The sequence below is a fragment of the Beta vulgaris genome, chromosome 3 (genome assembly GCF_026745355.1).
Source record: "Beta vulgaris subsp. vulgaris cultivar EL10 chromosome 3, EL10.2, whole genome shotgun sequence".
Taxonomy (NCBI): Eukaryota; Viridiplantae; Streptophyta; class Magnoliopsida; order Caryophyllales; family Amaranthaceae; genus Beta; species Beta vulgaris.
This window is the reverse complement of record NC_079204.1, coordinates 20,618,193-20,690,281: the sequence shown is the minus strand read 5'-3', so window position 1 is coordinate 20,690,281 and position 72,089 is coordinate 20,618,193. Positions and strand designations below refer to the sequence as shown.

The 72,089-nt window shown below is 34.9% G+C and overlaps 3 protein-coding genes across 4 annotated transcripts; 2 read left to right on the top strand and 1 right to left on the bottom strand.

The window, feature by feature from the left end:
- The first annotated feature begins 36,397 nt into the window (after positions 1-36,397).
- On the top strand, positions 36,398-38,798 carry LOC104906956 (pectinesterase). The gene is made up of 2 exons (XM_010695799.3): positions 36,398-37,409; positions 38,101-38,798. The coding sequence occupies exons 1-2, from the start codon at positions 36,398-36,400 to the stop codon at positions 38,796-38,798; spliced, it is 1,710 nt and encodes a 569-aa protein (XP_010694101.1).
- An 815-nt stretch (positions 38,799-39,613) lies between these two features.
- On the top strand, positions 39,614-44,010 carry LOC104906955 (probable GTP diphosphokinase CRSH, chloroplastic). Of its 2 annotated transcripts, XM_010695798.4 has the most exons (4): positions 39,620-40,090; positions 41,109-42,041; positions 42,972-43,256; positions 43,679-44,010. In XM_010695798.4, exons 1-4 carry the CDS (start codon positions 39,713-39,715, stop codon positions 43,814-43,816), a joined length of 1,734 nt encoding a protein of 577 aa, XP_010694100.2. In that variant the 5' UTR covers positions 39,620-39,712; the 3' UTR covers positions 43,817-44,010. The 2 variants fall into 2 exon arrangements, with proteins under 2 accessions (XP_048497223.1, XP_010694100.2); XM_048641266.2 differs by lacking the exon at positions 43,679-44,010 and having other exon boundaries at positions 39,614-40,090; positions 42,935-43,183.
- Positions 44,011-45,568: 1,558 nt separating this feature from the next.
- Positions 45,569-48,752, bottom strand: LOC104906954 (hypothetical protein). Its single transcript, XM_010695797.3, has 3 exons — positions 48,058-48,752; positions 46,908-46,976; positions 45,569-45,719 (listed from the first exon to the last, which is right to left on the bottom strand). Exons 1-3 carry the CDS (start codon positions 48,619-48,621, stop codon positions 45,696-45,698), a joined length of 657 nt encoding a protein of 218 aa, XP_010694099.2. The 5' UTR covers positions 48,622-48,752; the 3' UTR covers positions 45,569-45,695.
- Positions 48,753-72,089: the final 23,337 nt, after the last annotated feature.

The window sequence follows — 72,089 nt, the reverse complement described above, 5'->3', positions numbered from 1 at the left end:
GATGGCTTTGTGGATGACTATGAAATTTGGAGTTTCCATGGGAGGACCATGTATCCATGGGCAAGTCGATGTTATGGAAGAAGATAACTTTGTCATGATGATAGCATAGATGAATTAATGCATGACCGGTTCAGAGAGACCATAGTGGGGCTGGAAACTCCCAAGGGCCAAATGAGGAAGCTAGAAAGTTTCATAGATTGGTGGAAGAAGGCAACCAAGAGTTGTTTCCTGGATGTAAGACCTTTTCAAAGCTATCTTTCATCATTCGACTCCTCCTTTACAAGACTCTTCATGGTCTTAGTAATGTGGCTTTTGATGATCTTCTTAAGCTTTGGAAAGAGGTTATTCCCAATGCTAACCTTCCTTCAAATTTTAATGAAGCTAAAAAAATAATAAGAGATTTGGGACTTGATTATCGAAAAATTCACGCATGCCCTAATGATTGCATGTTGTATTGGAAAGAATATGAAGATGCAGAAGAATGTCATGTTTGCCATACATCAAAATGGAAACAACCGGAAGAGAATCAAGGAAACGGTATAGCTAAGCCTTCTAAGAAGAAGTCTCGCATTCCGGCCAAGGTATTATGGCATTTTCCATTGAAACCTAGGCTTCAAAGGTTGTTAGTGTTCCCAGACAGCAAAATCCATGGCTTGGCATGCTGATGAACGTGAGGAAGATGGAATCTACGTCATCCGGCGGATGGATTGACATGGAAAAATTTTGATTCTTTGTATCCAAATTTTTCCAAGGACTCTAGAAATGTCCGGTTGGGTTTAGCTAGTGATGGGTTCAATCCTTTTCGAACAATGACCATTGCACATAGCACATGGCCTGTGTTTTAATCAATTATAATTTGCCCCCTTGGATGTTTATGAAGCAGGAGTACCTTATGTTGTCCTTGTTGATCCCTGGTCCCGAGTCTCCAGGCAATAATATTGATGTCTACATGCAACCCTTGAAGGAAGAACTTTTAGATTTGTGGAATAATGGAGTTCAAACATATGATAAGTACAATGATCAAACTTTTCAGTTGCATGCTGCATTAATGTGGACCATTAGTGATTTTCCAGGGTATTCAATGTTGTCTGGTTGGAAAACCAAGGGTAAATTTGCATGTCCTGAGTGCAATTTTGAAACTCCCCACTTGTATTTGAAGAATAGTAGAAAGATGTGTTACATGGACTTTCGAAGACTATTGGATGCAAATCATCCTTTTCGAAGTAGTAAGAAGTCTTTCAATGGAAAAGAGGAGCAACGACCTCCTCCAAAACCCTTAACTGGGATCGAAGTTCATAGTGAGTTGTTGAATTTTGGAAATTTGTTTGGAAAAACTGTTAGGAGGAGGAATGATCCCCAGTATCCATGGAAAAAAAGACCATGGTTTTTTGACTTGCCATATTGGAAGGATATTTCTTGTCGGCATAATCTGGATGTGATGCACATTGAAAAAAACCTTTGTGATAATCTACTTGGGACTTTGTTGGATATTAAGGGAAAAACAAAGGATCATGCAAAAGGTAGATTTGATCTTATGGATTTAGGTTTCAAAGAAGAGTTGCATCCTCAACTTGCAGATGATGGTAAACATGTTTTCTTCAAAAAGGGAGCTTTTCTATGTCACCTCAAGAGAAAGATATCTTCTGTCGAGCTTTGAAGGAAGCAAAACTACCATATGGATGTGCATCTAATATTGCTCGTTGTGTGCGTTCCTCCGAAAGGAAAGTTGTTGGGTATAAAAGTCACGATGCACACATTATATTGCATTACCTACTACAAGTTGCTGTGAGAAAATCTTTACCCAAGCATGTGGCAATTCCTCTCATTAGGCTTGGAGCTTTTTTTCGAAAGCTTTGCGGCAAGGTTATTGATCCAAAAGACCTTGATAGCTTGCAAACTGAAATAACTGAGACATTATGTGAATTTGAGAAGATATTTGTACCTTCATTCTTTGATATTATGGTACATCTTCCTGTTCATTTAGTGGATCAAGTTAAGCTTGGGGGTCCTGTGCATGGGCGTTGTATGTACTTCATTGAACGATATCTCTGTACATTAAAGTCATACGTGCGTAATCGAAGCCATCCAGAGGGATCCATGGCAGAAGGGTATTGGTTAGATGAGTGCTCAAATTTTCTTGCACGATATATGCAAGGAGTGAAGTCAACTCATTCCAATGAAGACAAGGAAGGTAAATCGGATGTTATCATCTTTAGAAGGGTTGGTCGTCCATTGGGAGGAAAGAAGAGAAGGAAAGGCAACTTATTCACTTTGGATGCTAATTCCCTTGAACAGGCGCATCGATATGCCTTGTTCAATTCTGATAGTGAAGAAGTCAATGAGTATATCAGGTAAAAATAAATAATAGCATTAATTAACTTACCAACTTACTAACTTACCTGCTCATAATTCTTTTTGAAAATTTTAATGCAGTGAACATGAACTGTATGTTAGTTGTCAGTCAAGGAAAAGTAAGTGGGCTCAGGCACGAGACCATAGCCATGAGTTTACTAAGTGGTTTAGAAATAAAGCAGTGGTGAGCGATGTCCCGGATCACATCTTTTGGTTAGCTAAAGGTCCAAGTGCTACAGCAAAGAGATATTCAGGCTATTACGTTAATGGCTTTAGATTTTACACTAAAGAACGTGACACTAGATGTAAAACTCAAAATAGTGGTGTATCTTTAGTTGCATTAACTCCAAGCTTTGCAAGCACTAAGGACAAGAATCCAGTTTTGGGGAAGGTGGCTTACTTCGGTTCGATACTTGAAATTATAGAGCTGAATTATTGGTCTAAGTTTAGCGTTGTTTTGTTTCGGTGTGAGTGGTACCAAGAAGAAAAGGATAACTATGGGCTTCCTTGTGTTAATATCAACAAGTTTTGTTCCTTGGATGATCCCTTTGTTTTGCCGTCTCAAGTGCACCAAGTTTGGTATGCTCCAGATCCTATTAGCTCGAGGTTGAATTATGTTATGAATGCAATTCCAAGGGACATTTATGATTTTGGGGAAGGTGAAGAGTTGCACACTCTAATAGGTGTGTGCCCGAAGACAATGCCTCAACTTCCCTTGTTAGTATTGATGATACAGAAATTATCTTATCAAGGGAAGATATAGAGCCTATGGTAATGGATGCAAATGTCACTCTTGATGGTGTTGCAACAGATGAGCAAAACCGTGAAGACTCAGATTTTGATGATACCGTGTGGGATTGGATGGAAGCAGATGAGGATTTCGACAATGTTGCTGAATGATTTGAACGTATAGATTACTTTCTTTGAGGTTGTCTTATTAATTAGTTAATGCATGTTCAATCTGCTACTTATTCTTTGTTAATGATACTTCCAACTGTTTTTCATGCTCTTTTTCAGGGTATCTAAATCTGCATGATGAATCTGTTTCAGTGCTTTGTTGTACCTTTAACTTGAATTATTGTAGATTTTATTATCTGAATATGCCTTGTTAATGAGATTGCTACTGAATCAGTTTCTAATGTAATGTGTAGGTTACAAATGGCAAAGGGAAGTAAGGCTTTGAAGACAATGAATGCTTATGAGAAAGGCAGAATGCAGCGAGTTGAGGAGTGCAGGACCAGATTGCTTGAGTCTGGAATCCTAGACATAAGCAGGTCACTGACGAACTTGGTGGACGGCAAAAAGAACAAAAAAAGGAAAGAGAAAGCAAAGGGATTAAAGAGGGAAACAAGGATCCTGATTATTCTCCTGGTAGTCAGTCTAGTGAAGAAGAGCAAGAGGAGGAACAACAAAGGTCAAATAATGCTAAAGCAGTTTCGAAATTGGTACGTTGTTGTGACTATTATCGCTCATTGATCTGAGAACACTTCTTAAACAAATTGAAATGACAGAAGTAATATTTGGAATCGCTTTGTCCCATAAATCTTACACCTCCCAAGGCATCCTCTTCCTGTTTGTCAATAGGCTTATTTTATTTTGTGATTTACTTTATTTTTGTGATTTACACCTCCCAACCCTTTAGATACCAACAGTTCTGTGATTTACTTGCGAGCTTCTGATTTAAAACCCAACAGTTCTGTTTTTTATTTTATTTTTTGTTAATAATGCCTTGAAGTTATGACATCCGGTGTATGGGTCCCTTTTTTCATCGTATTTTCTTGCTTACACTTCTTTTTTGTGTGTTTGTGTTGTGGATGGGTGACAAAATTGGAAAGAACAATAAGCTTTTTTTTGTAATTTGTAGTGCAAGAATATGTTTTGGTTGTTATATGGATGTAATGGTTTATGTGATCTGCTGATTATGCATCAATTCTCATGACAATCATGTTTTTTATACTGCAGGAAGGAAGTGCTACAGCAGCTTTTGAACCCACTAAGCCAGTTAGTCGGTATTCGGAACCCTATTCTGTTTGAAGCTACTTATTTATTTATCATCTAACATTAGCACTTAAAATGCAGAAAATGCTGAAATCTAACATTAGCACTTAAAATGCAGAAAATGCAGAAATTGTTACATAAACAGGTGATGACTCGATCATCTGCTCCTTCCCAAAAGTATGTACCTCCAATGATGCTAAACAAACTTCTAAAGCAGAGTAAACAACGGAGACAAGTTGGTGAAAATGGAAAAGGGAAAGCACCAACTATGGCTGAACTGATCTTGAAGAAGAAACAACCAAATCAGGAAGCCGCCTTGGAAACTCCTACACCTTTAGCTGGTTGTCTTGAAAATCAACTTGTGGTTGATGCAGACTTAGAATGGCTCTTAGGTAAATCTTTTTTGTGAAGTTGAATTAATATAGACTCTGCAAATGCATGTGATTCTAACATACAAATTGTGTCTATGATAGAATTGGATGAAACACGACATGTCAATGTAGATGAAGAGGATAAAAGTGATGGAGAATCTCAAAACCCAGCAGATGATGGTGAATCAGCAGCAAAAGAAAATGACGAAGGTGCTGATGATGATGGCAATGACGAGGAAGATGATAGTGATAAAGAGGAGATGGATGATAGTGGCAATGAGGATGTGGATGATAACGAGGCTGAACAAAACACTGTGAATGAGACTGAACAACAAGGTAAAAAATTTAAGAAATTCATTAGGAAAGATTTAAAAAATGTGGGGATAAAGTTTGTGATCAGAATATATGATGAATTTTGACCTTGGTTGAATGAATGAGGACATTGAAAGTGTATTAGCATGACCAACTCAATCAACATGAAAAAGAGCTACTAATACTAGCCAAACATATACTAATATGCTAAAGGTTTTATACTTTGTGCATTATGTGGGGAGATCAAGTTTAATTATTTATCGATAGCATCATTTGATCAACTAATTTATCATGATCAACTATAAACAGAAATATCATCGAATTTGACTTGTATATATGAGATATAAGAAAACAATATTCACTTTGTTTTATAATAGTCAATTCTCAAAATGAACAGAACAATCCCTGTGATAAGAGATACAAAGTGAGAAAACAAACCCAGATTAGACTAGAAAGACACTTGAAGAAGACGATGGGGCATAGAGGATAACAGAACCCTTACCTAGCCGGGCATAGAGGATAACAGAACCCAGGTACCTAGCCAGGGCCAGTTCTCAAACAACCGATAGAAAATCGATCGTTGACCATTACCCAACAACTTACTGGACAACTTGGCCAGCTGAACATTGATCAGAAACAGTCAGAAATAGCATAACTGTAGAAACATAAATGAGCAACAACTGCTGAAAATGTATTAATTTCATTGCTTGTTCAACTCAATACAGCTTACATTGTAATGGTTAAACAGAAAAAATCAATCAGCCATGACAGCATATTGTTTGGTTCAGCAAAGATGAAACGCAACTGTTTTTCCCTACTGCAAAATCGCCCTATGAATAGTTTTACATTGTGTTCAGGCTGAGAGGGACTATGCCAAACACTTGGGCAAGGAAGGGCACGTAGAGAATCAAGAAGTGCAAGCCAAAAGAATCCTCCTGGAGCAATATTAATTGTGTTGTTTCTGCTTTATAAATTTTACATCTTCTGTGCTGTTTCTGAAATCCTGCTCCAGTGATGAAGCGAAATCTTTAATACACTTCATCTGCTCATCCTTTTCAATGTTCTGGTTCTGGTTCTGCCATATGCAAACATTGAGTCTCAATGTTCTGGTTCTTTGAGTCTCAATAAAATCTTGCAACTTTGAGTCTCAATGTTTTGGTTCTGCCATATGCATTATATATGTAGTATATGTTTGAAAGACTATTTTGAGCTCTGATCTGGTTCCGCCATATGCATTATTTTTTTTCCAAATTGTTTATTATATATATATATATATGTGGGTTGTTTATAGTTACTTTGAACTTTTTGCTTAGTTGCAATTGGAAGGGGTCCTACTATGATGCATGCAGTGCATATGCGCCCTCTTGAGAAGCGTGAGGCCATTATTTTGAATGAGTTTGGACAGCCTATTGGACCAGTCACACCTGAAAAGGACACAATAGGTGAATTTTCAAGATTCTTAGGGACCATTGCTCGAGACTACGGTAATGCTCCACTGACATATAGGAGTTGGAGAAAGGTGCCTGGCAAAGATAAGTTGTGGGAGTACATTTTGGTAGGTCTTGTGTCTGCTTCTAAGTGCAATAATACAGCAACACTACTGTACTTCCCTTCTACGTACTAAACTAATAATGTTGTTCTTCATCTTCAGTCCAAATACCTGGTTCCCGAAGAAGGAAAGGAATGGGTACTAAAGTCTATTGGTGCTGCCTGGAGGATTCATAAGTGCCGATTCAAGAAAAGGCATTACCATAAGTACACCACCAACAATCTGCGATGGATGAAAAGGCCTAAAACTATACCGGAAGAGGATTTCAAGCAGCTGCTGGTTCTATGGAACAAGAAAGAAGAGAAGGTATGCTTAAAACTGACCTTATAGGAGTATCTTAGGTTCAAATTTTCATCTTTGTACAAAGCAGTGCAAACCCCATTAAGAATTGAACCTTTGACAATACCGTTCACTGATAAAACTCTCTTCACTTCTTCATCCTCTTTCTCCTCTAATGAAACTTCACCACAAGGAAATCTAAAAGTTGCCTTTGGCTGCAGCATCATAAATACAGAACAAATCATCACCATTCAATTGTATTAAGACAGAAACTAAAAAAAGAACAGCATGAAACTGGAGAGCATGGACACAGAAGTGATAGAACCATGGCAACAAGTAATAATCTAAGGAATCTTCTCCCCACCCTCCACCTTTGTTTTTTCCCCTGGTCATGGAATACCAACAAAAGAACATTTGACATGCTTCTGGTTCCACAAAATAAAATAGTAATAAAAGAAGGTACCTTCTAGAACAAGCTTATGAATGTGAACAGTGCAAATTCTGATGACCAACTAGCCTTACCAAATAGACAATATGGAGAAGGAGAACCACTCAATTTATACTTTGGATCACAAACCTCTAAACACAGCTAAAGAAATTGGAAAAGTGGACATAGTAAAAACCACATGAGCTCACCAAACCAATAGAAGGAACATTAGATGCCAATTCAAATTTGTATCCGTGATCAGAAAGATTTGCTGCCAATGTAACTTCGCCCTGTTGTGCCTGTAATCATGAAAGACATGTCAATTAAATTATGAAATATCAAAATTGTAACTTTTGGATAAATCTTGTAGCCAATAATGACAAGACATGTCAATTAAATTATGATATGTCTTCATTTGACACATTTTTGCCTGCACAATAGTTCAGAACTTCAGATTAGTTCGAAATATGTTTAAATTGATACTTTTTTTGCATTTGACTTAAGTGATCTCTGATAGGACCTAGCTTTTTATTGTGCATGTATGTGTAGGCCCGATGTTCACTTAATCAAAGTCGAAGGAAAGCTCAAAAGAACAATCACACTGCTGGACCTAAAAGCTTTGCAAGGATACGTGAAGAAATGGTAAGTCACTTCCCTAATGTTCTCTCTAGTGTCACTTTTTTTGTGTAGTTTGAGTATGCTAGGAAGCCAAAGATTAGCTCTCAATCAAACTAATTCTAGTTAGATCTCACTTAATGCATGGTAAATACTCTATATTGTGGCCCTTGTAATGGTAAACTGATTCTTTCTTTTTCGGGTAGAAAAATGAAGATCCTAACAAGCAGTTCCCCTGTTGGCTCAAGTATTTGAGCGCACTCGTGCAAGAGATGAAAAGAAGAAATATGCTGATACATTTGAGGATACAGCAAGAAAAATTGTATGTTTGTTCATACGCTGATTTAGGATGCTGATATTGTTATTTTTGGCTATCCATGTGTTGATATTACTTGATACGTTGATTTAGGATGTTGCTGCCTATAATTCTGCCTACAATATAATTTTGTTTATGATACCTTGATTTAGGATATTGATATTGATATTGATATTGATTTCGCTACCTATAATTCTGTTTATGTGAATTATAGGAAGCTATGAAGAGTTACCAACCCACAGAAGATGAAAGTGACCCTAAAGATGCTTTTATGGGTGTGATGGACAAGGAGTACCCTGGTCGTAGGCGGCTATTTGGTAGGGGGGTCACCAATAAGGTCTTGAAGAAGAGTGTTGCTGCTGCTGGTTCATATGTGGTGCCAAAAGAGGTAATGGATGCTGTGAGGGCAGACATGGAAGCCGAAAAGACTGAGATTGCTGACATGAGAAAGGAACTTGAAGCAGACTATGAGCAAAAGAAAGCAAACCTTGAGGCAGATTACGCAAAGAAAATGGAGCAGTTCGACAAGTCAAAGGAAAGTCTGGTTGAAGACATCTTGCAGAAGCTCATAACAAAGCTGCCATCTGATGTTGTCCGAGAATTCTTAGTTTAGAAGGTACACAATCACAAATCAGTTTCATCTCCTCAAAAGTATTATATGCATCATATATAGTTAGGGATTTAGTTACATAAGGTAATATTATATGCATAGATTGGTCAAGTATAAGGTTAGCAAACTATAAACACTACGGAAGTTGAATTATTGTGTTTCCTGTTGCTTTATAGATTCTTCTCATTGCTACAAGTTTTTCAACTCTGAAATACTGCTACCTCCTTTTACAAAAAAAAAACAGTCACTTTTTTTAATGATAGGAAGATTTTGTATTTGTGTATGGTGAGAGTAGTTGGGAAAATGAAGCAAATTGTGAAGATTTTGGTGATTAAATGTTGAATTTTTGGTCTTGATGACTATGTCCCAGAGAAGTAGAAGAAAGTCTAGGTTATTATGAAGAATGTGGTACTTATGAGATTACTATATGGTGATATGGATTGCAGAGGGAAGAAAATATAATTATAAATTGGAAGTTGATTTTGTAGTGAAGTTTATGTTATGTCCCAAAAAATAGAAGGTATTCAAATGTGGAATGTTATGACTTATGATGAATGTGGGAGTTACAGATGATGTAAGGGAATTCTTTTTAATTGTGATTTACTTATTTAATTATGCAATCATTTTAGAGCATTAACATTTTCAGTGCGAAATGATGTTGATTAGAAGACCGTCTTAAGCTGTGAAAGCACGAAACCCTCTAGGACCTTAGGTTACCCCTTTCAAAATCACTTCCATTCTTCAAATCCCAACTGTTTACATGGTAATAAAGCTCGATAATGGCTAGATCTGGAGGTTTCCTCCGTTCCAAAACCACATTCCAAGATTTCATGTAGGTGAAAGATGTGGCAGATAGCATATAACAATTAGCAACCATAGACTTAATTTTGGGTCATCTTCGAACTCTGTAGATTGCTTTCTGCATCTTGTGTCTCTCATTGTTGGTAGTCCATCGGTTCTCTTCAGGGGAAGTTTAAGAGTCTTGCTTTTCGTGTATGTGAAATGCTAGTGGCTGACGTGGTGCGAGATGGGTGGAAAACATGATTTTTTTTACTATGTTGTGCTATCTTAATTTCATCTCCATTTCATATAGCAGTTTGGTTTTTTTTTATTCTCCACAAATAATTGAGCATGAATATTGAATCAACTTAAATTATTTACAACATATTATTAACAATCAAATTTTTCTTTGTGACAGGTACAAAGCTTTTCAAAGTCCGAATTGGAAGCATTTTGATATTTATATATTTCTCGTTGAATCAAGAATGAAGAATTGGCTTCTATTTTGTGCTGAACATTATTTTGGGTTTAAAAACTTTTTAGCTAGCAAACTGGCTAGATAATCATTTTGTAATTTTGTACAGATACTAGTACTTGTACATATTTGATGTCGACTTTTTGTTATAATATATGACTTTTTCGAAGTCATTTTTAATGTCTTAGTAGCTTTTAGTAATGGAATTACAGGGAATTCGTTTAATTAGAAAGTAATTGATTCGGCGTTGCAACTATATTAAAAAGTGTTGCATATGGTTAAGAAAATGTTGCGGGCATATGATTTGAATATTTGAAGAAAAGTGTTGCATATAAACAAAGATAACGTTGCCAATATGTATCAACTTATAATCTTAAAAGTGTTGCAATAGGAGGCTAAAAACGTTGCACTTCAAAAAGCGTTGCATTGGACAAATCATGCAACATTTCTATGAAGCGTTGCAATAGCCCCTTGTAAGCGTTGCATTAGACCTAATGCAACATGACTTATTGAAATACTTTTAAAGCGTTGCATTTGATCTTTTGCAACGTTTTTATACCTTGTAGCAACGCTATTGAAGCGTTGCTATAGCCCAGTTATGTTGTAGTGAGATTTTATGTTTGCATATTTGTTTATTTATCCTTAGTTTCTGTATATATCTTCCTTAAAATTGCTTCAGATTTTACGTAAAATTTTAAATCATTTGCATCTCTTAGATTAAAGGGATGTAGCTGATTTTTTTAAAAAAAATTGTGACTTCCATCATCAACAACTAGCTAGCAGTTGGTATTTGTGAGAATACCTATCAAAGCTCCAAAATCTTTGCGGTCGTTCAGCTACAAATGTTATAGGATATTTGGATAAGAATGAATTTCAAATCTGGTTACGAGCTCATATGTTGTCGTTTAGTATAGGGTTACGAGAATTTGAGATATAATTTGGTAGAAAATTTTGTGGAATATTAAAATGGGATAATTTGGTAAAAAAAATGGAGAAATTTTGGTAGAATATTAAAATGGGATAATAAATTTGGATTATAGGGTTTAACTAGATATTTTTTAATATTATTTGAAAATAGGGAGATTGGGTAATTAAATCAAAATATAAACAAGTATATGATATTCAAAGTTTAACCCTTAAATTAAATGTAATTAATTTTTCATTTAATTAATTATTAAATGTAAGAAATTTTATACATTAATATATTTAAACGATTTTGTAGATATAAAAAAATAATTGAATTTTAGTAATATCTAGTTGAGTACGGTCGAGTTCGAGTTTGAATGTAGGTCTTTCTGGTCAGGTCAACATATAATCTTGCCAGGTGCCGGTCAAATCTAAGTGTAATCTCATGTCAGGTTTTGGTCAGGCCTGGAGACTAACCTTCACAGGTCGAACCAGGTTCAAATCAGGTTGACCCAACAATCTGATCTATTTCTAACACCACTAGGTTGCAACCTAGGTTTAAATTTTGCCAAAACTATATGCCTATATGGTTTAAGTTGTTAATTTTCACGTGTTAAATACTTCATAATACTTCCTTCGTATATAAAAAGTTGTCAACAATTACAATGGACATGGACTCCGAGAGATAATTTGCGAATGAGGTGTTATGGGAATAATTAATCTTGTCATGAGAGAGATGGGAGAATCAATTCACAACCACACCAACCACCACAGTCACCTGCAACCATTGTCGGCCACCACAATCACCGCCATTCCAACCAAATCGAGCACCTCAACCACCAAATCGACCACCACCAGGAACTCAGATTTTTGAACCAAAACCTCCCAAAATTTCAAGCACCTCAATTACCAACAACTAGCAACAAATAGAACAGAAAATAAAACCAAACCCAAAACCACGAGATGGTTTTATTTTGGGGTCTCTCGAACAAAACTCACAAAAAAATCAAACAAAAACCACGAAAAATCATACCCCAAGGCCCAAACCCATAAATCGAACCCAAAAAACCCAGAAATGGTGGTTGGTGAAGGGCGAAATGACGAAAATTGTGGTCAAAATTGCCTAAATAAATGGCGGAGATGAGACATTAGAGGAAAATTCAAGAAATGACACAACAAAACTGATCCGGTTTATCCTAATCTGGACCTTACTCGGATCAGTTTAGGTGGGCTTTATAATCTGCGATCCACGAGTGAAGAAAACTTATTCGGTTGGGATTAAGCCAGGATCAGTTTTGGCAAGGCATTATAAAACCAACGATCCAGTTAGGGTTACAAAAATGAAGCACAGATGCATAACTCTGAATTCGTCTCTCAAAATTACTCAAGGTCCCCCCCAATTCACCCATACTCCTCTTTGTCTTCTCAACTGGTCTTGATCGCCTCCCTCCTCTCAAACACTGATGCATAGCAGAACAACGCACAAGCACCATCTCTCTATGGTTTCGTTGCCAAAATCACCAACTAAACACCACTTCTCTCTTCTCAATCAATCAGAAGATTGAGTATTATCTAATCCAATTGAAAACTGGATCACTTGAAATTTGTCAATTGCTCTGAGCCCACGTTGCAGACCAAAAACGAATCAGTAATCCTTGTTTTCACCAGATCTAATGATGTTTACTCCACTATTTTGATCGAAATATTGGTTAGTGGTGGTTGTTCTTGATGGTTGTTTGTGGAAAGAAGGGTTAGGGTTTGATGAATATAATTAAGGGGTTTGTAGTTGAAGTTTAATTTTGGTTTGTAGTTGAAGTTTGAAGTTTAATTTTGGTTTGTAGTTGAAGTTTAATTTTGATGGAAGTTAATTATTTAATTGATTTTTAAGGTTATTAGTGACAATTTAAAAGGATATAATCAGTTTTTTTTCGGAATAATTGCTTCTTATAACGCAACCTTTTGGCCTTTCGCAAATAATAATGCAATATTTTGATTAATTCTGAATAATGTAAGCTTTATACTCAATTTTTTTTAGTAGAATAAAATGATATTTTACTTAAAAATTTGGTAATTTCTTTCCTTTCTATAGGTTATGAGCCCCCTTATATGCAACCTTTTCACCAATTATTTATCGTCAAGCGTTAAGGTTTACCTCTTTTATAGGTTTTATCTGACTTTATCCTACTCAAAGAAAATGGAGTATAAATGTTGCATTATTCAAGAATAATCAAAATGTTGCATTATTATTTGCGAATGGCCAAAAGGTTGCATTATTAGAAGTAAATATTCATTTTTTTTCTTAAGTGGAGGTATTTTTTGTAATTTTGCACTTAAAAAGTTACCAAAATATGTAAGAACAAAATTTTATAATTTATTATGTTATGCCCTAAAATGGCAATTGTTGCATTTTTTTCGTTACGAAGGAAGTAACAAATTTTCTAAATATAAAATCTTAGGTACATTCGGTGTACTAATACACCGGGTTTTATCTACACGGCTTAGATGTCTTAGGTATGTGGTCTATAGTTTCCTTTAGTCTAGTCATTATATTAGTTTATCTTTTTTCCTCAAAACCCTGAGTATTCCATTTGTTTCTAAGGTTTCAGGCCCTTCTCATTTATCACTTGTGGTTTACTCGAAAATCTCCCATTCTCTTGGTTCTTTTGTGAATAGTTTCTTCTCTATATATATGAAAAATACATGGCGCCTAAGAAGATCTCTATGGCGCCTAAGAAGATCCAACTAATTAGCTTACGCTGAATGAATGGATGAAGCAATTATTACCTAAAAAAATGAGGTTTTGCTTCGAATAAACCTGCTCAACATAAAGCAAAGAGAAAAAGGCAAAAAAGGTGAAAAGTTTGATAACAAAGGGGAAAATACTGATTGATAACCATTGTTTCTCTAACTTTGCACATCTCGATTTTGGTTTTTATATTTCTGATTCTAGGTTTTTCTAATTTGTTATTACTTATGAAATCGTGTTCCTTTCCTTCAATTTCATTTTTGTTCTGATTTTGATTGTGAAGTTTTTGTGTTCTTATTATTGCATTAGAGGTTTTAGCTGTAGAACAAAATAGAATTTTTTTCAATTACAAAAAATACCTAACTAATCCGATTAATAGTGAGAATCCGATTAGTTATTGTCATTAACTAATCTGGTTTTCTCTATTAACCAGATTAGTTGGGTATTAACTTATCGAGTGTCGAACCGTATCAATTTATTTCCCTCGCCTGTTCCGCCCTTGACTGATCTGGTTCAATTTCGGATTTGTTATATATGTCCAAATTGATCGTATCAGTTACCCTTGACTAATATTTTGATCGAAATATTGGTTAGTGGTGGTTGGTTCTTGATGGTTGTTTGTGGAAAGAAGGGTTAGGGTTTGATGAATATAATTGAGGGGTTTGTAGTTGAAGTTTAATTTTGATGGAAGTTAATTGTTTAATTGATTTTTAAGGTTATTAGTGACAATTTAAAAGGATATAATTAGTTTTTTTTGGAATAATTGCGTCTAATAACACAACCTTTTGGCCTTTCGCAAATAATAATGCAATATTTTGATTATTTATGAATAATGCAAGCTTTATACTCAATTTTCTTTGAGTAGAATAAAATGAAATTTTACTTAAAAATTTGGTAATTTCTTTCCATTTTATAGGTTATGAGCCGTCTTATATGCAGCCTTTTCACCAATTATTTATCGTCAAGTGTTCAGGTTTACCTCTTTTATAGGTTTTATCTGACTTTATCCTACTCAAAGAAAATGGAGTATAAATGTTGCATTATTCAAGAATAATCAAAATGTTGCATTATTATTTGCGAATGGCCAAAAGGTTGCATTATTAGAAGCAAATATTCATTTTTTTTTCTTAAGTGGAGGTATTTTTTGTAATTTTGCACCTAAAAAGTTACCAAAATATATAAGAACAAAATTGTATAATTTATTATGTTATGCCCTAAAATGGCAATTGTTGCATTTTTTTCGTTACGAAGGAAGTAACAAATTTTCTAAATATAAAATCTTAGGTACATTCGGTGTACTAATACACCAGGTTTTATCTACACGGCTTAGATGTCTTAGCTATGTGGTCTATAGTTTCTTTTAGTCTAGTCATTATATTCGCTTATCTTTTTTCCTCAAAACTCTGAGTATTCCAATTGTTTCCAAGGTTTCAGGCCCTTCTCATTTATCACTTGTGGTTTACTCGAAAATCTCCCATTCTCTTGGTTCTTTTGTGAATAGTTTCTTCTCTATATATATGAAAATACATGGCGCCTAAGAAGATCTCTATGGCGCCTAAGAAGATCCAACTAATTAGTTTACGCTGAATGAATGGATGAAGCAATTATTAGCTAAAAAAATGAGGTTTTGCTTCGAATAAACCTGTTCAACATAAAGCAAAGAGAAAAAGGCAAAAAAGGTGAAAAGTTTGATAACAAAGGGGAAAATACTGATTGATAACCATTGTTTCTCTAACTTTGCACATCTCGATTTTGGTTTTATATTTCTAATTCTAGGTTTTTCTAATTTGTTATTACTTATGAAATTGTGTTCCTTTCCTTCAATTTCATTTTTGTTCTGATTTTGGTTGTGAAGTTTTTGTGTTCTTATTATTGCATTAGAGGTTTTAGCTGTGGAACAAAATGGAATTTTTTCAATTACAAAAAACACATAACTAATCCAATTAATAGTGAGAATCCGATTAGTTATTGTCATTAACTAATCTGGTTTTCTCTATTAATCGGATTAGTTGGGTATTAACTTATCGGGTGTCGAACCGTATCAATTTATTTCCCTCGCCTGCTCCGCTCTTGACTGACCTGGTTCAATTTCGGATTAGTTATGTCTAAATTGATCGTATCAATTGGGCTTTTCTCCACTAATGTTGAGTGCATTTTTGAAAAATTAAAAGATTCTATCAAACAAATGCCTTCATAAAAGAAAACAAAGTTCTTTGTCCAAATATTCTTTCATACATATACTATTTTCATTAGATTTATTATTTTTGGATTAGATTTCACTTTTAAGATGAAATCATTCATTTTTATGTTTGGTTGGTTCATTTTCAGTAATTTCATTATTAAGAGTTTTACTTTTAAGGTATATTAACAAGTTTTATTTTACCTTTAGGTTTTCATCGTTCATATTTAAGTTTTATCTGTTCACTTTTTACTGATATCTTTCATCCGTAATAGTTGTTTACAAAATGAATTATATATCTCATCATTTACATGTTTAAATTTAGTTTGTTTTTAGGTTGTAATTATTCATTTATAAATTTTGATTTGATCATTTTTTATTGATACCCTTTGTTCTTTCGAGAAAATACCCTTTTATTTTAAGAGTTATTTTTAAATATATTATCTCATCAACTGTACAACATGTTTTAGTACAATTAAAGAGCTTTTTCTATCTTAAGCCACAAAATATAGCTTTTATCCCATTACTTAATTAAAACATCTCATTTAATTAAATTCCACTAGAAAAAATGCTAAACCAATTAATTTAAGAATTATCAACTAAAGCCTACTCACATACGGACATTGCTACATCTACCTGTGGGTTGGGTAATCTACCACTACTAATAGAAGCATTAAAATATTATTAATCATGTGAGTTGGATTCTACTATCACCACTTACCATTACTTTCTCTCTATTAGTGGTGGGTATGTTACCCGGTGGGTAGACTAATTATTTTTCCTCACATTAGTCCTCTTTTTCTTAGCAACCCTCCTTATTTCTTTCCATTTCACATAGCACCTTTTATTCAATACTCAATTCAAGGTTCAACATTATATATATATATATATATATATATATATATATATATATATATATATATATATATATAGAAACCTAGAAAAATTAGCCTACGTGTCAAGCTTATAAACACTAGGCCACATGTCGTCCCCAAATCGAACATTGCATGTTAACTACCACGTGTAATATTGATGTCCACATTTGTTGATATGTCGGTTCTAGAAATAACATATGCGTGTGCCACACAAGCTAAATTTTCGGAAATCATTATTCAATTAATCCTCACAAGTGACTTGCTATAATCCCCTAAAAAAAAAGATAACTTGCTATAAAACTCATGAATCAGTTCCAAAAACAACTCACAGAAAATAATCAGATTATATGATGCCTTAATCTACTCCACAATTAAGGGGCCTCAAATCCCCAATTAGTACACATGTATTATATATTTGATATAATTAGAATGAAATCTACTCCTTCCTAACATTTTTAAAATCAGAATATTTAAAATGCATTTTATTGTATAAATTAACGGAATGAGGAGCAACCATTGAATAGGAACAATAATGACATCTCGCCTGAGAGCCTTCTACAACCAATCAAGTCAGCGCAACAACATTGGGTGACACGTTAGTGATAGCAGCTATGGCCAACGCCAAGACTATGAACTAACGTTACCGGAAGCAAAAACGGTGGCCGGAAACTTCAAGAGATCAGATGAGAGAAAAAATTTCAATTATTTTGAATGGTAAACCAAAAATGAAATTTGAATCTTCAGTATAATGAGTGAATAGTGATATAACTTACTATGAGAAATAATGGAGACACTTTTTATAGCTAAATTGCATTTGGCCACTAATGACACATTATCGCTCCTCCATTCTCATCACTATATAGTCTGTATTAGCGCCTCTCCCTCCTTCCAATTTTCCCTCTCCTCCCAACTCTATCCATGCCTATATAATGTCTGAACTTGAAACTTGATTAATCACTTCAATTCCATTTTCTTGAAAATCAACTTCTTCATCACATTAATTGAGTCTCCAAATCTCATCTTGAAGATTGGTTGGTTGAAGATAATTAATTATGCGAAAATGCAATAATTTGCCCACAAATATCATTCTTAATTACTGTTTCACATTTTGATGTTGAGTACAAAGTGAAGTTTAGGGAAGAAGGTGAAGAACAAAGGCGACACTTTCTAGGTGAAATTGAGTTTTCATATCGTCTTTTTTTTTTTTTTTTAGTGACGAGTTTGATATCATCTTTTTTTTTTGTTTGATATGGGGTAAATAGTCAAATACATAAAGTGACCCTGCAAAAAAAAAAAAAATACATAAAGTGAAAAAGATATCATCTATTTGGTTGGTTTTCGACCTATCAATTTTTTCTTTACGGGAAGAAAATATATATCCTTAATAATAAGCTAAAAGGCACATACAATGATAATTAAGATCTAAAAAATACAGATTTAGCAAATTACAATAATTTTCACAATGGAACAAATTAATTTTACGGTTTTTTCACCAAATACCCCCGACAAATCAAAAAAATCACAATATACCCTCAATGTTTCAACAATTCACCGTATACCCTTGAGTTTTCGAAAACGTGCACCAGATACCCTTTTCTTAACTTCCGTTAACCCACCGTTAGCTTTATTTACGTTTTTGCCATCATTAAACCCTAACCCTAATCTAACCTAACCCTAATCCTAATTCAACCCTAATCCTTCTCCTAAACCCTAACCCTAACCCTACCTCTTTGGCAGCCTCACCCCCTCCCCTCCACCCCACCCTAGCCCCTACCCTTCCCCCTCCCCCACCGTCGGCCTCCCCCACCACCGGCCTTCCCCACTGCCTGCGCGTTTGTCACCGCCGGCTTCCCCTCACCCATTCCCCGCTGATTTCCCCGGCGATTTCCCAGTCCCTACCCTCACTGTCGATTCCCAGCCACCGACTTCCCAACCCCGTCGATTTCCCAGCCCCGATTTTACAACCCTTCGAAAAATCCCACCCCTCCCCCTCGAACGCTAAACCCCCACCCCATCGATTTTCCCGCTCGCCGGAGCTTTACTTCCTCGCGTTGTGTCGCTGCTTCGCCGGAGATTTTACAACCCTTCAAGAAATTGATGGCGAGGGAGTAGGGAAGGGGCTGCAAGGCTTGCGACGGTAGAGGCGGTGGAGGGGGAGGGGAGAGGGGGAGGGCTGCGGCGGTGGGGGAGGGGGAGGGGGAGGGGTGGGGGCTGGGTGGGGTGGGGGGCTGGTGTAGGGGAGGAGGTGGGTTAGGGTTTGGATTTTAGGGTTAGGTTTAGATGTTAGGGATTAGGGTTAAATTAGGTGTAACACCCCGATAATTCTCTCTTTCTAGAAAATACTTTTATAACAAATCTAGAGAATTACCCAGGCATTATCGCCCGTGTGAAAACGTTTCGGCTTACTCAGAATTTTGCAGCGGAAAACTTACTAAAACAAAACCAACTTTATTAAACTTATGAAATAAGAGTCAAACAATGTTTGAACTGAAACACACCAACTTAAAGCTAAAGTCTGAAAATATAAATTCCTAGAAACAACTTAAAATACTATTGTCACAAAAGCCTCTCCATTCCAGATCCCAACGATATGCATCTTCGAACCTGTAATGTCAATGCTTTCTTGACTCTGCTCCCCCGAAGGATCACCACAGGATCAATAGGCAAAGCCATGATCACAAACACAGACAAGCACGTAATCAGCAAAGCTGAGTACTACATATCAGACAACAAAATCCTAAACATGATACTAAACACAACTTGTAGAATAAAATAATAATAACATAACAACTGCAGATGACTCTTACTGAATAGACTCTAACTTTATTTCTTCTTTAAATGGAATAGTTATTGGGACGAGTTGTCTATACTGAAATAGGAAATACGGTCATGACTCCGTAAACCAGAATGACCTACGATATCGAGGAACCTTTGAACTAAAGAGGAATGGTGATCAATCCAACCTCGAAAATACATATCACGGCGGACTATGTATCCCAACCCTTAGTGTCCAACTCTAGACGTGCACCAGTCTAAAGTCTATAACCTATTCTCGTTTCACTTTACGTTGCATTCATTTTATACTTGTGTTGACACCAACCAAGCACATAATACACACAACTAATAATCACATAAATCACAAAACTCCTTTTTAATCTTGAATTAAAAGTGTTCACAACTTAGCATCCAAGACTCTTTTAACTTCTTTTATTCTTTACTAACTTGCCTGTTGAACCTAGCCAACAGTAAACTGTACCTTTATATAGGTATAACTCAAAATTACCAAATAAGATCCTCGGTTCTTATAAGATAAATAGATAATCTCAAAGAATCCATGATTCCAATTTACTCATTAATTCACTACGAATTAATACCAAACTAAACTTAGTTGCTTGCATCAAACTTCCATACAAACAAGTCATACTTAAACATATTCTTAGTTTACATGTAGCATACAAGCAAATAACATGTAAAGCCATCTCAGTAAATCATATATATGAACTACAAGGTCCTATACATGATACTACAAATTAAAAACATCCCTAGAGCATGTTTCTAACCATTTAGCACGTAGACTATGTACGTACCTCGTATAAACGTAACGGTAGGCCACTTTTAAGCACTAAAAGTCCCCTACAGTGAATTCTCCGCCTAAAACAACCAAGAAATCGAGTAAATACTTGTACTAAAAAAAATACAGCAACTTTAAAACGTCCCAAACCCTTCTAAACTTCTTTAAAAATCGTTTTTATAATTTAAACTCTCATTATTTTTAATCCCTAGTATAGATAAACTATTCTAGTGATTAAAAACCATTAAAAACCTTAAAATATTAACTTTCTGAATTTCCAGCAACTATAAAATTTTCTAAACCTTCTGAAAATATTTTAAATGAATATAAAAATCGTATTCCAATCAAAATTCATATTCATACTCTAAATATACGATTTCTAGTGATTTAAAACCCTAAAAATCACATCTTTCATGATTAAAACTAAAAATAATAAATCTGAAATTTTTCTTTTATACATATGATCCGAAAAATACATATTTCATAATAAAATAATAACTCAAATCGAAATCATGCAAATAATAAAATAAATAATAAATAAAATTAGAACTTTAATGGAATCTTAAAGGAGAAGTAAAGAAAACAACCAAATAAGAGGAGAAAGAGGGCGCCGGACTGAGGACAGCAGCAAGGACCGGCGGAATCACGCTTTTCGGCTTCAAGAAAAGGTTTGTGACGTTTCTTGTTCAACAAGAAACGTTACTTAGCGAAGAAGAAACGATTTTTGAGAGAAAGAATGAAAGTCACGCTCAAGAGGAAGAGGAGAGAGAAAATGTCGAGTGGGAGAGAGAGGCTCGAAATCACGTGCAAGTGAGGAGAGAGAAAATAAGTGTAGGGCAAAAATATTTGGGTTTTAGGATATTTAAATAGGCTAATCCTATTGGGCTTAGGAAAAAGGAATTCAATAATTAAAACAATAGGCTAATCCTATTGGGCTTAGGAAAAGGAATTCAATAATTAAAACTTTGATGACTAACAAGATGGGCTTGTTAGGACTTTAGTCATCAAATTATCCTTTCCCTTTTTATTTCTTTTGGGCTTTCGATTCCATTAAGTTTTCTTTTCAAAAATGCTTTTAATAATTAAATCTTATTTAAAACACGCTTAATTAAAATATTACAAACTTTATTAAGCTTAGAAAAATATTTTTAGTTGACTTTTAAAATAGTCAACCCTTTTTAAAAGTCAAATCATTTTCCAAACTCATTTGGATTTAATATAATTACATAAATAACTTAATATATTTATGAAAATCCTTTAAAAATGTGGGGGATTACAGTCTACCCCCTTAAAAGAAGTTTCGTCCCGAAACTTAACACAAAACCCTCTTGTTTTCGAAAGTCTGAACTCATCATTTCGAAAATCTTTGAAGAAAAGATAGTGCCTCTGGTGCACTTTCCCATTTTTAAACACTTGTGTCACTTATGAACACTTTTCTTATGCGGAGACTCTACTTCTTTTGCACTAACATGTGCAAATTGCCCAACATAGGCATACATATACATGAAAATGTCATAAAAATAGACAAAAAGCGCGAAATTTATCGCATTCTACCCCCCTTAAAGAAAACGAGTTACGCCCTCGTAACTCACCTCAAGGAATAGGTCTGGATACTTTTTCTTCATATCCTCTTCGGCTTCCCACGTTGCCTCTTCTGACTCGTGGTTAGACCAAAGAACTTTGACAATATGCACATCCTTGTTACGCGTACTACGCACTTTCCTGTCGAGAATCTTGACAGGTCTTTCCTCATAAGTGAGGCTACTATCTATCTGCACTCGTTCAGGCTCTAACACATGGCGCTCATCAGGGATATAGCGCTTCAATTGGGATATGTGAAACACATCGTGCATCTTTTCAAACTCCATTGGCAATGCCAATCTATAAGCTACTTTCCCAATGCGCTCCAAAATTTCATATGGGCCTACATATTTAGCACTCAGCTTGCCCTTTTTCCCAAATCTCATAACGCCTTTGGTGGGTGATACTTTCAGGAATACTTTATCACCTACAGCGAACTCATCTTCGCGCCGCTTTAAGTCTGCGTAACTCTTCTGCCTATCTTGCGCAGCTTGAATTCTAGCCTGAATCAATCTAACGTTCTTGACGGTCTCCTCAATGAATTCTGTCCCCAAAACTACATTCTCACTATAGTCGTTCCAGCAAATGGGACTTCTACACTTCCGTCCATATAACGCCTCAAAAGGTGCCATCTTGATACTCGCATGGTAACTATTATTGTAAGAGAACTCAATTAAATCTAATTGGTCCTCCCAACTTCCTTGAAAATCTATAGCACAAGCTCGCAACATATCTTCCATAGTTTGGTTAGTCCTCTCAGTCTGACCATCGGTCGCAGGGTGAAAGGCGGTACTCATCTTTAATGTTGTCCCAAGGTTTGCTTGACCTTCTTCCAAAACTTAGATAGAAATCTAGAGTCACGGTCTGAAATAATGTCCTTTGGGACTCCGTGCAATCTCACTACATGCTTGATATAGGTTGTAGCGAGTTGCTTCTTCTTCCATGTCTCCTTAATAGGTATGAAAACAGCGGACTTGGTCAGTCTATCCACTATAACCCAAATGGTATCATTTCCACTCCTCGACTTGGGTAAGGCAGTCACAAAGTCCATAGAAATCGAATCCCACTTCCATCCAGGAACCTCTAGTGGTTGGACTGTCCCCATGGGCCTCTTATGGTCTATCTTCACTTTCTGACAGGTTAGACACTTAGACACATACTCGGCTACCTCTCGTTTCATGTTCGGCCACCATATATCACCTTAAGATCCTTATACACTTGTCACCCCCAGGGTGCACAGAATACGGAGTATTATGCCCTTCATCCATAAGACGTCTTTTTAGGTCGTTACACTTCTGTGGTACACACCACCGTCCCTTAAACCTTAGACTCCCATCCTCATGAATCTTGAAGTCCACCTCCTTACCTTGCTTCATTTTCTCTTTTATCTTATCTAGATGCTCATCCCCAACTTGACCCTCAATGATCTCATCGAAAATTGACACTCCCAAAGAAAGATTACTGAGTCTAGCCTCACTTTCCCCAGGATTTAAAATTTCTAGGTTCAACCTTTGCATATCTCTACACAACTCCTCAGGACTATCAAAGCACTCAAGCTATGACTCGATTTTCACTCAAGGCGTCAGCCACCACATTGGCTTTCCCTTCATGATACTGGATGTCTAGATCGTAATCCTTAATCAACTCTAGCCATCTCCTTTGCTCATATTCAAGTCTTTTTGGGTAAATATGTATTTCAAGCTCTTATGGTCTGTGAATATCTTGCAAGTTGCCCATAAAGATAATGTCTCCAAATCTTCAATGCAAACTATGGCAGCTAACTCTAGATCATGGGTAGGGTAATTAGCCTCATAAGGTTTCAGTTGACGCGAGCATAAGCTATTACCTTCCATTCTGTTGCAACACACAACCCAAACCATTCTTGAAGCATCACTATAGACCTCAAATCCCTCATTCCCATCAGGTAGGGTTAAGACAGGTGCAGTGGTTAAACGATCTTCAAGATCTGGAAACTTCCTCACACTTCTCATTCCACTCAAACTTGGATTCCTTTTTCATAAATTAGTCATAGGTCTGCTATCTTCGAGAAATCTCTCACAAATCTCCTATAATAGCCAGCTAAACCCAAGAAACTTCTAATGTCAGTCACACTCTTTGGAGTTGGCCACTCACTCACAGCTTGAATCTTAGCAGGATCTACAGAGACTCCTTCCTTAGACACAAAATGACCCAAGAATGCTACTTTCTCCAAACGAAACTCACACTTAGAGAACTTGGCATATAATTGGTTCTTCCTCAAGGTTTCAAGATAATCCTCAAATGTTCATCATGCTCGGTTTCATTCCTCGAATATATCAAAATGTCATCAATAAAAATCACTACGAACTTATCTAAAAACTCATGAAAGATTCTATTCATCAATCCATAAATATAGCAGGAGCATTGTTAACCCAAATGGCATTACAGTGAACTCGTAGTGACCATAACGCGTTCTAAAGGCAGTCTTAGGTACATCCTTATCAGCTACCCTCAATTGTGATATCCTGAACGTAAGTCAATCTTCGAGAACACACTCCTCCATTCAGTTGATCGAATAGGTCATCTATTCTAGGCAAAGGGTACTTGTTTTGATGGTAACATTTTCAACTCCCTATAGTCTATACATAATCTCATACTCCCATCCTTTTTCTTCACGAACAAAACAGGAGCTCCCCAAGGCGATGCACTAGGTCTGATATAACCCTTATCCAAAAGTTCTTGCAATTGCTCTTTAACTCACTCATCTCAGGAGGTGCCATTCTATAAGGTGCCTTAGATATAGGTGCAGTTCCAGGAACTAAGTCTATGGTAAACTCAACAGCTCTTGCAGGCGGCATACCTGAAATTTCACTCGGAAATACGTCCATAAACTCATTACTATCGGAACATCCTCAAGTTTCAACTCAGCTTCTTTACTCACATCTTGCACGCTACAGAAAAACAGCTCACACCCCTTTCTCATCAACTTCTGCACTTGCAGAGCAGAGATCACTCCAAAGTTCTTAGGTTTCCCAAATCGTCTATATGAGGTCAATTTTCCCGAAGGGTTTCTCAAACTACTTTTGAACTTCACAATCGATCCTGGCCTTGTAATGACTCAACCAGTTCATCCCAAGAATCACATCTAGGTCTCCCAAATTGAATTCTATTAAGTCATACGGAAATACAAAGCCTCCTATCTTCAAAGGCAGGTTTCTAAACAACTTGGTATATCTTATGATTTCTCCAATAGGTATGCTAATAGGCAAATCAAACACTTCAAAATCTACTAAACCCAATTGAATTTCCTCAATCAAAGCTTGCTCAAATCATTGAGCCTTTAACTCCTCAGTGGCTATTACCTCAAATGCAAACCTAGCTATGAACTTTCTATAATACTCAGAGATAATCATACTTCTCATCCTAAGGTTTGTAAACTTCTGGGCTTTTAGCTTCCTCATAAAAGTAGGGTAAAACTTTTCTCTTAAAGCAGCAATAAAGGATTCCCAAATAAACTCTTTCATAATACTGAGTCTAGTCTCATTCTCTTTCTACTATAAGTCAGTCTCATCTTTCAATACAGTATAACTTGACCTTCTTTCACATCCTAAGGACAGTTCACAGCCCCAAAAATCTTTTAAAACGCCCTAATCCGACTCTCTAAGAGGATAAGGTCAGCTTACCCCTTAAGGTACGACAATTTAATCTTAGCTAGTCTCTCAAACATGTCCCAGCAGAATCGGGACACTCAACTTGTTCGAGTCAAATTCTTTGCCAACAGGCGAATAGCAGATGCTAAGGAATCATTATTGTTTGACGCTCTACTTCGCGACTGAAATCTAACGTAACTTTACTTTGAGTTCCAGCATAACTTACATGTCCATCTAATAAGGCAACACTTGATTTGATCATTAAAGATCACATCAACATACAATTCCACTAAGTTCCAACATGAAGTGTTCTCTAATAATCACGTAATCATCCATGTAAAATCTATTCGCATCAACGTGCAAATAGAAACAAGCAAGCAAGAATATAATCACATAATGAAAAATAATTAAATAATAGAAATTTTCCCATCACGTGCCCAGAATAAATTCTTACTCACTCATATAAAGAAATAATAACTTCTATTCCTCAATCGATAATAAGAATATTCTCCCAATCCAAAATAACCAACTTATTCCTCAACAATATCAGAATAAGGAAATTTAAACCATTGTAGCTTGACTACTTGCCAACAACTAATCTTAAAGTATAAATAGATACTCTATGGGATTACACTATCATTCTCATCCTTGTTTCCTTTATATGGAGTAAACATTTCATCTCCAAAGTCTTCACTATAACAATAATAATAATAGTAACAACAATAACTTGAGTTCCTAGATCTAGTAGATCTTCAAATACTTTTGGATTGATGTCCATTTCATCCATCTCTAAAACACTCACATCGCTCAGATAAAGTCTCCAAATAACATTGTAGATGTCCTTTCAAGTTTGCACTCTAGTATAATCAAACTCTTCATATATCACTAACAAGGATGCCTACTTTTAACACATAATGCATAATGCTCTCTAAGCTAGTGTAACTATAACTTCAAGGCTCATAACATCGAACGTTCTCATCATCACTCAATATAGTTGGGTTATGATAGCTTCCTACTCTATTAACTTTGCCAAACAATTCTATTAACTTGTCTGGCAGACATGGTTAAGGATCTACAATAAATAAACCTATAATGGTTTAGCACTCTCTCTAACGTGTTCCCACAAATAACAAGGGTAAACAAAAACAAAGGTATGTAAAATATAACACCTTAGCAAGCAAGAAAGATATAACAGTTAGTAGGGAAGAAAAAACATTCATGCATCGTTAGCAGGGAAGAAAAAATAATAATGCACTTATTTGCAGGGAAGAAAATAATGATGATGCTGAACTAACTTCTCAATGCAGACATATAATGTTTCTATCTTATATGCCCTTCTTATACTACCCATTCTCACAATGCAATACTATACCTTAAAGGCATGAAAACTAATGCAGACACTTTTTTATAAATAACATCACTTTTGTGAAACAAATTCGGACCCCAAGGTTACACGAAAAAATTTCACTCGAAAATTTTTTTTTTTTTTTTTCGGACTCAACAAATTTTTGGAAAAAAAAATTTCGAACTCGTAAAATTTTCGGGAAAAATTTCGAACCTCGAATTTCCGTGAAAGGAACTTTTCGGTGCATATCAAGAAAATTTTGGTTCTTAAAAAAAAAATTATGAAACGTAGGAGCAATACTAAGGTTTCCTTCAAATAACCAATAAGCTAGGTAGTTAGGCGCCTATAAGTCTTAAACTAACCTAAAGCTCCCAGATACCACTTTGTAACACCCCGATAATTCTCTCTTTCTAGAAAATACTTTTATAACAAATCTAGAGAATTACCCAGGCATTATCGCCCGTGTGAAAACGTTTCGGCTTACTCAGAATTTTGCAGCGGAAAACTTACTAAAACAAAACCAACTTTATTAAACTTATGAAATAAGAGTCAAACAATGTTTGAACTGAAACACACCAACTTAAAGCTAAAGTCTGAAAATATAAATTCTTAGAAACAACTTAAATACTATTGTCACAAAAGCCTCTCCATTCCAGATCCCCCAACGATATGCATCTTCGAACCTGTAATGTCAATGCTTTCTTGACTCTGCTCCCCCGAAGGATCACCACAGGATCAATAGGCAAAGCCATGATCACAAACACAGACAAGCACGTAATCAGCAAAGCTGAGTACTACATATCAGACAACAATAATCCTAAACATGATACTATAACACAACTTGTAGAATAAAATAATAATAACATAACAACTGCAGATGACTCTTACTGAATTAGACTCTAACCTTTATTTCTTCTTTAAATGGAATAGTTATTGGGACGAGTTGTCTATACTGAAATAGGAAATACGGTCATGACTCCGTAAACCAGAATGACCTACGATATCGAGGAACCTTTGAACTAAAGAGGAATGGTGATCAATCCAACCTCGAAAATACATATCACGGCGGACTATGTATCCCAACCCTTAGTGTCCAACTCTAGACGTGCACCAGTCTAAAGTCTATAACCTATTCTCGTTACACTTTACGTTGCATTCATTTTATACTTGTGTTGACACCAACCAAGCACACAACACACATAACTAATAATCACATAAGATCACAAAACTCCTTTTTATCTTTGAATTAACAAGTGTTCACAACTTATCATTCAAGACTCTTTTAACTTCTTTTATTCTTTACTAACTTGCCTGTTGAACCTAGCCAACAGTAAACTGTACCTTTATATAGGTATAACTCAAAATTACCAAATAAGATCCTCGGTTCTTATAAGATAATTAGATAATCTCAAAGAATCCATGATTCCAATTTACCTCCGTTAATTCACTTACGAATTAATACTAAACTAAGCTTAGTTGCTTGCATCAAACTTCCATACAAACAAGTCATACTTAACATATTCTTAGTTTACATGTAGCATACAAGCAAATAACATGTAAAGCCATCTCAGTAAATCATATATATGAACTACAAGGTCCTATACATGATACTACAAATTAAAAACATCCCTAGAGCATGTTTCTAACCATTTAGCACGTAGACTAGTACGTACCTCGTATAAACGTAACGGTAGGCCACTTTTAAGCACTAAAAGTCCCCTACAGTGAATTCTCCGCCTAAAACAACCAAGAAATCGAGTAAATACTTGTACTAAAAAAAATACAGCAACTTTAAAACGTCCCAAACCCTTCTAAACTTCTTTAAAAATCGTTTTTATAATTTAAACTCTCATTATTTTTAATCCCTAGTATAGATAAACTATTCTAGTGATTAAAACCCATTAAAAACCTTAAAATATTAACTTTCTGAATTTCCAGCAACTATAAAATTTTCTAAACCTTCTGAAAATATTTTAAATGAATATAAAAATCGTATTCCAATCAAAATTCATACATCTCTATAAATATACGATTTCTAGTGATTTAAAACCCTAAAAATCACATCTTTCATGATTAAAACTAAAAATAATAAATCTGAAATTTTTCTTTTATACATATGATCCGAAAAAATACATATTTCAATAAAATAATAACTCAAATCGTAATCATGCAAATAAATAAAATAATAATAAAAATTAGAACTTTAATGGAATCTTAAAGGAGAAGTAAAGAAAACAACCAAAGTAAGAGGAGGAAAGAGGGCGCCGGACTGAGGACAGCAGCAAGGACCGGCGGAAATCACGCTTTTCGGCTTCAAGAAAAGGTTTGTGACGTTTCTTGTTCAACAAGAAACGTTACTTAGCGAAGAAGAAACGATTTTTGAGAGAAAGAATGAAAGTCACGCTCAAGAGAGAGAGGAGAGAGAAAATGTCGTGGAGGAGAGAAGGTCAATCACGTGCAAGTGAGGAGAGAGAAAATAAAGTGAGGCAAAAATATTTGGGTTTTAGGATATTTAAATAGGCTAATCCTATTGGGCTTAGGAAAAAGGAATTCAATAATTAAAACAATAGGCTAATCCTATTGGGCTTAGGAAAAGGAATTCAATAATTAAAACCTTTTGATGACTAACAAGATGGGCTTGTTAGGACTTTAGTCATCAAATTATCCTTTCCCTTTTTATTTCTTTTGGGCTTTCGATTCCATTAAGTTTTCTTTTCCAAAATGCTTTTAATAATTAAATTCTTATTTAAAACACGCTTAATTAAAATATTACAAACTTTATTAAGCTAAGAAAAATATTTTTAGTTGACTTTTAAAATAGTCAACCCCTTTTTAAAAGTCAAATCATTTTCCAAACTCATTTGGATTTAATATAATTACATAAATAACTTAATATATTTACGAAAATCCTTTAAAAATGTGGGGGATTACATTAGGGTTAGTGAATAATGATGGTAAAATTGTAAATAAAGCAAACGGCATCCTAACGTCCGTTAGAAAAAGGGTATATGGTGCACAAAAATGAAAAGTCAGGGGTATATGGTGAATTGTTGAAACATTGAGGGTATATTGTGAATTTTTTGATTTGTCGGGGGTATTTGGTGAAATAACCGTTAATTTTAAGCATACTCAATTCGACCGGCTTTTTCGAAATTCACGTCCCTTATAGGCCTCTTAATGCAAATTAATTTTTTAAATGCTATTTTTTTTATGCATCAATTAAAATCCCCTAAATTCGGTAAATTTATAATTTAATCTACCCATTAAAATTACTTGATTTATGCAAATATAATCACCACTACATAGTCTATAACAAAACCCTAATTTTTTAAGGAGAGTGTCAAACATAAAATCCTAATTATTTTAAGGAGAGTGTCAAACACGAAATTCTAATTATTTTATAATTATTTTATAGGAACAATCGATGCATGATTTACATTTGTAAAGATTTCACTCACCTCCTATAAAACTGATCATAACCATTAGATAAATTCAAACATCTGCTAATGATTTACATTTAGTACTTTCTTTCAAACCTCTAGAACTCGCAAAAATTGAAGAGAGAGAAAGCAATAAATTTTGTTGTTAAAAAAAATTAAAAGCAAACTCTTCTCCGTGTCATATACTCATAATGAGTAAAGAGAAAGCAACCAGCAACCTTGAAACCAAACACGGAACTTTAAAAAAATGAACTCACAAAATTGATATAATGTAATAGGTTTTGTTGTTTAAATCTTTTGAGCTAAGATCAAGTAAAAAGTTGAGCTGATCCGAGAGAACTGAAGAGAGAAGGTTAGAGATATTTGGGTTCATAAGAGAAACTAGAACAAAAGAAGATAAGAGAGAAACTGACGATTTTGAACCGAGAGGGAAGAATAAGTTTAAAGCGAGGCATTGACAATCTGAAATTTTGCAACAATAATCATACCTATGAGCCATGGAGGCAAAGGAAAGGGTGTTTGGATCATCTGGAGTTGTATAAAATAACTCTAGTAGGTAGAGTTGGAGTAATATCAACCAGTGAATAATAAATCAATGGCTCATATATTCTCTTTCCAAAATTCCTCCTATTTTATCTCATCAAAATCTGCCCCTAAATCTTTCCCTTCCACCAATATGAGCCCTGGATTTTAAATTGTATGGCTCAGATACAACTCTATCTTGTAAAGTTTCACTGAAACTCTAGAGGATCCGGACTCGAGGGAAGGAGGAAGAAGGCAGAAGACAGAAGACCGAGGGCGACTAGGGGATAGAAAATTGATAGCCCTTGACATATGGTCTTCAATCTTCATATTATATTTTAATTTGCCCGTTTTCTTTTGACAACTCTTCATTGTCTTTATTTTCAACTTTTAGAGTACTTTTAGTTGCATCAAATATTATTCCTCAGAAAAAAAAACAATTGCATCAATATTAAAATTAAAGGCTTTTAACATCGATATTAATTGAGACTTAGGCCTGTTCTTCCCAACTTATTTTCAGTTTAGTTCAATTCAGTTCAATTCAGTTCAATTCCAATCAGTTCATTTCAGTTATAATCAATTCAATTTAGTTCAGTTCAATTCCTAATTTATTTATCATTACTATTAGTCAAGTTAATTTAATTGACATTAAGTTAATTTTGGAATAAAGAAAACTATTTAAGAACTAAAAAAACTTCAGTTATTTCACGCATCGCGTGCACAAAAGTTCCAAGAGCTTTTTAAAAACCCAGAAAAAGGAGTAGAAGAAGTCTTGAAAAAAAACAAAGTGAAAGAAAAAGGAAAAGTGGATGATTCAAGAGCTTCAGCCACAAATTTCTTAAAAAAAACCATCTTCACGAATAAAAGTTCAAATAAAATCTAACCGGATCTTTGTTAGAGATATGAGATATCGGAAAATATATGTATGATATATCTTCCATATTGATATTATTAAGATAATAATATACTTATGTTAAGATATTATTTATTTATATCTTTTAGGAAGATTGTTTCTTATCTTATGTTACTTTAGGTTTTGTATAAATATTCTACTATTGATGAATAATATGAAGGCCATACAATTAACCATCTACCGTAAATTTGTCATGGTATCAAGAGCAGGTTAAGTTCTTGGGGTTTCTCATTTTTTTTTTCTCTCCTGTCGGTGGGGGTGGATGTCTGGTATATTACCCCCACCGACCGGATATTCCGCTGCGTTCTTATGTTTGAATCTCTTGGCCACTTTGCTTTTTTTTTTTTCCTTTCACCAAAAGAAAATCCTTTGAAAGTTTGTTTCTATGATTATGTTCATTCCATCACAAAATTTAAAAAGTTTGTTTATGTGACGATGTTTATTCCATCCCTAAAATTTGAAAAGTTTGTTTATGTGATGATGTTCATTCCATCACAAAATTTGAAAGTTCGTTTCTTGATGATGTTCATTCCATCAAAATTGTTACTTTGTTCGTCTCAATTTCAAATTTGTTTCAAAACAGATTGTGAGACATATTTCGGGTCTCCCTATGTCGTGAGATTGGGTTTATTGGTTCTCCTGGTACCGTTTGTCAATCTTTGAGAAATTTAGTTGACAATTACATTTTTTGGACGAAATCAGGAACATAAACGTGAATTACCTTCAAATTTGAGGCCCCTCATTTAGTTTGTCAACCACATAAACTCCAATTTCAACCCCATTTCCACCAAAGTTTTGAACATTACCATCCAATCGAAATGAAAACCTAAAAAGATCCTCAAAAATAGAGACCGAAATTACCCTAAAAATTAATGGAGCGTTAATGGGTTAATTTTGACACCATAATTTGCTTATTAATGTGGTGTTTGCCGTGAAATATGAATATAAATATGAAATCTCAATCTTTTTTTAGTGAGATATGAAAGATAGTGAGGATAAGTAGATAAGTCGTTCTAATTTCTTTTTTTTTGAAAGAATCATTCTAATTTTTTGAGGGAAGTGAAGATATAAGGTTGTAGGTTATGGGAAGATGAAAATGTGGATGATTAGATCGAAAAAAAAAGTGTGACACATCAATCTTATGTATATATGGGGTGGATAGTTATATGATAGGTTCGGATTAGTAGTCATATGGATATGTGAGTAAAATTATGTTGGTTTATTACTTGCATACATGTGGCTTTATGGTTTTGGCTACAATTTTTTTGGACTATTAACAAACAACTGACGTTAATCATACTTAGTTATCTATAAGTGAAACAACAATATTACATAAAATCATGGAAATAAATTATATTTATCTTGGTTCCTCTAGACATGATTTGGTATGAACCTCAATCAATATCAATCTTGATTAATTAGCAGTATTGATCTCCTCTTACATGGTTTGTTTCAATAATGAGTAATAGTTATGCCCAAAAATATCTTCACACGCATCGCGTGTACAAAAAGTTCAATTTAGTTATTATGCACGGGTCCATTAATGTAAATTATTTCTCAAATATTGAAGATATAAACTATTTTGCAAGTCAATAATCTTTTATTTCTCATTTATATTTTTCTTAAATTATTTCAGTAGTTAGTTGTGTATGATCACTTCATGATTCTAATGGAAATATCACAAAATATTAAAATTTTAAATTGAAATATTTTGGGTTTTCATTTTTTTTCTTAGATATATGTTATTAATATTAATTATCATCATATATTTTGCTGACCCACAAATGAAAACCATGCTATCTAGGGGGATATACATTTTTTTCATATGTAACGATATTGATATATACAATTAGATTCATTTTAAGAAAATTTACGTGAGCTTAAAGCGAGTTTGAGACAAGTTTGACCATTAAATGTTACTTAAAGTTGATTAAATTAAACTAAGCAATGTATGTGCTTTTAACTTAGTACCATTTGATCATTTATATGGATAATAGTAACAATAATACTGATTATTATAGATAATTTATATTTCATTGTAGTGCATCGCACGGGTTGTAAGCCAATTTTAGACTATTCTTGATACAATATCATATCATTTTAGATAACAAGCCCATTTAGTTCTTTTGTTTAAGGTTAAACCCATTTTAGACTAATGACGACATTACAAGATCATAATATCGTGTAAGATATTTCTATATTCAATTCTTAGATATATATTAGAAGAAAAATTTATACATTACAATATATTTCAATTATATATTAAAATATAAATGAAATTTATTGTCTATTTGATAAGATGAGTTACATGTTATTTTTCTAATAAACTAAATTGAAAAATGTATTTTTCTCTTTAATTTTTGTTGTTAATTTACATTTACTATACAGGGTAAATTATAATGTCACTACTTTATGCAGGCTTTGCAATAGCTAACTTAATACGAAATACGACCCGAACCTAACCAAAATAAGCAGGTTAGGGTTGAAACTTTGATTGATTTTCTAACCCATTATTGATTAAACAGGTTAGGTTGAGGTTGACGTTTTCGATTCGAAATTGACATGCTTTGACTTTATTAACTTACAAATATGTAGAAAATTCTCGAACCCATTGATTCGTAAATCTAAAATTTGGTTAAAAAAGTAAATATTGCTAAAATAGGTCATAATTATTATAAGAAATATTAAACATGCATACTTTCAACAGTGAACTCTCTCATATATACTTTTTAGTAAATAATTAATTTTTTGTATAATAAAATTATGATTAAACGGGTTAAACGGGTAATTCGTTTATTAAATAGGTCGGGTCAAGGTTGAGTATTTCAACCTGTTTATTAAATGTTTGGTAAACCCGAACGCGAATCCAACCCAACATGAACTGATTGCCAACCCAACTTGGTTGCCTGCTCTACTTTTATGTTTATACTATTTCATTACATATTTACAAATATATACACCATGATTTCAAGGGAAGTATTATATAATTTTAAATATATATTGTCGTATCAAGATTTAATAGCAAAAAGGGTTTGAAAAACATTGATAGCTGATAAAGAACGTGAAAAATCAAATGTTACCACAAATGTATAGTACAAAGACGTGGTTCAAAATGTTTACAATACTCTTATTATTACTGTTATTTAATAATTCATTTATGTTGTTCATCCACTTTGTTGAGATACAAGGTTTATTCGTGTTTCCTCTTCAACAAATGCTACATGCAGACTTACAGGGTTTTACTATATATAACATAATATATACACATATCATATTTGATATACAAAATTAAATCAATAAAAAAAAAACTTCCCTTGCATCTTTGCACAGGTGGAACTAGTTGAATGATATAATGCGTATAATTGAAGAATAACATGCCATTCATGATCCATGTGTTGGTGATAGTAATGTATCTCTGAATGTACATATTCAATGTCCCCCATTCTAAAAGACGAAGGGACGTCCTACAAGCAAGCGGGAAAAAAGGTGGAAAGGAATTAGCAAAACAAGTAAAGACTTGTAGCTTTAATTTCTAAGAAAACCGGTGACAATATTGCTACTTGCCTCGAGAAGGAGAATTACAGTATAAATCAAATTTAATCTGGCGACGAAAAAAAGAAAGCTGCCCAAAATTGTGAAGATCACTCATCAAATTAAAATTTTAGAACTCAAGTACCCGATCCTCGCCCATGATCAATGTATATACTGATTTGTATTTTCATGAGGTGTTTTTTTATGAAACAATGAAAAGTGCAAGCTTGATAATGTGCTAATTTCATTTTGATCTTTTACTCTGTGTAACGTGTGCATTTGCTTGATAATAATGCTAGATTATGAGGGAAAAAATATTATCGTTACTCAATACTAAGGATGAGAAAAAATATGACACGAAAATAAAGTGACGACAAATAGCTGGAAACATTAATTACATAATATTTTGAAAAAAAAAGAAATATTGAATTGAAGGTACGTACTATGTGAAATGGCATTGAAGTCGGAGAGTTGATAAGAAAAAGAGGATTAATGTGAGGTGGGACTTATTTGATGCTTAGCTTCTTAAATTAATTAGTTTAATTTTTTTTCTAATGGAATACAATTAAGAGATGGTTTAATCAAGTAATGAAATAAAAAATTAAGATAATAAATGCGATCTTATCCTTTACCTTGTGGCATAGGATAGAAAAATCCTTATTTTTCCAGTGTGACTCAAGCAAAAGACTAGTTGTAACTATAATAAAAGATAAATGTACATTGTAGCTAGATATATTAAGGACATGTAACCAAGAAAATTTAAGTTGTGAAGTGTTTAATTCTACTGGGATAATATTTTGAATTAGTATATAAGGAAATGAATGATAAGAATTAATGTCAACTTTTACTAAAATAGAAGTAGATTTTTATCCATAACGGTAGTTGCACAGTTTGTCAAGCTATTATTAGTTAATGGTTAAACTTAAGATCCAAATAATTAGGAAGTCAACTCTAAAATAAGTTTCTAATGTAGTGTCTACTTCAATATATACCACAAATTAAGAATGATTTTCTTGCCAATTGGCTAGCCATACCCATACCATAGGATTTAATTGGTACATTTACTAACAATAAGATGAAGGGAAAATTAATTGGATTAGGAGTATCAATTATCCTTATAGCTGGTGTAGCCATTGGTCTTATAGAACTTGTACGTCGTGCAAATACTTCAAATCATCCGAACCATGATCCATTATCTTCAAAATCCAAAGCAATTCAAGCAATATGTGGCCCTACAGACTACAAAGATGCATGTGTTACAAGTCTCAACTCAGTTGCAAATAACCAAAGTGCCACCTTAAAGGACTACATACAAGTTGCCATAAGTTCCACCATTGATGCTGTGAAACAAAGTATTGAAAAATCAGACTCCATAGGCAAAGAAGCAAATGATCCTCTAAATAAGATGGCTTTTGCGGATTGCAAGGAATTGTTACAACTTGCAACTGATGAGTTACAATCCTTGCTTAGAGATACGAATGATACCAACTTCTCTTCGTTGACGAATAGAGAAAATGACCTGAAAAATTGGCTAAGTGCTACTATTTCATACCAACAATCATGCCTTGACGGTGTTGAAAATTCTGATCTGAAAGAAAAGATGACAAAAGGTCTTAAGATTACATCCCAATTAACAAGTAATATGCTTGCTATTGTTTCAGAATTTAGTCCAATTCTAAGTAGTTTTGGCATTAATTCAAATGCAAGTATTAACTCTCGTCGACTCCTCAATATTAATGAAAATGTCTCTAAGTTTGGCAAAGATGGCTATCCAAATTGGATTTCAACTGAAGATAGAAAGTTATTATCAAGGATTAATATAAATAACCCATTTCCTAATGCAATTGTGGCTCAAGATGGAAGTGGGCAATTTAGGACAATTTCTCAAGCAATTGCAGCATATAATCCAAAGAATTTTAAGGGTAGATATGTTATTTATGTCAAAGCAGGGTTATATAATGAGCAAGTACTTATTACAAAAGATCAAGTCAATATCTTTATGTATGGAGATGGGCCTCGTAAGACCATTGTCACTGGAAGAAAAAACAATCGAGATGGTGTTAGCACATATCAATCAGCTACATTTGGTGAGTCACATTCCAACTTTCACTCTATGTGTATTTTGAATTTTATAATGATGATGATAAGATATAATGTAGAGTATAGGTTAAGATGTCAAATATTATTGATTGGTTGTCACGCTTAATATCTATGCAAATTCATATCTATTTCTAAGAGAAAAACTCTTCAGATCATCATTGACATTAAAAAACTTTTTGAAATTATATGCTAATGAAGTGGTAAAACTAAATGGACAAAAAATATAAGAAATATTGTATAGTCTCTATATTCATCCTCTCACACATTAATATACTTTTTGAAGGGATAAACATTAAGATCAATAGTAGTGTTGTAAACTTTGAAAGCGAAATGTTATCTTATTTCCCATATCTATGTGCAATAGATTAAAAATTATTTCTAATTTTGTTAATTCATAATTCGTCCCATGGAAGAACAACTAACGTTCTTATCATGACATTTTGGTAAATAGATAAAGTAATTGATTTCTCGAAAACATATAAAACTTAATATCGATTTTTAAATATAGTAATGTTGTATGTTAAATGACAAATATTATAGGGAATTATTAATATTGATGATTACGAATGTTGCATAAAAATATTACTAATGCTACATAACAAGTGATTGAAATATTTTGTTCAAGGTATTAACAATTTATAGGCAAAGCTTATTTGTAATGAGTGTTTACTTTTACAGCTGTAATTGGAAACGGATTTATTGGAAAGTCGATGGGTTTTCAAAACACAGCAGGTCCAGAAGGACACCAAGCTGTAGCACTTCGCGTACAATCCGATATGTCCGCCTTTTATAATTGTAGGATGGACGGATACCAAGACACACTATACACGCAAGCACATCGCCAATTTTATCGTAACTGTGTGGTTTCAGGCACGGTAGATTTCATTTTTGGAGATGGAAATGTAGTTATCCAAAACTCGCTTATAATCGTTCGAAAGCCCTTAGATAATCAGCAAAATACAGTGACTGCACAAGGTAAAAAAGATCGTCGCGAAACTACTGGGATCGTTATCCATAACTGTAGAATTGTTCCAGAGCAAAAGTTGTTTCCCATTCGATACCAAATTCCAACATTTTTAGGTAGACCATGGAAGGAATACTCTACAACAATAATAATGCAATCTATGCTTGCCGATTTCATACAACCAGTAGGATGGATGCCTTGGGCAGGCACCTTTGCGTTGGATACATTGTACTATGGAGAGTATGGGAATCGAGGTCCGGGTGCCGATACAAGTAGGAGAGTTAGATGGAAGGGCTACCATGTTATTACAAATAGAGATGAAGCTATCAGATTCACCGTTGGTCGATTTATTCAAGGACAACAATGGCTTCCATTTTCAAGCATGCCTTATCTTCTTGACCTGAAAAATTAATCAACATAAAATATAATGATTTTGTAAAGGCTTATATGAATTAATCAATGAAATTATTTGGCCTTTTTACAATCAGTTTTTTCCATGCATTTTTACTTTTTACGTATTAGGCTTTGAAATTCAATATATGAACCATATGAACCACAAGTTCATAACTAATATGTGATGAAACAAAAAAATATATTTCATATTAATAATCAACCAAGAGTTCATTCATCATACACCCAGATATATTATGTACATGGTACATCCAAAACTAATTTTTATTCATTTAAAGCTCTCATTTTTTAGTACAACTTGTTCAATTGAATGATTTCAAATGAATAATGAGAAAAAAAAACCTTAAATCTACCATACCCTCAATACACCGAGGTAATTCAGGGCATGTTTAGTTTCATATCAATTACTCCCTCCGTCTCAAAATATAGTTCCCATTTCCCTTTTTTCACGTTAATTTATGCAAGTAGAATTTGAGAGGGATAGTAAAGATTTTTTGTTTATTTAAATAAATGTTGTATGGGAAAAGATGATTTAAGGGAGAGAGTGGAGAATCATTGGTGAAAGAGCATTAATTGCAACATTTTGGTTGAATAAACTAAGGAAAAAACAAATTTCAATAAGAAAATAAATGATGGGACACGGTTTTTCTAGACAAATTACGGAAAAATGTGGAACTAAATATGAAAATGGGAACTATATTTTGGGACACCCAAAATGAAAATGGGAACTATATTTTGGGACGGAGTAGTTTCGAGTGAGGTTAAATTTAGGTAGTTGTGTACCGTTGTGACTTATGTCCACGAGAACCAGTAACAACCACAAGTCCACAACACTAATAACGAACAACAGCCACCAATTGAGTGCTATTATCACACTCACCCAACTTTCCCCCCATTTCTCTCACTCTCTCTTCAATGGAGCTCCGATCTAATGACTTCACACTCCACTCAATCCCTAATTTCAAAACCCTAATTCCAATCTTCCACGCTTCATCCACATTTATCCGCCGCCGGAAATCCTCCGTCGCCGGAATCCGAGCGTCGGCGACGAAGAATATTCCGGCAACGGTGTTAGAGCAGCCTGGTGGAAAGATGGTGGTGGAGTTAGTCGGAGCTTTCAATGAGTTGAGTGAGAGAATGAACTACAATGCTTTATCAACAAGCTCATCTCGCATACTTTTTAAGGCTTTAAAAGTTTCCATTCCCATTTTGCAAACTCTCCCTCTCTCTCCTGATGGAAGGTCACCTCTCTCTAAGGCTTTGTCTGTTGCTTTCCTCCTCGCCGATCTTCAGGTTTCTCTACTTATCTTTTATTCGCCGATTGGTTTTAGGATGGAACCTTAATGGACTTGTATGTGGTCAGACTCTCCTCTATTAGAAGCCTGCGTAGGTTGATTTTAAAGATTTATGAATATTCTTCCCGCTCCCTTGTTTGTTTGTGATTTTTGATTGTGGTATAGTATTATGAAATGTGTGTGATTTTTGTGTGTTTGTAATGCTGCATGATTTAACTTCACGGGTTCCGGTGTGTAACACGAAATGATCATTATATATGTATGTCTACAAGGGATATGTGGTAGGAGAGAGATAGAGAAAACATACTAAGAAATAAGGTTATGTTGCAAACTTGCAATCAATATGAATTGAAGGAAGTATTTGTCTGTGTAGTTCTTGAAACGAAATGAGTTGATAAACATTGTACTTGTCCAATTATATGATAGTGGGGGAAAGAGAGCATGAGCGTAAAGCTCGCAATGACAATTAGCCTAAGTAATATATGTGAGAAAGTAGACCTGCTCATATTCCAAAGGAGTAGAGAGGATGTGTGTGCTCTTATGTGGACTTGGGTATTTGTGTGGCACAGGGATATGTGTCCATGTTTTGACTTGGCTATCTGTGAAAAATTTCCCTGATTTTGGCCCAAAATGAAGTGTTTGTCCATACCCATGCTAGAATTATGAAGATTGGATACGAGTACTTGGAGGTAAAATACTCCTAACATCCTAGGTTGTGTTGCATTTATTTAAAGAAGCCTTTAGGTCTCTTTTATCGACATTTACGAGATCACTTCAAAACACATGCTCTACAGCCTCCTGCCGATTATAAATATCATTACAGTCTCTCATATTGAAGTACCACAATTAGAAACCATCACAAATTCTTAAATAAGCTTGAAGTTTTATTGGACTCTTGCCATTCTTTGTGACTGCTGTCATATGTGGTGCATCATGATTCATGATCATGAAATTGTTGAGTCCCAAATATTTTGATTGTGCAGTAACTGAAGTCTTCTTCCAACTAATGGTTGCAGATAGATGCAGAGGTAATTGCAGCGGGCATACTAAGGGAAGTTTGGGAGGCAGGTGCAATCTCTATACATGAAGTGAGAGATCGTATAGGTACTGGTACTGCCCATTTACTGCATGAAAGCCTACGTGTGAAAAAAGCTCCATTTCGGGCAGAGGTCGTGGATGACGATAATGCTGCTGCAATCAGGAAGTTTTTTCTGACATATTATGATATCAGGGCTGTGGTCTTAGATCTTGTCCTGAGACTAGATATGATGAGACATCTGGATTACCTTCCTAGATATCAGCAACAGATTATTTCTCTTGAAGTTATGAAGATTCACGCTCCTCTAGCTCATGCCGTGGGCACATACTTCTTATCACTGGAGCTAGAGGATCTATCTTTCAGATATTTGTTTCCTTCATCTTACCTCTATGTTGATACATGGTTGAAGAACAATGAAGAGGGTAGCAAGAATTTAATAGACATTTGTAGGGAGCACTTATTTGAGTCTTTGAGTATGGATCCATCTTTGCAGAATATGGTTGATAATATTTCAGTCAAAGGTCGATATAAAAGCCGTTATAGCACCATGAAGAAGCTTTTAAGAGATGGCCGTAAACCTGAGGAGGTACATGACATCATGGGTTTGAGAGTAGTTTTGAAGCCCAAGCCTGGTGTTGATATGTCAGAAGTAGGAGAGAAGGCATGTTATAGGGCTCAAGAAATTGTCCAGTCTTTATGGAAAGACATGCCTCACAGAACAAAAGACTATATAGCTAAACCAAAAGCAAATGGGTACAAGAGCTTACACATGACTGTTTCTGTAAGCGATGATGGGAATACTGTACCACTTATGGAAATACAGATACGGACTAAAGAGATGGATATGTTAGCAGCTGGTGGCACAGCATCCCATTCATTGTACAAAAGTGGGCTTACAGATCCAGATGAGGTAAGCTGTTTTCATTTTAAAAATATGAGGACATTATTAACATTATGTTTAATGAAACTAGGTATTCCAAGCGCACACACATTAGGCACAGTTCATCGTGGAGACAATCAAAAGATCCCATAAGAGTCAAAACAGTTCTGAGAGCTCAATGCCGCTAATTTCTTGTCGAGTTCTAATTCTTCTTCCAAGCTGTCTGTTATTGGATCTCATTTTGTGACTAAGATTGAGTACCAGCTATTGCAATTCTATGTGGAACAACAGTAGTGAGTCTGAAGAATTATTGGACATGTGACTTTTAAGTAAGTGAAGCCTCTTTGCTTGACTGGGTTAAGGTTGTGCATACTATACCCTCTACACTTTCTATATATGATGGGATGCACACTGGTCTCTTCATAATTAATCTATATGTTTTTTCAACAAAAAGAGGACATATTAGAATTGACAAGATATCATGATGAACAGTTGACTATATTATTCGGCCTGTCGAAGAAAATAGACAAGGGCAGGGGAGAGAAAATTGTCATGAATCCACAAGTTCTTAAAGGTATTATGATCATTAAAATGTAGAAGTGAAACTCAAATTTAGGAAAACCCGTAGTCGATATTTATTTGATCAAGCAGCCTTGCTGCAGTTGTAAGGCAGTAAGGGTAAGATTGTGCATGTCCGAGCATCCTTATCCTGCTATAATGGGAGTTTCTTATATTGTCTTTAAATCATTTCATTCTAGGAATAGAATAATTTTGTTTCCATGTTTCTGCTAGCTTGAATTATCAGCTCAAAGTATCCAGATTGTTGGGGTTTTTCTTCATCTTTTTTGATGAGGGTCACTATATGATTGAAGCTTTCAGTGGCTAGATTAGAAGTATCTCTGAAGTAAAAGAATACAATTTAGGATGTCTTACCAGGATACATGTTCTTGACATGCTCAGGCAAAACGGCTCAAAGCCATTATGGTGGCTGCGGCAGAGTTGGCAGCTTTGCGTCTTAAGGATCTTCCCTCTGTGTACCATAATAACTCTGAGATTCGTCAGAAAGATAGAGTATTTTTCCTACTGGACAAAAATGGTGATGGTAGGATTAGCATCGAGGAACTAACGGAAGTGATGGAAGAACTGGGTGGACAACGGGAAGATGCACAAGAGATGATGCAGCTTCTTGATTCAAACAGCGATGGTTCCCTGAGTTCTGACGAATTTGATTCATTCCAGAAACAGGTAAATGCTGATGTCTCCTTCTTCCATAGTTGGAAACTGTCAATTCTAGTTTCAACTTCTGCTATCATCCATACTCTTGAAATAGCTCTCAGATTTGAGCTGCAAGCTTGTGCTCTTGAGTCTTGACTTTACCCTGCTTGCTTATCTTATGTTAACAAAGATCATAGTCGAAAGTTACTATCTACTGGTATGATTGTTACATTTGGCATAAGCAGTCTTCTCTTTACTGCACATTCATTTTACGTAAAAAGGTATGAGCTGATTAACGTAGAACATTGATCGATCTCATAGAAGTGAGAGCTAATTTGTAGCTGAGTAAGGGCTGGAAAACCTAATATATCTCGGATACCTCTGTTATGTCAACTTTGCTCTATGATAATCTACCAACAGAGTAAATTTGACATTAATTTTGTTACCTGCAGGTTGAACTGATGCGCAATATAGATGATAGAGATGAACAATATAAATCTATGCTCGAGGAGAAGCTTCCCATGGCTGATGAAAGTGGCTTAATTCAGATATACAGGAAGGAGCTTTGCAATGGGGTTGCGATGAATTAGTGAGCGTAGCTTAAGTTTGGACCCACGTAAATTTTTTTGTACAGTCGCAGATTTGACAACGAAAGTAATGTAAATACCTACTACATAGCATATGAAGCTGCTGTAAATACTGTAAGTTTGTGTATATGAAGGTTCTCATTTTTCCTAAGGAAATCTTCTTCTTCTATGGTCTCTTAGGCCATCTATTTTCATTACCAACATTCTTATTCTTAGCGAAGTGAGAGGAAACAGCTAGAGAGGATAGCTTGACTGAATACATACACACATTGAATACTTTCTTTGAAGAAAACAGTCATTCAAATAATTCACCAAAAAAGTTGCCATTTTTATTTTGGATTTCTCAAGATTTATTGGATGTTTTCATACCAATTCATAGAGTTCATAAAGTTGGACAATTTGTATAAGCTCATCTTATGGGGTTTTTCATTGTTTATCCCTATACCAGTACTCGATTAGAGAATGCATTGGGTATCCTTGCATTTTTTCAAAATCATTATTCACTGATGGTGTTAGCTAGCTGCTAGTATTGGAAACCTCTTGTACCATATACCGCTACCTATTTCTCAAATGTACGAGATAACTCCGTATTGGAGTTCAACATTTTGTTGTTGTGATTTAGTACAAGTTCTTATCTTTTACTTCATTAACTTCAATAAATTAGGAGTCCTCTTCATATGAAGCTTACAGATATCCTTAAAAACCTTCTTAACCACTTAACTACTAGTCTACTACTCTCATGAATACCATTCACAACCCCTAGCCTTGAGTAATCCTCACCTTCCCTAGTAGTAGTATCATCTTGATTTCCATTGTCGTCAACCTTCGGGAGCTCCGAACCAAACAATGTCACCACTGTCAAGCTCTATACTTTCTCTTAGCTTCGTCTTCCTTTCTTAAATTTTCTCTTCTCCCTACTAACAACCATACTCAACCCATGTACTTTAAAGTTCAACCCTTGTAAACATGGGCTACACGTCTAGTTCTAAGAGTACTTCCAACCGTTGCCCTTCTTATGAGTTATGAGGAGAGAGAGTATACAAGTAATATTAGTTTATTAGGAGAGAAAAATTTTGGCCAAAAAACTGATGCCTAACTCTTCATGATAGACCAAGAAAAAGAGGAGCAAAGAAGGAAATGGAGAGAGAACATATAGTGGGGTAGATGAAAGAGTAAGAAAGTAATAAAATAACTAATGACCAGAAACTATAGGGCAACCATTAATTGTGATTAAGGACCGTGGATAGTACATAGTATGATAAATGCTAGTCATTACGTTTTCAACTCACTATAAATTGAGTAACGAAATAAGTACAAGTCATATTGGCTACTAATGAAGTAGAAATGACCTTGATTTAATCTTGTCTAACATCCTTCAACATATGGGATTCACATACTTTTACAATCCAATGAAATATTATCAATTAATAAGTAGGAAAAGGACTTTTATATGAGTATAAAGTTCTACCAGAATGATAAATCTCTAATAGTTAAATGTTTGATTTATTTAACCTCTTACATGAACAATAATAAAGTCGTTGCGATTTATAAAAAATTCAATATATTAATACTAAACGCTTAAGTTTGAATGAAAAGTTTCGACATAAAACTTTTGAAAATGATAAACATTAAACTATTATACATTAGCCGAATCATCTTACCTTTTTCACATGGATAGTAAAGTTGCTACTCAAGGCAGCAACTTATAAAAGTAAAATCACTACTCTTAATAGCAATGTTATGTAAAAGATTAGCTAAATCGCAAACATATAACATTTTGATATTTATTATTATTTCCAAACTTTAGATTCAAACTCAAACGTCTCGTATCAATATATTAGGATACAAATACACTTAATATGAGTAGAACTTGCCAGCCAAACTAGGCGTTGCGCGTATCATCCAACTGCACAAGCATCACAAGAAAAGATAAACAAGTTATTGTTACCTCTCAGTATCACATTATATTAATTCTTCATATAATTTGGTAAAAAGCATTATAATTGGATCATTCTTATGATCTTTCCATTACTCAATCTTACACTCTGACAAAATAACGTTATAAATCAGTATTGTCTTACACTCTGAATATCCCTAAAACATTCCAGAAGAGAGAGCGAGAAGGAAAGGAAGAGCAGAAGAGTGACTTTCCAATTCCTTGCAAACATTTTCTGTCCTGAAAGGATTTGATATTCCAATTTCTTTCTTACTTTTCCTCATCCATGTCGTAATTAGACAAGCGAAAATTAATTACCCTCTTCCTCTTTTTGTGTTTGGATCCCTTATAGTTCAAACTATTATTTAGGCTCCGTTTGGTAGGGCGTAAAACGTTTTCTCGGAAAACTGTTTTCCTCTATTTTCAGTTTTACATTGTTTGGTTGGCAAAAGAGTGTAAAACCATTTTCCCTTGGGGTAAAATTACTCTCCCAATAATGGAAAACCATTTTCCTTTCAAAATGAAGGGAAAACTATTTTCCTTCTCTCTCTTGTACACTCCTTCACTACCTCCTTACTTTGCCTTTCATTTTCCTTTCATTTCATCATTTTTCTTACATCGAACCAAACAACGGAAAACTAATTTTGGAATTGTGTTTTCCATTGTAAATTGTTTTCCATGAAAATCATTTTACACTGAAAATGTTTTACGCCCTACCAAACGGAGCCTTAGTGAAAGTGTGTTTTTTTTTTTTCTAAACATCTTAACATAGGATGGAGTATAGTAAGTTTCATTTTCCCCCCTAATTAAAATGTTTTTACATTGATTTGAAAGCAATTGAACCAAATGTGGACCTTACTTAGGATAATTAGCTACTTGAGTTCACAATAATTTGTTGTTCACCCCAACTGACTTTATCACACAAAAACTAACTATGTCGTAACATTGACTATACCATATAAAAATTGACTAAATAAAAGCTGATAATATTATACAAAAATTGGCTATATCAAAAGAAAACTGACTATAACGAAAACTGAATATAATGAAAATTGACTATATTATATAACTTTTGATAAACAATAAGTTATTATGAACTCAATCGATTCTATTTTTCTTTATATACTTTTCAACAATGCATTATGTATAATATCTCACCTCAGGGTAGCAATTCTGTGTATTTGTCTGCTGCTTCATGTTCACCACTATCTCACATGAAATCTTAGCCTGTCAAACGTCAAAGATTATGCGCATCACCGTTACAATTACTAAAAAGTAATTTTGAGAGTAGGAAAAATACTAAAAAGAAAATGCATGAATAGTTGTCAAAGGCAAAATAATTGACCCTGAGGTTATAGACTTATAATCAGATATATTTCGTCTATTTTAAATAATTACAACATTTTGATTTTAACACTATTCATGTATTTACTTTGATCAGATATTTGTCACTAATTAATATATCATATAAACTTTAGCATGTTAGATATTGGATTTATCTCAATATACATTTACAAAATTTCAAAATTTTGTAATTTTCACAAATACACAATTAGAGATATTAATGGTCAAAATAATATATCTATAAGTGTGAAATTTAAAATATTACAACTATTAAGGAGAGAGAAACAAAATGAAAAAAACTTACATAAAATCTAAAAAAACCCTAGCCGTCTCCTCCGCTCTCTCTTTCCCTCTTTCCCTCTTCAAGGTAAATCATCCTACATAGTAAGTCCCTTTTTCTCTCTTATTTTTAGTTTTTAATTTGTTTTCTTAGTCTATTCAATAAATTAGTCTCTCTTTATGATATCTTCTCCCCATCCTTTGTGATGACTTTTGTTCCGTGTTTCGAGTTGATTTATCCCCCTTCTGTTGGGATCTAGTCTCCCAATGTCTATCATAGTGATTTTGTTTGTTAGGTGCTTTTATGTGTTTGGGTATAGATCCAAGATCCAAAATCTTAAATTAAGGTTGTTTTGTTGATCAGTCGTTGTGCGGGGCTGCAAGAAATGTCAGTTCTTCATTTACCGTCTCTTCAATTAAATTCGCTTCTACTTCAAAACTACATTAGATTGATAGATCCTTCGCAGAAGCCTACATCAGACATCGATTAAAAAGAAGATGGTTTTCTTTTGTGATAGATCTACTTAACGACCATAGTTTTGTCATATTATAGAATTATGTTTATTTCAATTGTATTTGTTAGTTTTTATTTCTATCTAGATGTTGTATGACTTCAATAACGGGTAACTTTCACGTAAAAAAAACAGGATGTAGAAAAAAAAGGGCAAAAAATATAGGGACTTACCTTGAGAGGAACTTGAAAGAAAGAAAAACCAAAAGAGCCATCAAATTGAGTAACAGTATCAAACTGAACAAACCCCTTAGCCAAGTCTTCCAACAAGTATATCAACTCCCATCCCACTTCTACCTCATAAAACTCCATCTTTGTCTTCACGTACGACGAACCTTTCGCCCTTACATGGCCGCCACCGGACACAACACGACCGAGCTCCTTCCCCCTATACCCGATCGCCACATCTAGGCGATCGTAATTCATCGTGTACACTGCCCTATTCCTCACTCTCACAGTAGCGTCCAACGAGACGTTGACGGCTATGTGAGGGTGTGTTTGGAACTTGACGTGGTGCAACGTTGTACGTACGATACCCACGTCGGGGCACGAGGGCCACAGTAAGTAGAATAATGTGGTTAGGATTAGGATGATGAGAGAAGTTCGGTAGATTTTCTTCCGTAGGGGTGGATCCCAAGCGGGGAGATTAAAGGGTAGGTTTAAGACTATGTAGTTTCGAGTTTGGGGATTAGAGGGTGGGATTAGTGGCTGCGACTCGAGCAGCTTTCTTGACTCCATGGCTGGATCTAGAGAGAAAGACAGGATGGAGGAGGAGATAGATAGGGAAAGAGGGGAGGAAGGTGGATTTTTTTGTCTAGTTCTTGTGCATTATTTTCTTAGTTGGGGGCTTGATTGTCGTTGTGCAGTGATGGTATACAAACTATGTATAAGCTAATAAGAGTGAAGTGAAGATGAAGCTTTATCATTAATTCATTACTATTGTTAGCTAGATTTTGTTTTTTCCCCTTAATTATCTTATCAGAGTTTTTGTTTGTTTACGTTGTGTTTAAAACAACTTAAATGAACCTGGCGCACCCTAAGCACCGAGTTGGTAATTAATATTAACTTCTTACAGTGAGTTTTATAAAGATATAGTAAACTTGTATACAATATAGTGAATTTCATCAACGGAAAATATATAGTGAAATTATATGCAATATAGTGGAGGATTTATTTTTAGTGTTTTAACATGCAGAAAGACGTATGTTGTGTAGTATATATCATGACACGTGATTTAATATATTGAAAGATGTAGTATCTCATGATATAGTGAGTGTCTGAATGATATAGTAGATGATATAGTGAGTTTTTACATGATATAGTGAATTTTTGAATAATATAGTGGATTGTTCATAAATGATGTAATTTTTGCATGATATAATATGTTTCTAAATGATATAATGAGTTTCTAAATGGCATAGTGGATTATTTGAAAATGATGTAGTTTTTGCACGTATAGTATATTTCTGAATGATATATTGAGTTTTTGTATGATATGATGGATTTCTACAAGATATAGTGGGTTTCTGAATGATATAGTGGATTGTTCATAAATGATATATACATGCTTTATTTTGACCTGGTGCACACTATTTTTAATGTGAACCGAGTCCCCGCAAGTCAGATTGTATGTTGTTTGTTAAGAGTACTATTCTAGCTACAAATTAGGAGTATGTGGACTATATTTTTATATTTTTGGAAAAAATAAAATGTAAGGTTTGTATGGAAACATATACAAATATGAGTATGAGCAGCAGGTGATAGTTTAGTGGTGTTGACATCACCTTCGATCGGATATATTCTGCTTTACTTGATTCTTTGTATGGAAACATATATAGATACTTTGTTAGATTAGTGTCTTAAACTAAGTGAGGCTTACATAACTTGCAAACGTGAGTTAAAGGAAAAGAAAATGAATGTAATATTGCTATTGCTAGTAGTGATCACTTAGAGCAAGTGTATATTGAGTTAAAGGATCAAGTGGCTGAACTTGAAGTTGCACTTGATAAGTGCAAGATTGAGTTGGAAACAACTAAGTCTTCTTTAATAGAAAATGATGAGGATGATCCTAGTGATTGTGAAAAAAACTTAACATTTCCCCCTTTACATGATTTGTTTAACCATGATGATTCCCCAAAATTTGTGGCTTTTAAGAGTAAGGAAAACACTCTTAGAAAGTATAATTTACTGCATGATTTTAACCTTTTCGTTGATGATGCAGAAAGAATTGCTTAGGGAGTTTGTTACGCTCAAAACTACCCATCTAAGTGTTTCCCTTGTAGATCCTCGTGTTGAAGTTAATAAGATGATTGATGAGTATGAAGGTCAAATATGTGATTTGTATGCTAAAATCCATCAACTGAGTAAGTGTAAGCAAACAGTAGTTGTCAACATGCCAAATGATTCACTTATTTCAAAACTCGAGTTTGAGCTTGAGAAAATCAAAAGAGATTTCAAAGCTATGGATGAGAAAAATGTCTTTCTAATTAGAGTTCTTGATAACAAAGAAAAAGAGCTTCAAAACAGTCAAATGCACGTAGATAAATTCTTATCTGCAAAGAATACCTTAAACCACCTCACTTCCTTGGAAGGTAACAGTGGTACAACTGGTCATGGTTATTCCAGATTGAGAACCAGGACTAACTGGCACCCTCAGGGAACCACTTGCATCGAGGAATTCAAAAGAGGCAAGTATGTCCTTGCAAAGGACATGCATGTGTACTATCACTATGGTATGAATGGACATAAGATCTTTAATTGTCCAACTAGGAAGAAAAGTGCTAAAACAAACAAACATGTCAAGCGGGTCTAGGTGAGGAAGAACCAGCTAGAGTCAACTGTTTCTGGAAAAGGAACCCAAGAAAATTTAGGTTCTTAAATCTAATGTTTGATTGTTTCTTGTAGGGTAAAGTGAGAGATAGTACCTTTTGGTATTAGGACAGTGGTTTCTCAAGACACATGCATGTCCAGGGAAAAGAAGTAATTTCTCTCACTCATAGCCTATGATGGTGGAAGTGTTACCTTTGGAGACAATAATAAAGTATTCTATAGCTAGGTAAAGTTGGTAAGTCACTTTCACAAGTTATTGATAATATATATTATGTTGATGGCTTGCAACATATTCTTTTGAGCATTTCCCAATTATGTGATGAAGACAAATGAGTTGAGTCTCAAGCTGACCTTTGTCACATAGTTAATTCACAAACAGGTGAACTTGTCTATGAGGGAACCAGGAAAGATGATATATACATAACTTCATTGGATGAAATTCTTGAGAATAAGTCCACCTGTTAGAGAGCCAAATCTGAGTCAAATCAGTGGATTTGGACATGCTAGCTTCACACTTTTGAATAAACTTGGGCTTCGTGACTTAGTGATTGGAATTCCAAACATTAAGTATGAGAATGGTAAGTTTATTCAAGTGCCAAGGGGAAACATGTCAAATCCTCTATCAAATCAAAATGTGTCATGAGTACCAGCAGACCTTTTGAACTTGTACATATTGATCTATGTGATCCTATGTGTGTACGAAGTCGAAATGGTCATGGGTTTTTTGTGTTATAGTTGATGATTTATCAAGGTTTACATGGGTTATCTTCTTGCAATCAAAACATGAAACATTTAATGAGTTTGTTGCCTTAGTGACACAGGTAGAGAAACAACTAAATCATCAGCTGGTTGCGATAAGATATGACCATAGCTCTGAGTTTGATAATTCAAGTTCCATAAACTAATTTGTGAAGAACATGGACTGAGTCACAACTTCTCTGCCCCTAGAACACCTTAACAAAAATGGTGTTACGGAAGGAAACAATAGAACTTTAGAGGAGACGGTGAGGATGATGCTTATTGAAAGTGGTCTCTCTAAGAGTTTTTGGGGAGAAGCTGTGCACAATGCATACAATATCTTGAATATTGCTCTCATTAGACCTAAATTTAATATGACCCCATATGAACTCCTAAAGGGTAGAAAGCCATATATTGCACACTTTCTTATCTTTGGATGCAAGTGCTTTGTGCATAATAATGGGGAGAACGAGCTTGATAAGTTTGAGCCTAAGAGTGATGAGGAAATCTTTATTGGTTATTCTCCTCATAGTAAAGCTTACAAGGTGTTTAACAAAAGGACCTTGTGTGTTGAGGAAAGTGTTGATGTGATTTTTTTATGACTTTAACATGCCTTCTGAGATTGTACAGGTTGAACCAGAAGATATTATTGGAATGCTTGAATTTACATGGCAACAACTATCTGGTTTCGCTCAGGAGCCAGAAGAGGAGACACATCTACCTACCGGTCCACCAAATGCTGATGGTGGAGGACCTGCTCCAGAAAGATAAGAGAATAACGAGGATTTATCTAAGGAGAACTAGATACTGATGGTTTCCAAGGAGATCAAAAAGTAAACACCTTAGGGGGAACCACCACACAAGTTGGTGGTAAACCTAATGAGGGACAAGTAAGGAATGAGCAGGGAACCAATTTACATCCCAACACATCTGAGAGATCTAACTTAGATGATGCTAATGCAAGTTGGTTCCAGTTAGACTCATTAAAGAGGACAAGATGGTCGAGTTTCAAAGAGTTTTAGATATCAATCTTCTCATCCCTCTGATCACATCATTGGTGATATTAATAAGGGAATTCAAACAAGACGAGCTGTTTACGAAAACTTTTGTGCCTTTTCCTCTTTCTTGTTCAACATAGAATCAACTGATCACAAGACGATATTAAATGATTTAGATTAGGTGTTGGCCATGCAAGATGAGTTGAATCAATTTGAAATGAACCAGGTACGACACCTTGAGCCAAGACTAAGAGATAGGTCAGTCATTGACACTAGATCAGTGTTCTAAAATAAGTTGGATGATATTGGCACAATAGTTCAAAACAAAGTAAGGCTTGTGGTGTAAGGATACACTCAAAAAGAAGACATTGATTATGATGAGACCTTTGCACCTGTTGTTAGGTTAGAGGCTATTAGAATTCTCATTGCTTTTACTGCTCACATGAATATTAAATTATTTCAGATGGACGTGAAGATAATATTCTTGAATGACTACTTGAAGGAGGAGGTATATATAGAACAACCACCTGGTTTTGCTGATCAACTGTTTCCCCACTATGTATTCAAACTAGATAAAGCTTTGTATGTTCTCAAACAAGCACCAAGGGCTTGGTATGAGAGACTGTCAAAGTTTTTGATGGAAAATGAAAACTAGAGGGGAACAATTGACTAAACTTTGTTTATCAAAACTAGGGGAACATGTGCTAGTAGTTCAAATTTATGTTGATGATGTTATTTTTGGAGCTACTAATAATCAATTGTTATGTGATGAGTTTGCTAATCTTATGCAGAGTGAATTTGAAATGAGCATGATGGGAGAACTTGACTTCTTCTTAGGCTTACTGATTAAGCAAACTACTGATGGAATTATGATTCACCAGCAGAAGTACCTTAGAGAGCTTCTTAAGAAATATTGTATGGAGAATAGTAAAGCTTATGACACTCCTATTCCCACTTCCACAAAACTTGATGCTTATTCAAAGGGAAAGGATGTGGAATCTACACTATATAGAGGTATGATTTGTTCCCTCTTATACCTAACATCTAGTAGAACTGATATTGCGTTCTCTATAGGATTGTGGGAAAGGTTTCAAAGCAATCCCAAGGAGTCTCATCCAAAGGCTGTTAGAAGAGTACTTAGGTATTTAGTGGGAGCAAATGACTTATGTTTGTGGTACCCCAGAGGCACTTCTATTGAGCTAGTAGGGTATACAGATGCAGATTATGCTGGTTTCCTTGTTGATAGGAAAATCACATCGGGTATGGCTCATTTCTTAGGCTCATGTCTAATCTCATGGGGCTCCAAAAAGCAAAATTCAGTGGCATTATTAATAGCTGAATCAAAATATATAGCTATTGCAGCTTGTTGTTCCCAACTATTGTGGATAAGGAACCGACTGAAAGATTTTAGTGTTGTCCCTGAAGATGTTCCTATCATGTGTGACAATACGAGTGCTATTAATATTTAAAAAAATCATATTAAACACTCTAAAACCAAGCACATTGAGATCAGACATCATTTTCTTAAAGATAATGTTGAGAAAGGCTTGGTTGAATTATTGTTTTGTAAAAGTGAAGATCAATTGGCTGATATTTTCACAAAAACCTTAGTGTAGACAGTGTTTTTGTAAGTTGAGAGTCTTATTAGGTTTAATTAAATTTTAGTAAGTGTTGTTTATAGGTGTTATATTATGCAATTACTTCAAAGTCACACTCGAGCAATCTCTCGCTCTAAAAGTGGTTTCTCATAAGCTCTGTGTTTTCTCTACAATGGGGAAAAATATCTTCCGTTGGTTCAACAAGAAAGGTGGAGAATCAAAGAGTTCCTTTGAAATGCCTCCATCTCCAAAGAAAACCCCTTATGTTACTCAACCCGAAAAACCTCCATCGTCCATCACAATTTTTGATAATCTTCCCTCCATCACTCAAACATACACCAACCACTTACTCCACAAAGTCAACCTTCTCCACCCCAAAATCAGCAACTTCCACCACAACCACCTTTATCCTGTAACTTCATCTCCTACCCATCATCCCACTTATGAACCCTCTCCCACTCCTTCAATCACCAAACCCTCGACTGCTTCCTAAATCGAAAACCCAGCCACCTATACTGTTTCCCATAACCTAATTTCCATTGAGAAGGGTGAAGCTGTTCTTAAGGGGGAACATTAAAAGGATTATGTTACTGATACTATTGAAATGGTTTTAGATAATTTTGCCTGCTGAAGTTCCTATTGAGAAGGAACAAAAGGAGGAAGAAGATCTGGTGGCCACTAACCACAAGGAAGAGTCTTCATCAGCCTCTACTAGGGCAAGACGAAGGAGAATGACCAGATCTGCTATGAAGACGTAAACAAAAGAAGTTTATGAGGATCAATCTGCTGATCTGCTAGGGGAACCAAGAGGAAATGGGTAACAACTAGACCCCCTATCGCTGCAAAAGGTAAATCCGTTGAAACTCTTGTTTCTAATGGTTCTACTCCTATTGCTGAGAGAAGTGTGTTGTCTGGATGTTCTATGAAGATGGTTATTTTGATAATCCTGCTTTATCCGAGGTTCGTGATTTGGAATTTCAAGGTTCGATGCTTTGTTTAAGGATGTTAAGAATGCGGTTGTGGATCATGTTAGAAAATTTTATGTGAATTAGAAGCAATTACCTGATGTGTCTTTGGGATCTACTATTTTTGGAAGTGAGGTTTCTTTGCGTGTTTCTTATATGGCTTCTCTGCTTAATGTTCCTAGAGACGGGTTGGAAAGTATGCTGGGGATGGCTGGCCTATTATTGTTGGGGTAACAATTGAGGAGATTTATATGTTTTTGTTTAACGTTCCATATTCCAAGAAGGCTAGTTACCAATCTGCTAATTTGCGTGAACCCATTATGCTGGGTCTTCACTCCATTTACATCAAAGTGTTAATTCCTAGGGCTCGTGACAGCGGAACAGTTCGTATAATGGGGATGGTCTTGATTTACTTAATGAAGAAAAATATCAAAATCAATCTCCCTATCATAATAATTGATCATATTATGCACTGTTGTTCCTACTTTTACCATGTCGTGTCTTATGGTTCAATCATCACCATCTTACTTGAGAAGAAAAAGATTCCTCTTAATAGGGAAACAATGCCCATTAAGGTGTTTACCAAGAAAATATTAGGGCATAAAGGGTTGGATGTTTCCTCAGATATGTTAAGGTTCAAGGAGTTTGGAGTACTAGCTGAGAAGAAAAAGCCGGATAAGAAGAAGAGAAAGATAGGGGGAACTAACATAGATGCTGCTGTGATTGAAAGATTGGACACCCTGGAGAACACTTTGGATAAAATGTATAAGTTGATTGAGGGTATGTCCAAATCCTATGCGTCCAAGGTTATTGAGCTTGAGAAGAAGCTAGTCGAGATTGAGTTGCTGGTTCTCTGCCTTCCAGAAGACTCAACTTTCTGCTGCTAAGGATGCTACCAGTTCTGCTGATCCCCGTCTTCCTGTTGATCCTATGTCTGAGGATCAAGATAATGATGATGAGGAAGATGAAGAAGGTGCTGGATCCTCACATTCCGCTTCCCACCAAGAAGAAAATGATGATGCCTCTAATGGAGAGGAAGAAAAGGATGACGAGGAGTGATTGCTATTTCCAGTTGTTTCCCTCCACCCCATTATGATAATCTGCTTTTACATTATTATTTTGCTCCTTATTACAAAACAGTCTCTTATGTAATTCGGGTTTTCGTTTAACTTTGTTAGTTTGTATTTGGATAATTTGTGTTTGGTTATGGATTGTGAGTTGTATGACTAACTTGATATCTTACAGCATGATGACTTGATTGGTAGTTGATGCTACTATTTCTGGATTAGACGATAACTTACGTGTAATGAAATTGTCTCTAAGTACTTTTTAATGATGCCAAAAGGGGGAAAAAGAGTGAAGTTGAAGCGCCCAAGTCTAGTATAGATTGTATCATTTTTAGTCAGTTTTGTAGTTTATTTTTTAAAAAATGAGTCTTTAGAAACAGTTGAAATAATTGAGTGTTTCACCATGTGAGTCTTGTGTCAAGTAAGCTCCCTTGATTAGTTATTTGAGCTTTGGTTGAAGTTATGTGTGTTTACTAACTTGTTGGTTGCAGGAAACTTCAAAGAGTTTGTCATCATCAAAAAGGGAAATTTGTTGAGTCCCCTAGGTTTCAATGATGACAAATAGATGCAGGGAACAATTGTTGTTATAGGTGATTCTAGGCTGTCAGGAACCAACTCAAAATCCAACTGTTCCTATCTGTTCGTTGAAACAATTAAAAGAATATTTGCTATGCTATGATGTGTTTTTGTGTAGCAAACATGTTGTTCCAAGACTTAAAGTTAAGAAGCCCTCTCGAAGTTGTTCGAGGAAATACAAAGTTCTCATTGTTTATTCAAGGGAAGCTTCAATAATTAAACTGCATGAAGATAGTTTATGATTCTTGAAATGTATCATCTTAGGTCTTCATGTAATATTTACATATGATATTTCTAGTGAGATTACTAGTAATTGTTCTTAAGTGTGAAATAGTAGAGTTTTGAATATGAAAACAGTTGGTTACATATTCAGAACACTACTAAGTAGGGTAACATGTCTGATACCGGTTACTTTATCGGGTAATTAAGCTGGGTGTTTCAGAAAATCTTTTCTCAAATACTTTCCATAAGAAATGTTTGCCAGCTTTTAGAATCATTATTCAGTGTTTACTGGACTTAAAGTGTGTGTATATCTTAGATATTATATTTCCTCTGAGAAAGGTATTATTGTAGATATACTTTTCATAACTTAAGATTCTCATATATTTAACATCTTGAGTTAGGGCAAACTCAAAGGTTAGACCTTGGTCTATAAATATTGAATCATGATTCTCCTTCACGATGCTCTCCCGAATTCTATTGAGTATTTTCGAGAGCCTTTACATAGAGAACAACTAAAACAGTTTCCTAAAATAGAGTATGCATCTCATAGAGCTTCATATATTACTTTTTTTTCTCTTTGTAAGAAAGTATGATTTAAGAGAAACTGATTTATATTGAATCTCTGACATAAGGGTCTCAGATTGGGTAGAGTTTGTGAGTTCAAGTGCGAAATAACACACTAGAGTTAATTTGGGGTGTTATGTTTCCCTGGGGGTAAGGAAAACAGGAGAGTGCAAGAGAATTCTTGTTTTTTTAGAGTTGATTAATAAGAAAAGTAACGTAAGAGGACGTATGCCCTTATATGGTTGAACCTCATTAAAGTTGGTGTGTTCATTATTACTTTTAAGTTCAAGTGTTTCCACTGTCAGGAATCAACCCAACTGGTTCCCCCTTAAATCAAAAAAATTTGAATTTCTCACCATATCGTCAAGTACTCAATTCACCCCCTCTTGAGAATATTGCAAACCTTTAGGGTTGCGCTTTGTCCTTCCGAAAGCTTTCGGAGCGATAATGTTGAATCTTAGTCATAAGCAAACCTACCCAACCATGACATTGTTTTCTTGTTCTTGACTTGAGAACTGTAGTGCATCTTACACATGGCACTTTTTTGAGGAAATGTACGAAGCGTGGGATCAATCTCTTAGTCATGGACCCTTTTCAGCCTTAACCTAAACATGACCATAGTTTCAAATGTAGAACTTGACTTTAGGTTGGAACTACATACTATTCTTGCCTATATGAATTTATTTGTTACCTGTTTGCTATGTTTAACACGCTTTCCCCTCGAATTTCCCTTCAAATTAGGCTATAATCATCCAAAAACGACCAATACATCGTTGAGAACGAAAAACCGCATCACAGCAGTGCGCCAAGGGCAAGTATCTTGTGTCTCACGCAAGAAGCTTGCGATTGACGCAACATATTGCGTGGCACACAAGCTTGTTGTGTGTGGCGCAATATGCTTGCATGGCACGCAACTTTATTACATGTGGCACAAGCAGCTTGCATGGCACACAACTTTTATTGGTGCAATAAAACCGTGCGGTTTATGGTTTCGTCAGTTTATTTGCATGATTTTGATCTGTAGGTGCATTGTCGTTCATGATCACTTTAATTAGGACATATTATTCAAATAAAACTCACCTAATTCAAACATAAAAATCAATCTTTTCATGTATATCATCTAAGGTCGAGTCCATCATTAGAAGCTTATCTAAAAAAGTGATCATGATAGAGTTATAGTCGTCATGCATATCCACCTTGTTCCATCTCATCCCTGCTGTTCAACAAGTATTCCATCACATTTTCCCTACCATATTCCATCAATTTCAAAAAAAAAACTTATTATTTCTCAAAATCAATCCTACATACTCTTCTATTCTAAAAAAAAATCCATTATCTTTTCCAATTTTTTTTTTATTTGCTAAGTAAATTTCATTCCATAAAAGCATCAAATTACATCATACGCTCTCCCAAGGCACAAGCGAACCAACTAGGTTGGACCCCTCTAAACCAAGGGAAGGACTACACCTGACAAAACCAGAGACAGATTACAAACTCAAAAACAATGTATAATCACTCCTACTCATTTTTTTGGGTAGAATAACTCCTACTCTGCTCCTAACAGCCTGCTTAGTCAGCTTAGTTACAACACTATTAGTAGGCATGTAGCTCATCCAAAAACTCTTGTTCCTACTTTGCCATATGTAGTAAACTAGAGCTATAATTCCAGCATTCATACACTACTTCTGGAACTTACTTCTGCCACTGTTCCCGATCCATCTTGTAAGTTGTGGTAGTGTTTTTGTAAGAGTTGAAATTCCCAGCCAGCTCTTGATTTCTTGCAAGCACCTGGTGCTAAATAGACATTGGAAAAACAAATGATTGTGTGTTTTCACCTCATCATCAAACATTAAGCACTTATTAGTATTTGAAATACCAATCTGTGCTAGTCTCTTTGTTGTCTGCAGCTTAGCTTGAATTGCTAATCAAGCTATAAAACGATGTTTAGGAATATTAAGCCTATTCCAGATGACTTTATCCCATATGACTGCTTCTTTATCCCCTTTGAGCTTAGCATACCCTCTTTGAATAGATTATACAAGCATTGTACTCAATTCATTTTCTGTAAACAAAGTTTTTAGCTGCTCTTTAACTTGGCATAACTTCTTCCAATACTAACTAGCTCCAGTGTTAAGAGAGTAACTCCACCAGTCTCCCCCCCCTTTATGTAGACAGAGTGTATCCAACGAATCCACACATTATCTTGTTTTGAAGAAATTGCCTAACCAATTAATGTTCCAACTCACCACCTCTCTAAAGCCTAATCCTCCATTGGCTTTACTCCAGCATAAATTCTCCCAAGCTATCAATCCTAGCTTGTGAGAATAAGCTTGACCACTCCATAAGAAAGCCCTGCAGATTCTTGTAACTTCTTCTAAGACACTCTTAGGTAAAATGAAAACTTATGCCGATTACCTATGTAAACTGACCAGTACAGTGTTGATTAACTGAGTTCTGGCTGTATAGGATAGGTTCCTTGAGCTCCAAAGCCTAATTCTTGTAGTCATCTTCTCTATTTTTATCTCACATTGAGCTTTAGAGATTTTCCTTGCACAGATTGGTACCCCTAAATACCTGAATGGCAGTGTACTTCTCTGAAAACTAGATGCTTCAGTGATTCTGACTATGTCTCTCTCCTGCATTCCACTTGTATATATAGTTGATTTACTACTATTAGCTTTCAAGCCTAAAGAGTCTGTAAAAAGCTTGAAAGCTTGGAGCAGCAATAGAATAGAAGAGTATTCTCCCTTGCAGCACAATATGAGGTTTATCAGTAAAACACAGACGTGTTAATTGAATTTCTTTACATCTAGGGTGGAAATGAAATTGATCTATCTCACATAACTTGTATAGGATGCGAGAAAGATATTCCATGCATATCACAAACAAAAAGGGAGACATAGGGTCTCCCTATCTCAATCCTCTTTCAGCTTTAAAATACCCCTCTAAACTGCCATTTATCATCAGAGAATACATTGGTGTTGTAATACAATGCATAGCTAGCTGTGTAAATTGTGCAGGGAAACCAAGATGCATCCACATTTCTTGCAAGAAACTCCAATTTACTGTATCATAGGCCTTCTGTTGGTCTATTTTCAGTAAACAACCAGGTTGCACTCTCTTAATTCCTTCCATAGTGCTTCACAAGGTCTTGAATGACCATGATGTTATGCACAATAAGCCTGCCATGAACAAACCCCCCTTGATTTTCAATGATTATACTAGGGAGAATTTGCCTTAGCCTGTTGCAAATTACCTTTGAGAGGCATTTGTATAAAGTATTGCAGCAAAAGATGGGCCTATACTCAGTCACACTCCTTGGACACCTAGTTTTAGGCACCAATGTGATTGTAGTATTATTTACCTCTTTTAATATCCTTCCACTCTGAAGAGTCTCCATTACAGCAGCTATGACATCGTGATGTACTATATCCCAGCTGTCTTTATAGTAGTATGATCCAAAACCATCAGGCCCTGGTGCCTTGCACCCAGGGATGGAAAAGAGGGCATCCTTGACTTCAACTTCAGTGTAAGGAGCATTAAGGTGTTCCTATGCTCTTCTGTGAGTAAAGGTCCAGTCTGCACCAGTTGAGAGATCACATGTCTTCTGTTAGTGATATTACTCCTCAATAAATTCTTGTAATATGCCAAAAAAGCATCTACAACTTTCTGTGGTGTATCCTACCAAGTACCTTTCTCATCTTGTATGCTATAAATCTAATTCTGAATTCTTCTAGCTTTCAGACTTTGGTGGAATATGCTTGTGTTTTCATCACCATTTCTCAGCCAGTCTAATTTATCCTTTTGCTTCAGGAAAGACATATAGATGTCATGTTTCTCTTTATACTCCTTGATTGCTTGTAATTATTGCTATGCTTTTTCATTGCACCCAAGATGGAGGTGCATTTGTTGTTGAGCTTCCAACATTTTCTTCCGTGCCTTCAAATCTGCTACTTGAAACTCTGAGAACTCAGTCTTATTCAACTCTTTTAGTACAACTTTCACTTTCTTTAACTTCTGAACCACTTGAAACATCCTAGAGCCTTGTATAGGTGTGTTCCAAGCTATTGCCTCACAAGATTGGCATATTGTGGGGAAGTTTTCCACATTGTAAAATATCTAAAAGGCCTCCTACCTCCTCTATCTTGTTTATACACAGTGAACAATGCAGGTGAGTGATCAAAATCTCCCTCACACTGAAAATTGACTTCTGCAGTATCATGATTAGTGATCTATGCTTGATTAGCAAGCATTTTGTCAAGTTTAGAAAATACTCTAGCCTCCCCTTGTTGCTTGTTGTTCCAGTTGAAGAAATTCCCTGAACTTCTCCAAATTAAAAAGAAAAGAAGGGGTCCCTTTCAAAAATGAATTTTGGAAAATTCTTACCTCATTTAAAATACCTATAATCCAATGCAATTAACCCAAACCCAATTCATTTGCGTTCATCCTAGTCCCATCTGAGTTTGAGTCTTGCGTTCATATTGCGCCCACTAGCATTAGAGTTCATCTGAGGCCCATATAAGTCTAGTTCATGTCAAAATCTAGGTCTATTTGCATCTTTATGTAAACCCTAGTCTATGTCAAGCCCATGTGAGTCTCCTAGTCTATTCCTAGTCCACTCCAATCTAAGTCTAATTCTAATCCAATCCAAAGCTTAGGTCCATTTAGGCGCAATTAATACCCTAGGTTTAGTTTGCATCTGCATGTAAGCCTTAGTCATGTCTTCAAAATATAAAAGCCCAATCTTAGGTCTAATTTGCATCTCCATGTAAGCCTTAGTCAAGTCTTCAGACTATAAAAGTCCCATTCTAGTTCTGGTTTGCATCTCTATGTAAGCCCTAGTCAAGTCTTCAGACTACATAGCCCAATCCTAGATCTAGTTTACATCTCTATGTAAGCCCTTGTTAAATCCAATTCCAATTTCAGACCCATATAGGACGAAGTTCAAACTCTAAACCCGTTAATATTTTGGTCTAGCCTGCTTACTCTCCTGTTAGTTCAAAGTCTAGTCATCCTTTGGTCTAGCCTGCTTACTCTAAATGTAAGCTCAAAGTCTGGCCTTCCTTATTGCCTAGCCTACTTACTCTCCAGTAAGTTCAAAGTCTAGTCACCCTTAGGTCTATCCTGCTTATTGTAAATATAAGTTCAAAGTGTAGCCTTCCTTATTGCCTAGCCTGCTTACTCACCCATAAGCTCAAAGTCCAGTCATCTTTGGGTCTAGCCTGCTTATTCTAAATACAAGTTGAAAGTGTAGCCTTCCTTATCACCTAGCCTGCTTACTCACCTGTAAGTTCAAAGTGTAGTCACATTTAGGTTTAGCCTACTTATTCACCCGTAATTTCAAAATCTAGCCTTGCCTATCACCTATCTTGCTTATCTCCCGTAAGTTCACAGTCTAGTCGCCTTCAGGTCTAGCATGCTTGTTCTAAAAGTTCAAAGTCTAGCCTTCCTTATTACCTAGCCTGCTTATTCACCCTTATGTTCAAAGTCTACTCACCTTTAGGTTTATCTTGCTTACTCTAAATATATGTTCAAAGTCTAGCGTTCTCTATTACCTGACCTGCTTACTCTCCTGTAAGTTCAACGTATAGTATTCCCTAAAGTCCATATAGGCAATCTTTTTTGAGTCTAGTCTACTTATTCTACCAATATGTTCAAAGTCTAGTACGTATTCACCAAAGCCCAATCATGGAGTCCAGTCTGCTTACATAGTCCAGTCTTGCCCATTCCATATTTACATTTACATACAATGAGGCGGTAACACTCCGTATTTTTAGTAAGTTATTAATTATAATTTTTAAAAGAGTTTTATTTATTAAATGGTTTATTATTAATTATAAAGGTTTTAAATAGGCTTTTATAATATATCATGGATTTTTCAAATAGATTATAACCCAGATTAAATATTGGGCCTAAGTCTACAAATTATAATCCAAGTAGTTAGTAAAATTGAAGATATTTTTCTAAAAGGAAAAAAAAAAAATTTAAAAAAAAACGATTTACAAAATATTTATAAAAAAAGGGTTTCCCACCCACAAGCCAAATGCAACGGATCGTCATAAAACAACGCAAAAATTTCATCTACTATAAAGCCGCACCATTTAATTAGTTGAAGTAACCAACAAAAGGCGCGCTTTCTTCTAGGCAGGCCAGGTCTTCGTCCAACTCGAGGAAAGACGCTACCAGGTGATTATTATACCATAAATGAGCTCCCCGGATACCGTAGTACCACTTCGAATTTCTTGCAATCAATTAAGGAAGAGAGATGCAAAATTAATTCGGGCTCCAAGGTGGGCGCCATCAGTGGCCAACCAGAGAACCAAATGCTCTTCCTTTCTCATTTGGCCTACCTCCTGCTTAGGAAATATGGTATAAACCAACATCATGTGAAAGTAGCGGAGAGCGGTATGGATGATCTCAAAGGCTTTGGACGAGTTCGTCCGAAACTGCATGGTGCAATCAACTCATGGCGCCCACCTTTCTCTCTTTCTCTCTTGCTCATTGTACCCCTTCCAAATCTATCCTAAGGAGGCATCACAAGGGGCACTAGGATCCATCCCAGATGCATCACAAACTTCGTCAAAAGACAGTGTTCTGACTTGATTAAAAAGGCCAACGATTATCAAATTCTTGAAGGTGTGGCAGGAAATTCCGGGATGAAATTTTTCCTCTCTCTTTCTCTCTTCAAAAAGTCAGCTGATTTGGGGAGATTGGGATGATTTATCCGATCAATTTCCAACAGAAAATTGGTTCTAAAAGGGGGTTATAAGAGGTAGAATGATGGGAATTAATTTGGGAATTAAAGTGGAGGTTACAAAGGGGTTACAAAGGGAGTTATAAGGTGCTCAAAAGTCACCTCTCATACTTCAAAAAGTCTGATTTTTGGGACAACATTGGAAAGGGTTTTTGTTCCACGATTTAACAATCGTTACGGCGGTCCAAGAGCGAGAACAAGAAAATAAAAATACCAGCTCAAAAGAGCAATTTATATACTAGAAAATATATAATCTCTAATCAAATAAATTTTGTAAAAGTTGAAAACAAATAATATAAGATATAATATTTTAAGGAGTAAAATATTCTAATTTTTACGGAAAATAATAATTAATGGAAAATAACTCAAAAAAATTATGAGCGGAAATTCGTGGTGTTACAATCACTCCCCCTTAAGAAAGTTTCGTCCCCGAAACTTGAAATGATACAAAGATACACTATACGATGACTATGTACAACTTTCTTTCGGGCATCTAAGTATCGCCTTGGAGGTTCTTTGCAAAAACGTAAACATTAGTCCTGGCTAAACCTTACTAACTAACATATAGGAAAATATATAACACATTAGTTAAAAAAATAACTCCCATGACTTCTTCCTACCCAATTAACTCTGACTAAAAACTTTTCTTGAAGCCTAAGATACTAATAATCACAGATGCGACAACTACACATTTCTCATGAAATATGTAGCAACTCAATGAGAGTTTTTGGATTATTTGCTCTGATACCAACGATAACACTCAATCCTTTTATAAACATACTATAATCAAAATAAAATATTTTAATTACACTAGTGGAAAAAAGTCCATCTGATGCGGTTAAAACTGGGCTTATTGATGCGATTTTGGTCTGCATCAGATGGGGTCGCAGCAGTTACGAACGACAAACTGATGCGGTCCAAAAACCGCATCAGTTTCTCACAATCTGATGCGATTTTGCTAGACCGCATCAGATTTTATGGTCATCAAATTTTAAAAAAAAAATGCTTTGCCCTGAAGGTCTGCATCAATAAAGCAGGACCGAGTTGAACGAAAATGTTGAAAACGAAAAATTTTGAAGCTTTGGTACACAGGTATACATATATATGTATAAAATAAAACCAAAATGTCTATATATACATATATATACCATAACAATACATACGAAAATTATATAAATTACATAAATTAAATCTAACTAAATAACAATACATATGAAAATGAACGAAAATTAAAAAAAAAACTAAATCTAACTAAAAAAACGTAATTTACATAAACTGAACGAAAATTGCAAAAGAAAAAAAGAACTAGATCTAACTAAAAATATAAATTACAAAAAATAAACGAAAATTAAAAAAAAAATCTAAAGAAAAGAAAAAAATTTAAATTACAGAACGAAAATTACAAAAAGAAAATTAAAGACAAGAAAAAATAATAACAAAACTCAGATCTATGAAACGAAAACGAAAAAACCTTTCTAGATTCGACTAAATTTTCGTCTTCGATTCGAGACTAGTTTCGTCCTCGGTTCTTCTTCGTCTTCGATTCGTGTAGACACTAGTTTCGTCCTCGATTCGTCTTCATCTTCGATTCGTCCTGGTTTCGTTTTCGATTCATCTTCGTGAAGACTCGTGCATGATTCGACGATGAAGGGTTTGAGAGGGAGGAGGGAAGAGGAGAAAGAGGATGGAAGAAGAAAGAGAGGGGAGAAGATTACTGTTGAGTGAGGAGAGAGAGGGGGCGACGTAGGTGGAGTGAGGAGAAAGAGGGGGAGCCGTGGAGTGAGGAGAGAGGGAAGAGGATAGTGATTTGAGTGAGGTGGGATGGGGTTATGGTGAAAGTAAATGAGCCAAGGGTTGAGTGAGGCCTCATGAGGTGGGTTTTCGATTTTTTTTTTTTAAAAAATAAGAAAATCTGATGCGGTCCTAAGAACCGCATCAGATTTTCAAAAAATCCGCATCATATTTTCTTCCCATCTTTCCTTTCTATTTTTTAAATTGATTTTCTGATGCGGTTTTGTAAAAATCGCATCACATACTAAGTGACAGATAAGGTTTTTTCCACTAGTGTTAAGGAATGACGATACTTGAAATATCGCATGACGAAAATGTTACTCTAAATAAAGGTTAAATTAAACTAAATGAAAATGAAACCCAATTAAGATAATACAAAATATCCATGAGACAAAATAACCTCATAAACCCAATGTATTAAATATTAAATAAAAACGTCTCAAACAAAAATTCTAAATAGCTTTTCTCTCATTCCATAACAGGAAAAAATCACCTATAAAATATATCAACAAACATCTACAATCAGTGAGGAGTAACTCTCCCACCTCAATTAGAATCCATATAAGAGTTATAAAAGAATCAATAATTAAGTCTTAGGCTGCAATTTAAATAATAATAACATTATTAATAATATTAATAATAATTATATAAGTCATTTAATCAAGGCCAATACAACATGCAAAAATACAAAATGGTTAAAGATAACAGAATAAACAAATGGATGCATAAATATACATATAAGCTCAAGTATGAACAAGATAAACCACTAATGTTCAAAATAGTATAAAAAAAAAAGTTAGTTTGAGAGAGAGAGTTGAACGCTAGTGAACAACACACTTCCTATGGTAATGTCAGATGGCAACCTCCAGACAATGTATATAGGTTACGTTCCCTACTGCATGTGTCTAAGAACGGACATACTCCCCATGCGGTGAAGGATTTCATACTCAACGACCTCTCGGACGACAACAAAACCAAGGTATACCTAGGATTTTGTCCTATATTTGCATGTTCTTCACCTTGGGATTCCGTCCCTCCGGATATCTTGCTCTCAAACAAAAATGATAATTAAAATAACATTCATAATGATCAAAAAATTATTATCAAGTTAAGCGGATGCCCTTAAGGCCTTACAACAAATCAGCAGAAATCTAAGATCGCAACCCAAGAATTTCATTTAAAACTAACATTCTTCTCAAATAATAATAATGATAATTACAATGATAATAATAATAATAATAAAAAAAAAAAAAAAAAAAATAATAATAATAATAATAATAATAATAATAATAATAATAATAAGCAGAAGAATAATAATAATGATAATAATAATAATAATAATACCAGCTCAAACATGCACTTTATATACTAGAAAATATATAATTTCTAATCAAATAAAATTTATAAAAGTTGAAAACAAATAATATAAGACATAATATTTTTAAGGAGTAAAGTATTCTAATTTAAGGAAAATAGTAATTAATGGAAAATAACTCAAAAAAAATAGCGAAAATATGTGGTGTTACAGAGTCAACTATAAATTGTTCTATGGTTTTATTTTATTTTAATTTATATCTCTTATGTTGGTTGGTTCATCATGTTAGAGTAAAGAATGAGTATTTGTTTATGCCCTCGATGACAATGGTTGAATGCCTTTCTTGTGACCTTTGTTTTGATATCCTTTGTTTTCCTGATTTATTTGTAAGTGGCATTGTTTTTATTCCCTCGTGGCCAACAATGATGGTAGTGAATTATTATGGAAGATCATGATGTGTTTTGTAATTACTAATGACTTAATCCAAGATTAAACTTAATTGTAATCTTATTTATATGTGCATATTTGTATGAAGTGGTTTAATCGATGACTTTTGTTTAATAAGGTACTAATCACTTAAAGTGGAAAAAGATAAGTATTAAATGTCTAAGTGACGCACGTGTAATATCCTTGATTTTTGTCAATCAATATTTTTATTAGCACCTTTTTGTAACCAAACTATTTTAATAAAATATATAACTTGAAATATGATTTTTCTAGTTAGTGATACTTAAATTTTATTTATTAATGTATTTCAATGATATTTCTAGTTATATATTATGCACTACTCTCTAATAGAACCACTATTTTAATTAACACTATAATTGTTTTTTATAACAAAATATTGGGTTGGTGTTTATTAGTTAAGAGAGTGGCTTTTTTTATTAATCAATTTAACCTTCCAAATTCCAATCCCTCTTTTGAACAGTTATTGCGTTTTAGAAATACCCTTCAATCTTTTGAGCGGTTATTACATTATAGAAATGCACTTATATTATTTTCACCTCTATCCTCTTCATATTCTAGATGTATGAATATGATCATTAGCACCAACTCCTCATAAAAAATTTGCTCATGGCCTATTTCTCATGATAGGGTAACTAGTGCTTTGTGGAATAATTTTTTCCCTTGTGTGCTAAAAACCCCCTTGTCATTCCTCTTGGCCTTGAATTCGGATGTGTGGATTGATTGATTGAGAATTCCCCTATGCCCCAGTTCATCTACCTTTGATTTACATCCTTCATTCTATTTTTATTAGTTTAAGTTATATATTCTAGTTAATTTTAGATTTTAGATCTAATAAGTATCTATTTAACTTTTAAAAAAAGGTTTAGCTCATTGCAATTAACAAGTTTATCGTTGCTTGACCCTACTTCCTTGTGGTTCGACCCTTTACTTTCTCTATATTAATTAGTTTAGGTTATTTTTTGCGTGTTACAATAACGACCCCGTCAATGGCTGCTAGAGTACTTATGGAAGAATGGTGAATTGGAGTTAATTAAGAGTTAGGTTATTGAGTTTATTAAATTCAACGGTTTTTTCACTATATAACTCTGAACTTTAAGGAATTTACCATATACCCTTCAGTGAGGGAGAAAGTCTAGAGAATACCAAAATGAAAGAAGAGTTGAGGCAATTGAAGAAGAAACCAAATTAGCAACAAAAGCTAGTAAATGCTACAATAAAAATAAGAGTACTCAAGTCCTAATATTTGTAATATGTAAGTGAAGTAATGTAATTGTTGCAAGAGACCAATCTAATGTTATTCTTTAACCAAAATATTTGCGTCCTAAAACTGTTTTAGCAAAAAATCACCATTGGAAGCACTTCCTAATGTAAATTTACAAAATGATATGCTCTAAATATTGACAAAACACAAAATTATATGCGCTGGTAGCACCTGTGTCTTTTACTTCCTTCCTTTTCTTTTGAGTTATTGTTGTAGCTGAACTTGAACCTATATCCTTCTTGGTTTGTGCTCATGAAGTAGACTACACCTTTTCCTTCATGGTATTTGCAGTGGCTCCACCTCCAATAGTCCTTGCATTGTGGCTTGCTTCTTTGCATTTGGTGCACTTAACAGTGTTGTGCCTTTTTCCCTTCTTAGCTTCATTTTGACCTCTTTTTATTTGCTCTTGGGGTATCCCAATACCTCTCTTAAAATCAAGGGGAGAAATAGTTGGCAGATCATGTTCAGGCAATGAGTAGGGTTAGACATATATAGGGTAATTATGCTCCCCGTATGTCAATTTGTAGGCTTCTCCCTTGAAGTAAGGGGACACAAGATCCGTAATCTCCAATCTCTCACTAAATATAATCTTGAGGGCTTGTTTACAAGAAATGTAACACCCCGTCCGATACAAAGAAGGAAAGAGACAAAAGTAATTGAAATAATGCAACTAGTGGCAGCGGAAATACCACTAAGACGAAGATGCTACTCTAAGGAGTAGAATTTAAACTATAAACAAGAAATAATCCTTTAAAGATAATATTCAACTCCGAAATCATATATAAAAAGGGAAATGAGGTCCCATAACCACATTCCCACAAAGTTCCAAAAAAAAACAACTATGGAGAACTCCAAAGAAAACCTCAAAGTAGAGAAATCTAAATACAAAGAACAAACTAAAATCTGTAGTTCAACATACGACAAGACATAAAGAAAAGCTACTTAAGTCCTACTAAGTAACTAGTCCTAATCTCTGTCTCAAAATGCTCGTCAACTATGACTAGCACCACTAAGGTCAAACCGCAAAATCCCGGTCCAAACCGTAACGATCTTACACAGCATCAATATCTGCATAATAAATCAACAACTTCCACAATCAGTGGGGAGTAACTAGCAGTTCTCCCAGCCCAAATAGGAACATATAATAAACTTAAACAAATTAGAAGCAACGCCAAAGAAATACATCACCAAGATATTATACTCACAACGAGATACAACAAATCATAAACAACAAATAAGAAAGCTCAATGTTAAACAAATCCCAGTCAAACCATGCAACAAATGCGGTCAAACAAATTCAAACACAACAGACCGTCTGTGAGTAGACTCATTGGACCATGCCTCCCAAGGCCTACGTTGCATATTCAAGGACCATGCCGCCCTTTCCGAATAGCAAAACTCAACGAATCATACCACCCGTGAGTGAACCAATGGACCATAATTCCCAAGGTTAAGTAACCAATTCCTAGGACCATACCGTCCTTAGGATAATTAAACACAAATTCCTGGGACCATGCCGCCCTTAGGATCATCAAACTCAAATTCCTAGGACCATACCGTCCATAGGATCAATCAAACTCAACAAAGTACAAAGTATACACGACAAGGTGTACACAAAAACCATCTAATCCAACATTCAAAGGTATACACAGCAAGGTATACAAGCAAATCGAATCCAACTAACCAACAAGGTTTAAATGTGAGTAAATGCGACAAGATATAGGTCCTCAACATACTCCCCATAGGCTATCCAAAAAAATAGGGCACATACCCTTAATATAATAACTCAAACCAACCCAAACTTACTCAAACATGCTTATCATACATGCCTAAGACCATCCATCAACAAATAACCATGTTGTAAACCAATTTAGAATTTAATCAATACACGCAACTAAGGAAAAACATACCCTCGTCGTAAGGTGCGACGATTGTCGTGAGCCGCGACCCTCTGGTCGTCGCGAGTCGCGAGCCGCTGTAGTTCGTGGCTTGCGGGATGTGCTCGCACGCCCCTTGCCTCGTCCAAAATACTTAGGTCCGGTCTCAAACATCCAAATCAACACAAATTCATACCAATGACAACACTAATCACCCTAACATGAGGCTAAACATCATCAATAACATCCAACTACTCAAAATTCCAATATTAACCAAAGTGACTACAAATCAATACAACAACAAATCATCAAATTGACAAACTAATCAACGAGACTAACAAGATGATCATAACGACAGTCCAACATATGAAAAGTAACACTAACAACCATGATACTACGCTTACTATAAACATACAATCCTCTAAGTTCCACCTAGCATGATTCTAAGTCCTCTAACGCGATTCTAACAACCTAAGTTCACAATTTATTCTCTATCGAACTAGAATAACGCTAGTTACCTTTTTCTTCGAGAGGAATGTAGTAGAACGCTTCGATCGTAGTCTAAATGCCTTGTGAATAATCACCACCTTCGTCTCCTACGAACACAATCACAACGAACTCAATACGTGCCTGAAAACCGGTGCAAAATAGCTTGAAAATGAGTAATAGGGACTGATTTTTGCGTGAGAAATGTGAAGGAGGAACAAGAGAAATTTTTCCTCTTCCTTTTTTCTTGGAAATGGCGTGTGAAATGGAAGGATGGAAGGGAGAAGTTTTCTGATTTTTATTTTCAGCAAAAGGAGATGAAGAGAAGGTGAATAAAGGGGGTATTAAGAGAGGGTAAGTGAAGAGATGACTCTTGGTTAACTTAACGTTACAAGGGATTATGGTGGCTGTCAAAACTCTTCATAAACCATGACAAAAAAAAAAAAAAGAATTTCGGACCCTCTAAAACAAATAACACAATGTGCGTAAATGCTAGTACAATGTATGTTTCAGGAACAAAGTAAATCGTTCAAAATAAAATATATATAAGTAAATATTTTTATGATTAAAAATTATAATTATCAACGTAATACAAATGCTACACATAAGAGACACATTATAAATACATTAATATATGTAAAAATATTATCGAACAAAAATGTAGATGTAAAAATATATATATCCATATTTACCGGAA

What these genes read in the sequence shown, in the direction of transcription:
- LOC104906955 (XM_010695798.4), top strand. Translation starts at nt 39,713, where the DNA reads ATGGAGCTCCGATCTAATGACTTCACACTCCACTCAATCCCTAATTTC. An exon ending in GGCTTACAGATCCAGATGAG is followed by an intron (nt 42,042 to 42,971) that starts GTAAGCTGTTTT and finishes TGACATGCTCAG; the next exon opens with GCAAAACGGCTCAAAGCCAT. An exon ending in TTGATTCATTCCAGAAACAG is followed by an intron (nt 43,257 to 43,678) that starts GTAAATGCTGAT and finishes TGTTACCTGCAG; the next exon opens with GTTGAACTGATGCGCAATAT.
- LOC104906954 (XM_010695797.3), bottom strand. Translation starts at nt 48,621, where the DNA reads ATGGAGTCAAGAAAGCTGCTCGAGTCGCAGCCACTAATCCCACCCTCT. An exon ending in TCTTTCAAGTTCCTCTCAAG is followed by an intron (nt 46,977 to 48,057) that starts GTAAGTCCCTAT and finishes GACGTTTGACAG; the next exon opens with GCTAAGATTTCATGTGAGAT. An exon ending in CACAGAATTGCTACCCTGAG is followed by an intron (nt 45,720 to 46,907) that starts GTGAGATATTAT and finishes ATGCTTGTGCAG; the next exon opens with TTGGATGATACGCGCAACGC.
- LOC104906956 (XM_010695799.3), top strand. Translation starts at nt 36,398, where the DNA reads ATGAAGGGAAAATTAATTGGATTAGGAGTATCAATTATCCTTATAGCT. An exon ending in ATATCAATCAGCTACATTTG is followed by an intron (nt 37,410 to 38,100) that starts GTGAGTCACATT and finishes TTACTTTTACAG; the next exon opens with CTGTAATTGGAAACGGATTT.